The 72,089-nt window shown below is 37.8% G+C and overlaps 5 protein-coding genes across 5 annotated transcripts in view; 2 read left to right on the top strand and 3 right to left on the bottom strand.

Moving 5' to 3' along the window:
• Positions 1 to 6,415, bottom strand: part of LOC105808135 (zinc finger protein 737-like) — a 30,199-nt gene extending 23,784 nt beyond the window's left edge. The window contains exons 1-2 of the mRNA XM_012641697.1: positions 6,368 to 6,415; positions 3,942 to 4,000 (exon numbers count right to left, since the gene is read on the bottom strand). Coding sequence (XP_012497151.1) covers positions 3,942 to 3,998 — 57 coding nt within the window. The 5' untranslated portion in view covers positions 3,999 to 4,000; positions 6,368 to 6,415. The remainder of the gene's footprint in view (positions 1 to 3,941; positions 4,001 to 6,367) is intronic.
• A 28,265-nt stretch (positions 6,416 to 34,680) lies between these two features.
• LOC105808117 (zinc finger protein 679-like) lies at positions 34,681 to 50,262 on the bottom strand. The gene is made up of 3 exons (XM_012641679.1): positions 50,245 to 50,262; positions 35,298 to 35,424; positions 34,681 to 34,790 (listed from the first exon to the last, which is right to left on the bottom strand). The coding sequence occupies exons 1-3, from the start codon at positions 50,260 to 50,262 to the stop codon at positions 34,681 to 34,683; spliced, it is 255 nt and encodes an 84-aa protein (XP_012497133.1).
• Positions 50,263 to 50,453: 191 nt separating this feature from the next.
• LOC105808116 (protein ZNF738-like) lies at positions 50,454 to 56,683 on the top strand. The gene is made up of 3 exons (XM_012641678.1): positions 50,454 to 50,481; positions 55,961 to 56,101; positions 56,580 to 56,683. Exons 1-3 carry the CDS (start codon positions 50,454 to 50,456, stop codon positions 56,681 to 56,683), a joined length of 273 nt encoding a protein of 90 aa, XP_012497132.1.
• A 3,318-nt stretch (positions 56,684 to 60,001) lies between these two features.
• LOC105808115 (zinc finger protein 678-like) lies at positions 60,002 to 63,627 on the top strand. The gene is made up of 3 exons (XM_012641677.1): positions 60,002 to 60,043; positions 62,053 to 62,201; positions 62,370 to 63,627. The coding sequence occupies exons 1-3, from the start codon at positions 60,002 to 60,004 to the stop codon at positions 63,625 to 63,627; spliced, it is 1,449 nt and encodes a 482-aa protein (XP_012497131.1).
• A 7,712-nt stretch (positions 63,628 to 71,339) lies between these two features.
• Positions 71,340 to 72,089, bottom strand: part of LOC105808114 — a 47,062-nt gene continuing 46,312 nt past the window's right edge. The window contains exon 11 of the mRNA XM_012641676.1: positions 71,340 to 71,474. Coding sequence (XP_012497130.1) covers positions 71,340 to 71,474 — 135 coding nt within the window. The remainder of the gene's footprint in view (positions 71,475 to 72,089) is intronic.

Here is a 72,089-nt window from a genome sequence, read left to right as displayed (position 1 = left end):
ACTAACAGACAAAGTTCCAGAAACCTAGAATCAAAGGCTGGATACAAGGAACTGAGAAAACAGGGAATCAGGGATGTGTTGGTCAAAGATACAAAGTTTCTTTATGCAACATAAATAAATCCTAGATATCCACTCTGCAGCATATTGTATGCAGTTAACAATACTGTATTATATACATAAAATTTTTTAATAGGGTAGATCTTAAGCGAAATGGTCTTTTCACAAAAAGAAGGATAAAGAAGGAAATTACTAGAAGTGATGGTTATACACACGAAGCACAGAGAATAGAACAAAACCAGTAACACTAATTTGGTGTTTGAAAAGATTAATAAAACTTACGAACCCATAGCCAGATCAACTAAGAAAAAATGAAATAAGAATCAAACACTAAAATTATAAATGATAAAGGTGACACTGCATTTGATGCTACACAAACAGAATTATGAAAGAATATGAACTATATACTCAAAATTGACAAAAGCAGACTAAACTGATAAATTACTTGAAACAAGCTACCACACTGAATCATGAAAAACTAAAAATTTAAACAGAACTTGAGCTTGAATCCATAATCCAGAACGTCCCCAAAAAAGAAAAATTCCAGGTTCAGATCCTCACTGCAGAATTCTACAGTGCTCCTCAAGAGAAATTAAAATCAACGCTCCTCAAATTATTGCAAAGAATTGAAGTGGGAACACTTCCAAACTCATTCTTTCAGGGGAGATTACCCTGATACCAAAGATTGATATATTTCATAATAAAAATACCCAACCAACTAGGAATACATGGAAACAACTTCAATCTAATAAAGTTCATGTATGAAAAGTTCACAACTAACATCATACTCACTGTAAACTGGAGAAAAAGCCATGTGGATTTTGTAGCAGAGCAGTGTGCTATTTGCCTGCCAGAACATGAAAAATTGAAAGGGTATCTCACCATCTCAGAGATCTGCTAAGACTTCTGGGTCAATGTGCAAAGTGCTACATGGCCTCTTGCCTCTGCCACTAAGAAAATATGTGAGGAGAGAAATGAACTAAAGAAAGATGTTCAATTTTGAAAAAGAATTTTAAAAAAATATAAAGGTCAGGATTTCATGAATTTGATATAAGAGTTTCTCATTCCCAATTGTTACCACAAAAACCTTTACAAAGTGAGAAATGAACTGGCCCCAAAGATCAAGCCCAGTGTTTTTATAATCAGAAAATAACAAGAGATTTTCAGCATTCTTAGGGAAGTAGGGTTTGCCTCATAGATAGCCCCAGTTCAACAATAAGGCTTCTAAGACTGTTGTCCCATAGTAGCCTTGGAGGGAAGGGCAGGCCACAAAACAAATGAGCTGTCTGAATAAGTGTGTAGAGTGGACTTCATCTAATGGATTTTGGTACACCAAAAGCCTATGGTTTTTAAAGATGTGATTACACTGAATCACCTCCTGTACTAAAAGGCTAAAGTCAAAAAAATATGAAAGGCGGCCACTGAATCCATAACTTACTATGAGAAAAAAACAGGTGGAGAACGTTGGTCAACTGGAAGCTGGTTATTTTTTCAACGAAAAAGAACATCCACTCAGAGGTGAGAGCTCAAAGGGCAGAATGAAGTGGCATGAAGTAAGGCTCCAGGGTCCAGGACTGGGCAGTAATCAAAGAATGGAAGCAGGTGCCCGGTGGGAATAATCAAGCGCTCAGACCCGTGCCTGCAGGGTGCCTCCTACCTCCCACCTTCCCTGTCTAGCACAGTGCCTGGCAAGTTCATGACAGTCTCCTCACTGCGTGATGGGTGTGTGTGGAGGGGCAGATGACAGCTCACCAGGACTTGATTTGGTTGGACTTTCAGTGGCACAGCAGGGAAAGATTTCTGGGCTGATTAAGAAGGGCAAAGTAAAATTTGTGTGTAAAACAAACAGAAAAAATGGGTAGCCAGAAGGCAAACTGTGGTTTATTAAAGACTAATGCAAATCTTACCACTGTCTTACTGTGAGTTGGAGTCTAACTGCCCTCCCCTGAGTCAGGGCTGGTCTTAGTGATGCGCTTGACTAAGACCATGTGGTGGAAAGGATGTTTTGGGCCTTCTGAGGGCAGATCATAAGAAGCCTTGCAGGTTCTGCCTGGGCCTCTTGGAAAGATGCTCTGAGAGAAGCTGCACAAACCATGTAAACAAGGAGTGTTTAGGTTTTTATGATTAGGTTCAAAACACAGAAGTAACAAATATTTTACATTATATGCTAGTTCTCAAACTGTAATTGTGAATATTAAATATTCAGTTAACTATATTTTCACTTTTTGTTCTTAACTGACTACAGCATGAACTACAGCTGTAGTCCATAAACATAACTATGACTGATGTACACATGCACTTTTCCTTGTACATCAAGTGGTTCGTTAAAAGAGAAGAATTAATGCAGTCTTTAAAAAAGTTTAAAAACATGAGAAGTCTTTTTGAACTACAAACATAAAATTGAACATTAAACAAAAACTACAGATAAAATCACTGATGTCAATTTAAAATAAGTAAAAGGTACTAACTATAAAAACTTTCTTTTACTTTGTGTATATCTTCTGGACCTTGTTCAAACCTGTCCCACTAACTCCTGAATGCTTTCTCTCTATGGGCACCAAAGGATGTCACCACATGTGTTGGACAGACCCACAGTTCTCAGGGGATTGAACCTCATCAATAAGCACATATATCCTTCAGGTTTTGTCAGCAATGACATTTCCAATGTGGCAAAGTTATTCTGTTTGTGAACACTAATAGCTCCTCCACTGGAACTGGCACTGTATGCTGATGTTACAATAAATAAAAAGAATAAACGAAGAAAAGTAGCAGTAGTGAACAACAGATGAGAGTAGACCTGAGAGAGATGGAGACCACACAAAAATTCCACTTTGGTGTTTGGACACTGGCTGGATGGCAATGATACCACATGTAAGGGAAGAGAGGAAGATGTGCTTTCCCTTTTGGATTTGTTGAGCTGGAGGGGCCTTTTGGACAGCTACAAAGAAGCGTTCAACAGGGAGTTGCTCCTATGGTCAAAAGTTGGGTTAAGAGGCACAAGCCAGAGAGAAAGAAAAGTGTAAACCACAGAGGGTCAAATGCATCAAGGAGAAGTGCAGAGTAAGAATGGGGTCCAGGATGAAGAAGAGAAAGCAAACTTCAGGGAATCAGAGTGAAAGCATCAGAGAGGCCCTGACAGAAACGAAGAGAGAAAAATTTGCAGATGATCACGAACAGCAGTATCTGTTATTGAATCTCCTATTACAGGAAACTCAAGTAAAAGATTAAAGTGTAGTCATTAGATTTAACTATAATTTATGTTATTGGTTGGTATTCAAAGAACTAAACTAAGCCTACCCTAACTGGATTAAAATGCAAATGATCACTGAGAATATTTGTCAGAAAACAGAATTTTCAACACACTCCTGCAAAACCATGTGTATACACAATCTGGGAGAATCGTACAGAGGATTACTCCAGGACCTGTGCTCAACTCAATCCTCTAGCTATTCCAGGTTTTCCCCATGAATAAAATATGAATACAACCTTCTTAAAGCTGTCTGGGACGACACTATTCTAGCTACTCCAGAAAAACCTTATTACGTGAATTTTGCATGAGTACTAGGTAACTTTCCATTACTGAATGCTGACACTGTTCATTTCCAGATTGGTCATAAAAAACTTTTCACTACATCATCTCTGTGACAATCATGCCTGACTTTTTCTTATGGCAACAAAAATACCAAGGACAAATCTAGAGTTAACATAGCTCATGCTAAGGTCTTATAACCTGCCTATATTAACACACCAATTTTAAATTTCATACATTTCTGTGAAGCTAAGTTTTACTAATTTCTAACTCTTCCACTGTAGTTCATGGACCCCATGAAGCTCATAAAATACAATATAAAACAAAGTGAAGAATAAAGAAACAAACAACTCACCAGAGATTTATCCATGTTTGGCTGCTTTAGGAAACACACAGAAGATTCTGGAAGCATCCCTGAGAGAGAAGGCAAATGGAGTGAAGCCATGAGAGAACTGGCATGGCTTGGTCCTAGATTCTCCTGATAAAAATGCTCTACACATTAGCTGGAAGAGACCAACAACATAAAAGCCTCCATGTAGGTGAATAGATTCTTACAGAAGAAAGGACAACAAAGGTCCCATTGAAGATGTCCCAACAAGCACATTTATTAAGATTAGACATACATTTTATTTTTGAGTTAATGAAAATATTAGCAATTGATTTAGCAACAATTAATGTTCTGGCAAGAAATAATTCAATAATTTATACCAAAGAATTAAACATTATGTCTTCACTAGAATTAAGGTTACAGAAATACACTTGGGCCATATGAAGTATTTTCCTATTACTAGGGAGATACCAGACAGGACTTCTTAAGTTATCACTATCATACCTCTTGCTTTTATATACATACATTTCAAAGAAAGTATGCATGTCACAACTCATGAGTATATTGAAAAATAATATATAATGTGCTTTTCCTGTTGTACACTGTTCCAGTAATGGCTCCAAATGATGGAATTCCAAGTATCCACACCCTCACTGTAGTCCCCTCTGACAATAACTTGGTCTTTGCCATGTGACTTGCTTGTGCCAACAGGACATCAGTGAAGGTGATGCAAAAATAGGTTGAAAAGTACTTGCCCACTGATGTTTGTCTTCTTGGACACAGTCGTATTGTGAAGAAGCCTGGGGCTAATACCTTGAAAACAAAGGACCTATGCACGTTTCAGGAGGAACCCCAAAACATCTAAGTGCAGCAATCCTAAACCGACCAGCCTCAGTCAAAACACCAGGTGACTAAAGCCTCACCTGTGATCCCAAACACCACCCACATAGGAATTTCCCAACTGAGGTCGGCCCAAATGCTGATTCATAAAAATACCATCAATAAACGGGTGCTTTCTGTGAACCTATAAATCTTTGTTGATTCATTAGAGAGGACGGAAAATCGATACATCTCAGCCCTGGAATTCAATATTTTCAAAACACATGGCAATGGGAGAAACAGTCTTCAATTACGTGCCAATAATTAAAAGTTCAAAACCATAGGCAGAAATTTTGAGAAGCACAATAATTGCCAAGTGTACAGGTTTCAGCATGGTTAAAGTCATGTGAATGAAACAATTATCTTAAGGTTAAATAACTATGTTAAAGTTTTTTTACAACATAACAAGATTCCGTTGTCACTTATATGCAGACATTTTTCTGTGTTTTATTTATATTTTTATTGGTTTGCACAAGTGTGCTTCAGTCTAATTTTCCCATTTTAAACAACGTTAAATAAGCTCTTCATATTTTCCGGCAAAATTTATGAGTTTTAGGAAAAGATTACTGACATTAAGTGGAAAACACTACTGTGATTAACTCGCTGAGGTCACATAATTTCCAGAAAACGTTGGGGATAAAAAGGGATATGTATGTTTACTATGAGATGAGTCAAATCAATGGTGGTTCTATTATAAACAGGTTTCACTGTCACAAAAATGTGAGTCATAAACAAACACGTGTTTGGAGTTAATTGCGGCAAAATGAGTGACTCTAGCCAAGATGTCAGGATGTTTGATACCTACATATGATCTGAGTCTGGGGATGTCTCTTATCTCTTCGTATCTAAACAGTTCAACTTTTTTGTAAGCCAGAAGTAGCTTGGCAAGCCCTTCATGAACTATCAGAAAGACCAAGACAGAAGGAGCATCAGAGTATCCCTAGACGTCAAACTGGGTAGCGGGTTTGAGACAGCCCACATTCTGGAAACATTCCATGAGGGGAGATTAAAGGAATCGCAGTGTCCTCAGAGAGTCACATGGACAGATTTTCTCCTACATGACAGGGTGTCCACCACCGCAGACCAGTCACCGCCGAGAAGCGACACTTCCTAGGCCCTCGCCTTTCCTTCTCAGCCAAACTCACCTCTCCCTTCTGAACCTTGGTCCAGTCCTCCCAACGGCACTGGTCGTTCACAGCTTCCTGAGGCAGCATCTCCCAAACTAGTTCAGTAGGATCGTTAATTACTTCGGCCATAAAGTTAAATTTTTCCTTTTCGGGGACTCGTTTGCGTCTTCTCTGAGGCGTTAGAGAGCGCGTTCCGGTCGGAGAGCTTTTGCGCCCTGGGAGCCCACCCCGCCTTCGGGCAGCGCCGTCTCCGACAAAGCGACCGTGGACCGCACAGCCCGAGCCGCCCCTCCCCAGCCCCGGCCCAGGTCCGCGGCTCGCACCTGCACGCCAGGCCCCGCCCGCCTCAGATCCACCCGCGTTTCTGCTCCCGTCAAGTGGGGACACCCGTCCCGCCCCGCCGGGTTCCCGGACGCCCAAGGGCTCCTCTTTCACCCTCGCACCAACCTGCAGGGACGCAGAATCCAATCGCTAGCCTGCGGAGGAACGCTGAAACTGCGGAACTTCAGAGAAGAAATGGCGGCAGCGGGCGGAGCTGACCATGCGCAGAAGGAACGCGGCAAGTTCTTCCCGTGGTACTGTGCTGGTGACGTCATCAGAGCCTTACACTGCATTTCCCAGGAGGCCCTGCGCTTTTCCGTTAGGAATCAATGGAGGAAGTTTTGTTTACTTCCTGGGAGTCTGTTTGGCTGTTCTTGGACCAAGACTTGAGGGATCCGGACTGGTCGCTATACTTGGGACAGCTACGTGGAATTTGGCTCCTTTGATAAATCCTAGATTGACAACCTGAGACAGTGTGTACTACAGGAAATTAGAATGTGGGCAAAACAGTCTAGCATATTGATAATTAGGTTTAATTTGTTTTGGTCGTTTAAAAGTATTGCGTTTTTAGGAGCCACGACTGTATGATACAGATACATTCTAAAGCAATCTACAGATTCAATGAAATCCCTTCCCCCGCAAACACCAATGACATTCTTCACAGAAATAGAAAAAAATGATCCTAAAATTTATATGGAACCACAGAAGACGCAAAAGAGCCAAACCCATCCAGGGCAAAAAGAACAATACTGGTGGACTCACATTACTTGACTTCAGATTATACTACAGAGCTGTGATAAAAAAAACAGTATGGTACTGGCATAAAAACAGACACATACACCAGTGGAACAAAACAGATAATCCAGAAATGAACCCACACATCTATAATGAACTTATCTCTGACAAAATTGCCAAGAACAAACTTGGGGAAAGGACAATCTCTTCAATACATGGTATTGGGAAAACTGGATATCCATATGCAGAAGAATGAAAATAGACCCTTATCTCTCACCATTAGAGAAATCAAATGAAATTAGACTGAAGACTTAAATAAGACCTGCAAATATGAAAGTACAAAAGTAAAGCATTGGGAAAATGATTCAGGACATTGGTGTGGGCAAGGACTTCTTGAGTAACACCCTCAAAGAAAATTGGACAAATGGGATCACTTTAAGTTAAAAAGCTTTGGCACACCAAAGGAAACAATCAACAAAGTAAAGAGAGAACTCATCTGTTCCTGGTGTTGCTTGACTAGATTTGGTTTGACTTGAGGGTCTAATTTTACTTTCTCCTAATGTCACTTCCTTATACTATGACATGTCTCTTTTACTCCTAACTCATTGTGTTAGCCTTCTCAGGCTGCCATAACAAAATGCCACAGTCTAAGTGATGTAAACAACAGACGTTTGTTTTTTCAGAGTTCTGGAAGCTGATGGTGCAAGTCAAGGTGCCAACTGGTTTGTTTCTGATAAAACATTTCAAGGTTGCAGACATTCACCTGGCTGTGTTCTCATGTGGCCCATCCACTGTGCTCCTGGAGGAGAAAGAGGGACGGGCATGGTGTCTGTTCCTCAGTAGCTTCTTAAAGACCCTGTGTCCAAATACGGTCTCATGAGCCATTAGAGTTTCCCAATGCAAAATTTGGGATGAAACATTTAGTCCATACAACTTACAGATTTGAAATACCATCTTCATCATGTTCTAAATTGTTATTTGAAGTAAATTTTATCTCCCAACATTTCTTTCCCACATTACTCTAATAACAGCGTAGGTGTGTGACCACAGGGACATCACATGACCAAGATGTGCCTGTCATCATAATCCGTGTCCAGCCCTGCATGGTGAATGTTTTGCCCATACTGTGACCTCTGGAATAGAGGCAATCACAGATCTGTTTACATGTGGGCCTAGATCTGCCTGCACTGTCATCGGTCTGCATTTATAGGGGGGAGAGATGCTGTGAGCAGAGTTTCCTGGTGATCTAAAGGTCCAGGCAGTCTGGACACACCTGAGGCTCACACCATGTACCCTTTCCTGTGGTTGATATTAAACAATTTTTCTGTTTTATCTCTGTTTTCCTTACACTCTGTTGAGGTGGGTTACTCCTATTTGCATTTTGGATCCTGACTTGATTGAAATTACCTGGGCTGTGTTTGCCCTCTATGTGATTTCACTGAACTATTTGTAAATACTTTTGTAAAAATATGATAACATCTACATTCACAGTAGCTTTACCCACCTTTAATGTATTGTAAAGCTTTTTAAAATTGTTGACACTCACATTGATATTTAGCTTTATTTAAAATCCAATGTGTGAGTTTATAACTCAGTTCTCTATTCTGTTCCATTGGTCTTCATGTCTATTTTGTCCTGGTACCCTACTGATTTGGTTACTGTACCTTTGTAGTATTTGTTTTATTGAGTTATTGACTGAGACAGAGTCTCACTGGGGCTAGAGTGCCATGGCATCAGCCTAACTCACAGCAACCTCAAACTCCTGGGCTCAAGCGATCCTCCTGCCTCAGCCTCGTGAGTAGCTGGGACTACAGGTGCTCACCACCATGCCTGGCTAATTTTTTCTATTTTTAGTTGCCTGGCTAGATTTTTCTATTTTTAGTAGAGACAGGGTCTCGCTCTTGCTCAGGCTGGTCTCAAACTCCTGATCTCAAGCAATCCTCCGGCCTCAGCCTCTCAGAGTGCTAGGATTACAGGTGTGAGCCACCGCGCCAGGCCTTGTAGTATTTTTTGAAGTCAAGTTGTGTGATACCTGCAGCTTTGTCCTTTTTGCTAAGGATTGCTTTTGCTATTCTGGGTCTTTTGTGGTTCTATACAAATTTTAGAATTGTTTTTCCTATTTCTGTAATGAATGTCCTAGGTATTTTAAAAGTGATTGTATTGAATTTGTAAATTTCTTGGAGAAATATTGTCATTTTAACACTATTAATTCTTTCAATTCATGAACATGGATGATCTTTCAATTTTTTGGTGTCCTCTTCAATTCTTTTCATTGTTAGGTTTTATTTGTTCAAGAATTTATTTATTTCCTCTCGGTTTCTCAGTTTGTTAGCATATACTTGTTTATAATAGTCTATGATAATCTTTTGTATTTCTGTAGTAGTTGTTGTAATGTCTTTCTCATTTTTTTATTTTTTTTGAGACGGAGTCTCGCTCTATTACCCAGGCTACAGTGCCGTGGCATCAGCCTAGCTCACAGCAACCTCAAACTCCTGGGATCAAGCAATCCTTTTGCCTCAGCCTCCTGAGTAGCTGGGACTACAGACATGCGCCACCATGCCCGGCTAATTTTTTCTACGTATTTTTAGTTGTCTGGCTAATTTTTCTATTTTTAGTAGAGACGGGGGGGTCTCACTCTTGCTCAGGCTGGTCTTGAACTCCTGACCTCGAGCGATCCTCCCACCTCAGCCTCCCAGAGTGCTAGGATTACAGGCATGAGCCACTGCGCCAGGCCTTTTTCTTGTTTCTTATTTTGTTTGTGTTCTCTCTCACTTTCTTTCTCTCAAGTTTTGATTAGTGTAGCTACCAGTGTATTGATTTTTTTTTTAAAAATCTATTCAAGGAACCAACTTTTCATTTTATCCTTTATATTGTTCATTTTTATTTTCTATTTTGTTTAGGTGTGCTCTGATCTTCATTATAATTTTTTTCGTCTACGAATTTTGTGGGTTTTATTTTCTTGCTATTGTATTAATACTTTTTTCATATGCACCATTAGGTTTTTTATTTGAAATCTTTCTAATTTTGTGACGTAGGCTTTTACTGCTATAAACTTTTCTGTCCTTGGGCCCCCAGCAATGTACATCAACACTGCTATTAATGAATTCACGTGGGTTGATTCTTTTGAATCCAGGTGGCTTGTTTGTCTGTCCTCAGTGGCAGCAGCACGCTGGGAAATTGGTTGGGGAGTTGCTGGTTCTCAAGGCCCTAGGCAGTGTGCATTACATGTGTTATGGCAATAGGGGTGTTGGGCCAACCCCCAGGCTCCCACGTGTCATGCACTAGCGTTAGTGGCAGTGGCTACAAGCTGAGTGAACTAGTTCCCAGGTCCCCAGGTGTCGTGTGTGTGTGTGTGTTTGTGTATGTATGTGCTGCCAGTGGTGCTGGTGACAAGCCGAGTGGGCTCCTCCCAAGGCCCCAGGAGGACTGCACAGATGGCAGTGGTGGTGGAGGAGCTGGGGCAATTCCCAGGTCCCTGAACATCGCAGTCAGGCTCTGGGAGAGGCAATGGTTGGTGAGGCAGGCCTGTTTTCAGGCCCCCTGATGGTCTGTGTGTGTGCAGGATGTCATGGGTGGGGCAGGGAAATTCCCAGGCCTCAGGATGTCATGGCTGGGTGCCAGCAGCAGGTATTGTGGGTCTGTTAATAGGCCCCCTGACTGTGTGTGCATGTCCCCCAGAGACCTGTGAATGACAGCAATCCCCACATCCCTAGCAGCATGCTTGAGCACTGGGGGACAATGCTGGGTGTTGCAGGCCTTTCTTCAGATCCTTTGATGGTGGGCATGTGCACAGGCTCTGGTGGGTGGTTGGGGTGATCACCAGCCTCCCAGATCTTGTGCTTGGGTAATGAGTGCAGAGTGGCAGGGACTTTCATCAGGCCTCCTAATGGTGTGTGATCACCTGGGGTGACAGATTGGATGTGACGATCAACATGTACCTGGTCTACATGCTTGGGCAGGCAAGAGGCACATCACTGGACAATACACACCTGTGTTCAACCTCCTGGACTGTGTACACAGGTGCAGACTGTGTTGGGAGGTGTGGGGCAGTCCCCAGGCCTGTGGCCAGTGTGCTGGGGGCAGCTTTGGTCTAATGCATTTTGGCTCATAGGAAGCCCATACTTTTTGAAGAATTGATCACACTTGGTAATTTCTGTGAAAATGCCAAAATAAAAAATAAAAACAAGGCCACTGGATACCCAAATTACTATTAGAAAGAACTGGGCAGAGAAAGTTGGTGAATTGGAAAAGTAGGCATTTAAGGAAAAAGAACATTGACAGCCATGCTGACAGTCTGGGGATGCATGAACAACCGCAAAGCACGCTCTGAGAAGCAGGACTGGGCCCTCATCAATGAACAGAGGCAGGTGCCCCGTGGGAATAGCTACCTGCTCAGACCAGTGCCAGCAGGGTGCGTGCCTTCCACCCCATTCTAGACAAAAGTCCCTATGTCTGTAACAGTCTCCTCACTGTGTGCTGCATGGGGGTCAAGGGGCAGATGACGGCCCTCCATGATATGATTTAGTCGACCTTTCAGCCAGGGCCATAATCAGAAAACATTTCTGGGTCTTTGGAGAGGGTTAAATTCTATTTTGTCTGTGGGAGAAATGTGAATAATTTTTGGACAAAGGGCATACTGTGGGTTGCTCAAGATTGCTGAAAATCCTTACTGTTTCTCTTATTGAGGAGTGGAGCATTCTTCCCTTGAATCTGGGCTGGTCTTAGTGAGAAGCTTGACTAAGAGAATGTGGTGAAAGAGATGCTTTGGGACTTCTCAGGGATCCTAAGACTTGCAGCTTCCACCTGGGCCTCTTGCAAACTTGCTGTAGAAGTGAGACAAACCTGACTACTCAGAAACTGCCAGACTGAGGAATTTCACGCTGGCCACAGCAGAGGACTGGATGCTGCCCAATGTCCCCACCTACTAGACTCTCTTCTCCTAAGAGCAGAGACGTAATGTAGCCAACCATGTTGTCCCAACATCATGACGCAGCCAACCCACAGTGCCCTGTCCAGTTTGTTGATCCATAGAATTGCATCATGTAAAGAGAATAAATTCTTGTTGTAAGCCAGTAAGTTTTGTCGTACTTTTAAATGCAGCTGATATTAATATTTGAAACATCAATAAACTTATGAGACCATAAATAGTATTCTGATTTGAAACACGAAGGGGGTAGGTTTAGATTGAATATTAGGTTCAAAATATATGAAAAAAGCAAATTTTATGTTAGATCTCAAACTATATTTTGAATTTAAGATTTTAAATTGGCTACAGTGGCTCACACCTGTAATCCCAGCACTTTGTGTGGCCAAATTAGGAGGACTGCTTGAGCCAGAGAGTTTGAGACTTTGGGCATTATATCAAGGCCTCGTCTCTACAAAAAACAGAGAAATTAGCAAGGTATAGTGGTGCACACCTGTACTTGGGTGGCTGAGCCGGAAGGATTACTTCAGCCCAGGTGTTTGAGGTTGCAGTGAGCTATAATGATGCCACTGCACTCTGGCTTGGATGACAGAGCAAGACCCTGTCTAAAAAAAAGATGATGAGTTAATCATTGCCACTTTTTGTTTTTGATCAACTATTAATTGCAGTTTCAGTCCATAGCATAGTTACGAATCCTGCACATATCCATTTCTTTTCTACTCATTTTAAGTGCTTACCTGAAATAAAAGAAATAAGTACAATCATCAAGTGTGTGAAAATATGACACGTGTTTTTGAAATAGAAACGTACAATCATATACTAATAAAAACTATAAATTAATAGACATAAATTAATATAAGCGTAGTATATAAATTATGAAAATTTGTGCTTGTGTTTTCTTTTTTAATAGAAAATCCCTAAGATAAGTGCCTCCTGTTTTTATTCTTTTACTATTCATTTATTGACTTTTGTTCAAATAAGTACCACTCACTCCTTCATCATGTCTCCCCCTGGACTCCTTAGGATGTCACCACACGTGCTGTATAGATGTGCAATTCACCAGGGATTGACCCTTATCAACCAACAAATGCGCCCTTCAGATTTTTCCAAGAATAACGTTTCCAAACTAACAAAATTACTGTGTGTGTTAGCATCAGCAGCTCCTCCTTCTATACAGGCACTTTATAGAGACATTAAGGTATAATAAAAACAAACAAAAGTAGTAGTAGGAGTCAACAGCGGATGGTATTAGATCTGAGAAAGGAAAAAACAGAAAGGAGAAATCCCCTTTTAGTGGGTTGGGTCACTGGTTAGTTAGTAGGAACACCATATATAAGAAGTGAATGGAAAATGTGATTTTCATTTTGGATTTGCTGAGCTTGAGGTCCCTTTTTATAGCTACAATGAACCTTTCAACAAGGAGTCGAACCCATTGTCTAAAGGTTTGGGAATAGCTCCAAGCTGAAGATAAATAGTCAGGACTGCCAAACCACTGAGGGTCAAAGAAAACTGCAGAGTGGGATGAATGGTGAACCAGAGGACACACATGAATGAGCTACATTAAAAAGAAATAATGTCCTTTGCCCAATTTTTAATGGGGCTATTTATCCTTTCTTGTTAATTTTACTGAGTTCTATGCAGATTCTAGTTATCAGCCCTTTATCAGATATCTAGCATGCAAATATTTTCTCCCATTCTGTAGGTTGTTTGTTCACTCTAATGATATATTCTTTTGCTGTGCAGAAGCTTTTTAAGTTGTTCAGGTCCCATTTATTTATTTTTGTTGTTTTGATTGCTTTTGAGGTCTTCGACATAAGTTCTTTGTCTAGGCCGATGTCTCTAAGGGTTTCTCCAACATTTCCTTCTAAAATTCTTATGGTTTAGAAACTTTACAAAAGACACACTAATGGCCAAGAAACATATGAAAAATTTCTCAACATCTCTAATCATCAAGGAAATGCAAATCAAAACCATAATGAGATGTCACTTAACTCCAGTGAGAATGGCTTTTATCAAAAAGTCCCAAAACAACAAATGTTGGCATGGATGTGGAGAGATATTAATAGAAGGATTCACATACTGCTGGTGGGACTGCAAACTAGTTCAACATCTATGGAAAGTAGTATGGAGATACCTCAAGAAATAAACATGGAACTACCATTTGATCCACCAATCCACTACTGGATATTTACCCAAAGGAAAAAAATCATTCTGTAATATAATAAAGACACCTGCACTTCAATTTTTATAGCAGCACAATTCACAATTGCAGATGTGGCAACAAGCCAAGTGCTCATCAATACATGAGTGCATTAATAAAATGTGCTATATGTGTACCAAGGAGTACTACTCAGCCATAGAAAACAATGGTGAATTAGCACCTCTTGTATTATCCTGAATGGAGCTGGAGCCCATTCTACTAAGTGAAGTATCACAAGAATGGAAAAATAAGCACCACATGTACTCACCATCAAATTGGTACTCATTGATCAACATGTATGTTCACATATGGAAGTAACATTCATCGGATGTGGGGAAGGTGGGAGGGTGGAGGGGATGGGTAAATTCACACCTAATAGGTGTAGTGTGCACTTACTGGAGGATGGGCACACTTGTAGCTCTGACTCTGATTGTGCAAAGGCAATCAATATATGTAACCAAAGTGTCTGTACCCCATAATATTCTGAAAAAAAAAGAATGATATTAAAAGTTGTGCTATAGCACTAGGTAATCCTTTCCACTGAAGAATATTCAATGTGTTTAGTTCCAGGTTGGTACTAAAAAACTTCCCAGTTCATTATCTAAGGAACCACTGAAGACGGTGTTTCAGAAGATGCACATGCGAGTACAGTAATTGGAAGAGATTAGACATACAATTATTTTTAGAATAATAAAAACATATATTACCTATTGGCTTAGCAACAATTGATGCTGTGTAAAGATATAATTTAATAACCTAAACCAAAGCAAAAACACATGTCTTCACTTGGTTTCATTACCTCAGTTTTTGGCCATTCAGACTCTACATAGGGCAGCTTATAACACCAGAGGTTGCTCACCCAATTCGAACAATATGACGGGGCTGAGGGGGAGTTTGATGGAGGGAACGCACGATAGCAAAATTAAGAAAGAAATGACAGCATTTTTGATAATCAATTCACGGAAGTCACAATAGACTAAGTTTTTTTGTCCCCTCAAAATTCATATGTTGAACTCCTCATTTCTAGTGTAGTGGCATTAGATTAGTTCACTGGGAAATAATTAGGTCCCCAGTCTGGAGCTGTCGTGAGTGGGATTGCTGGGTATACAAGGAACCCCAGAGAGCTCTCTCCCCTTCTCTTTGCCAGGTGAGAATTAAATCTCAAGTCTACAGTCCACAAGAAAGAGGAAAGTCCTCTCCAGAAGCCAACCCAGATCTGAAATATTCAGCCTCCAGAACTGTGAGGAATCACAATAAATTCTGTTGTTTATAAGCTACTGAGTCTATGGTCTTTGCTATATGGAAGCCTGAACTAACACAGAAGTGACAGCCAGTCATTTGTGTGGTATTCTGTCGGTCAGAAGTGAGTCACTAACCACTCAGTGCTGTCATCCTTTGTGTAGGCTGCACAACACACAGGCTGGGATGAGGCATGTGGATCTGATTCCAACATAATGGGAAGGCATTGGAATATTTCATGTCAGAGGATGACTAAATCTGGATATCGTTTTTAAATAACTCAATCTCTTACTGGTGCAGAATGAAAAATGAGGCCCAGAGGTTAAGTGACTTTCCCAAGATCACACTGCTGGGACCCAGGCCTGTCTGAGCTGCGTTCCATGCTACATCCTGCCCCTTACTATCATCCTTCCACTCATTCTTGTTAGAATGACTACTATTAATAATACAAAAGAGAGCAAGATACAGAAAAGATGTGGAGAAAAGGGAACATTTGCATGCCCTTGGTGTGTCTGTAAATTGGTACAGACACTGTGGAAAACTGTATGGAGATTACTCAAAAAATTAAAAATAAAACTAACATGTAATCCAGCAGTCAGACTATTAAGTATGTATCCAACAGTGAAATCAGTATGTTGAAGAGACATCCGCACTCCCCTGTGGATTGTAGCCCTCTTCACAATGACCAAGATGTGGAATCTACCTAAGTGTCCATAATTGAATTAATGGATAAAGAAAATATGGTCTTATAAACAGAATGGAATATTATTTAGCCATAAAAAAGAAAATCCTGTCATTTTCCATCACATGAATGAACCTGGAGGATATTGTTGATTGAAATGAGCCACATACAGAAATATAATCACCCCATGATCTCAGTCATTTGTGGAATCTAAATAAGTTTATCTCATTGAAGTAGAGAATACAATGGTGTTACTAGAGGCTGGAGTTCTTAGAAGGGAGGGAGATTTGGGGAGATGTCTGTCAAAGGATACATATTTACAGTTAGATAGGAGGAACCAGTTCAAGAGATCTATCATTCAGCCCGATGGCTATAGTAAATGATACGTTGTATCTTTGAAAAATGCTAAGACAATCGATGTTAAGCATTCTCCCCACAAAAAAGATAACTCTCAAGTAAAGCATTTGGTATTCGGTAGAACTGAACATTTTACAACGTATATATTCTTCAAAATATCATTTTACATGATTAATACATAGAATTTTATCTGTCAATTTAAAATGAGCATATTGATTTTAAAAATATCATGGTAGGATTACAGTATTCCAAATACCCTGTGTGATAAACTTAGCTAATCTGCATAAAAATCTGAAGATTTTATAATGTTTTTGGCATTCTATCTGTCAGTCAAAAGTACAAGAATTCTGATATTTACCAGCATGTGCAGCACCCAGGAAAGAACATGGTAATGTTGAATGCACATATTAGGGCTTTTACTTTAACCTCAGGGCACCTGGATTTCCTGGTGCTCATTGTGATTGTCAGGAAAACACCAAAATACGAGGTGGTGCTAACAGTTCCATCTCTGTGAATGTGAAAAACAAGTTTGCATCCAAAATCACTGACGGAATGTTTTAATTCATAACCTGCTATGATCTTTGAGAATTTTTTTAGAGAGAATGGACAAGGAGTTCTCTACAGTTATGTGGCTAAGGATGAAAACAGTGGACTGTGAACTGATCCCATTAATATAAAGAAAGATATAATACTATGAGCGAGAAATTCCCTGAGACTGCAATATCTGGAAAAGAAAAATCATTCCAAATTTTAAATTCATGCACATTCTGTTATTGTCCAACACTTATTATGCACGCTCAAAAATAAAAAATTCTTCATAGAAGCATAAGATGTACTATAAGTATTTCACTAAAAAAACTAAATTTAAAACTCATCATTTACCATTAAATCTCCCAAAGATTTTATTTCTAAGATATGTTAAGAATCTTAAGAAATTTCCAAATGCTGATGTGTTTCTTCACATATCATTTACAAGATATTAAGGCCCACTGTTATTAATGCTGCACCTAGTCTAACTAATTTAATATTCACCACTCTTTGGGATAGCACCTAATACAAAGTTCCCTTTACAAAGACAAACAATGCAAACTGTCTGATTTAACCCTCTGATTCATGGACACTGCATCCTCCTTCTTATCTAAACGAAGTGATCAGAATGTTTCATTTATACCCTATAAATGCTCTCAAACTCCCCAGACAAAAACAAATTTTCACCACATTGAAAAAAAAATCAAAACTTCTTGGCCGGGCGCAGTGGCTCACGCCTGTAATCCTAGCTCTCTGGGAGGCCGAGGCAGGCGGATTGTTTGAGCTCAGGAGTTCGAAACCAGCCTGAGTAAGAGCAAGACCCCGTTTCTACCAAAATTAGAAAGAAATTAATTGGACAACTAAAAATATATAGAAAAAATTAGCCGGGCATAGTGGCGCATGCCTGTAGTCCCAGCTACTCGGGAGGCTGAGACAGGAGGATCGCTTGAGCCCAAGAGTTTGAGGTTGCTGTGAGCTAGGATGACACCACAGCACTCTAGCCCGGGCAACACAGTGAGCCTCTGTCTCAAAAAAAAAAAAAAAAAACTTCTCAACAAAACCTATAATGTATTGTGGGAAATGACACAGGGTGGGGACAAATGTGAGAAGTCTGTTGGCCATAACACAGGAAAGCAACAGAAGGACTGAGATGCATGTGTGGCTGGAGATGAACATAGAGTCAGCAAAGAACTGGAAATAATTAGGAAAGAAGCAGAATGCCTCTTTCTAAATTCAGAGTCAATCGTGTGGCCTGGGAACAGGTGTCTCCTTTCCACATACAGAATCAGTGCCACTTCTACATATGGCTATTTTCTGTTTCCTACATGGAGCCACAAACTCACTCCAAGAAGAAAACTTACTACTATTGGAATATCTATTGAACACCTAGTGCTATCTTGTGTTTGTCCACTTCATATAAATGTCAAAATAACCCAAGACTTACAAAGCCTCTCCACATTTACCCAAAAAAATTGGCCCAATAAGTTCAACCAACTTAGTCATGTCAATTATAAAAAGTGAAAGCAATAATAACTAATGAAAAATCAGCTCAAATACAATTCTCCAATTGAGAAGGAAAAAAATGGAAGGTACAAATTAAGACAATTTAACTTAATACATTCACTATAGAATTACTCAAATCCTCAAATTATTTTATGAGCACAATTAAATTTCATAAAAATAATTTTTACAGCCTCTAAACAGGTCATATAAAGAATACTTCATAAACTTTGGTAAAAAAAAATTACATTAGGTCTAGCATGAGTAAAAGACAATAAAAACCAATGGATTTTCATGGGGATATTTTCAACAACGAACCATAAGGTTTTAGAGAAATTCAATACAGAGCAGAGAAAATATACTTACAGAATCATTGAGGTTCCTGCTCTGCTAGTGAATTACCAACACTTTTGAAATTATGTTTTGTTCCAGCATATTTCTTATCTTCTCAAAACAGGTACACATTCACATAAATAATTACTTTTTCAATAATCCTCTTACAACTAAACTTTATCTTTAGAGTGATATACTTTCATACTTGACTCCATGTGAATAAAATATAAAAGTATGCATACGTTTTGCAGGCTGGAGATGTCACATGTTCCAATAAAAATGAAGGATGATATTTTATAGTCATTGAGGATTCAGAAATGTATGGATTTTGACTATACTCCTATATAATCTTCATTATAACCACCATAATGACTCTTTATCTGTATAAAGAACAAAATATAACCTATATAAATGATATTCTTCAAATTCTTTGAAGTTTAAAGAATATTAGGATGAAAGTTACTAACAATGTTATTCCACTATGTTAGCCAATAGCATTTTGTCACCATCTGTCACCTACAACCTTGAATGAAATAAGAAATGTAAATGTTAGTGGCAGGATAAAAACTTCATTATATACACATCACTCTTAACACATTAAACACAATTTTGTTTTATTAAAACAAATTAAATTTACACATACTATTTTAAAAAAGCATTTCAAAATCCACTATGTTTTAATACCTTAATATGCAGTTGTTAAAACAACGTACTTCTAAAATTCAAAGTGTTTCTATTAATAACTACAATGGAGAAGAAAGTTAACTCTGAACATCGACCTCTGACATAACTTAAACAGTCTTACAAGTCAATCACAAAAAGCCTCTCCAGTTAGATTTTCATCAAGCATCTTGCATTTCAGTGTCATCCCTTGGAAGAATATGTGAATGATTCCCACCTAATTTAGAAGGAACTTTTATACTTTTGATGCAGCAAAAATTGACCATATGATTTCACAGAAACACTGGGAATAAAGACATAGCATCAAGTAATTTGAGTGTTGAATGGCATCAATATTTAATCTTCAAAAAAACCTAAAATTTTTAATGCAAAGAGTATACTCTCAATGTAATTATAACACACCATAAAACCAATCTCCTACTCCTTCTAAACATACATACACTAAGTTATCTAACTATTTTAACGTTGGATGATTCTCTATAATCAATACTCTGTTTGAGGGTAATATCTAAAAACATTAGTGCCTTAGTACTTTCTGTTGCAAATCCTCTGATGTTTATCTACACTTGATTTTTGATTAAATATTTTTTTCACATTATGACATCTGTAAAATTCTCTTTTAGTATAAAGTCTGGTGTTCCCTAAGGTGTGTTTTTTGAACAAATGATTTTCTGCATTCATTACATTTGTAGAGTCTCTCTTCAATCCAAATTCTCTGAACTTAAATAACTCTTGGGCAATAAATGGAAGTTTCCTTCCAGGATAAATTCTGCAGGGCACAATAAGATCTGTGAGAGACGTAAAAGTATTGCACCACACTTTATAGCTGCTATATTTTTTCTCACTATAAATGCTCTGCTTAACTCTATGCTTTCTACTTTCTGAAAGGTACTGTGACAGTTGGTACACTTATTCCACTGTGAGCTAGTATGACTCTCTGATGACGTGTAATAAGTGAGCAGTTATGAAAGGTTTTCCCACTTTTGTTACATTTGGAGGATTTTGCTCAGGTATGAATTCTCTCGTATATAGTAAGGAAAGAACATCATGTAAAGATTTTGCCACTTTGTTCACATTTGTAGGGTTTTCCTCTAGTATTAACTCTATTGTTTATAAAGGTTTGAGCACTATTAAAGGATTTGACCCATTCTTCACATTTGTAGGGTTTCTCTCAAGTATAAATTCTCTCATGTTTACTAAGGTGTGAGTATTGGTTAAAGGCTTTGCCACGTTGTTCTCATTGGTAGGATTTCTACCAAGTATGAAGTCTCTCATGTCTCCTAAGCGTTGAGGACTCCTTAAAGGCTTTGCCACATTCTTTACATTTACAGGGTCTCTCTCCAGTATGAATTCTCTTATGGGTACTAAGGTTTGAAGACTGGTTAAAGGTTTTGCCACATTCTTTACATTTGTATGGTTTCTCTCCAGTATGAATTCTGTTATGTGTACGAAGGCTTGAGGAAAAGCTAAAAGTTTTGCCACATTCTTCACATTTGTAGGGCTTCTCTCCAGTATGAATTCTCTTATGATTAGTAAGGCTGAAGCACCGAATAAAGGCTTTGCCACAGTCTTTACATTTGTAGGGTTTCTCTCCAGTATGAATTCTCTTATGATTATGAAAGACATTCTTCACATTTGTAGGATTTCTCTCCAGTATGAATTCTCTTATGATTATGAAAGTTTGACCACCAAGAAAAAGTTTTCCCACATTCTTCACATTTGTAGGATTTCTCTCCAGTATGAATTTTCTTATGACTAGTAAGGTATCTGTACCGATTAAATGCTTTGCCACATTCTTCACATTTGTAGGGCTTCTTTCCTGTATGCATTCTCTTATGACTACGAAAGCTTGAGAGCCAAGTAAAAGCTTTGCCACATTCTTCACATTTGTAGGGTTTCTCTCCAGTATGAATCCTCTTATGATTATTAAGGTAGGAGAACTCACTAAAGCCTTTGCCACAGTCTTCACATTTATAGGGTTTATCTCCAGTATGAATTCTTTTATGTTGAGAAAGGTGTGAATACCAGACAAAGGCTTTGCCACATTCATCACATTTGTGAGGTTTCTCTCGAGTGTGAATTCTCTTACGTTTCATAAGGTATGAGCATCCATTAAAGATTTTGCCACATTCTTTGGATTTGTAAGGTTTCTTTTCATTATGAATTTTCTTTTTTTCAGTACTGTGTGGGCACTGCTTGAAAGCTTTCTCATATTCCTTACATTCAGAAGGATTCACCACAGTATGTCTCACCTCATGCCTATTTGTATCTGACAATTTTTTGAAGACTTTCAAACATTTTTTACCTTGGAAGATTTCGCCATGGGTAGTCGGTGAACGTTGGCTAAGTCCTTTATAACATCTTTTCTGCTTCTTACACTCACCCACACTTTCCCAGTCTTTCATTAAGTTTAAATGCTCAAGGCCAGGGCTTCCATATGTTCTCAATACCACCTTTTGGAACGAAACACTTACGCCCTTCTCTGGCAAATGTCCTTGGGTGGTATAAGACACAACTGAAAAGAAAATTTTAAAACAACGAGTTATCCAACTTTTTTTCTCAGAATCAGATGAATATACCTTACGAATTTAATGCATAAAATTATACCAAGCATATTATCAAGATGGCATAATACAATATACAAGCTCTAACTCTATTTTATGTAAATAAATATAACAGCACTACACTCACAAAATTGCCTGTGTGGGAATTCTAAAAACCAGGTTAAACTTTTCAGTATGCAAAGTAAGCACAATTCCAAGCACAATTCCATTCTACATGCACAAACTAGAAGCAAACTCCGAACTCCCAACTTCTCTGTCAAAAGAGAAAGAAAATAATGACAACTGTGTCCATTCTTCTGGTTTTGGGGGGCCCTTCCCAAGAGTGTTTTGTCTCCCCTAACACAGAGTAATGAAAGGAATGGTGCTGTAATCTGAAAGGCAGCCTGGGTGTGCTGAAACAAAAGGTAAAAGATTGATATAGCAGCAGAGAGACTTCAGGACCATGGAGAATAGGTGTAGCAAATGGTGACAAGCTCTTAAGTAGAAATGAGGGAGAATTGCTCTAATTGAAAAGTAAACACACAATCTCACAGAAGAAACATCATCAGAACAGATTTGAAGACCCTTGAGTCTATAGTAATGTCAATGGGTGTCAGAATCCCCCAAGACAAAACCACTTGATAAAGTTTGTGAAAGCTGGCACTTGTTAATCCCAAAATCTCAACAAGAGATTACAACATATGGAGAACATCAGAATAACATAACCAATCAAAGAAAAAAGCCAATCATAAATCAACTATAAAGAAATGGAGATGTATAAATTACCTAAAAACAGTAAAAGTAATCATCTAGAATGATGCTCGCTGAGTGAAATGGGAAAAATACTGACAACTCAATGAAATCAGGAACATGAGAATATCAACAGAAAATAAAAGCATAGAAGGAAACAAACTGTTTAGCTGAATACAAGAAATTAATGAGAAATTCGCAAATAAAAAGACATGAAAAATCAAAAAGCTCAACGTACATCACCTAGGATAACCACAGAGACCCTTCCTTAATAAGACAGATTATAAGGAAAGTTTTGAAAGTCACATACAAGAAGAGCATCTTGAAAACTGCAAAAGAATGATGAGGTGTCATCTATAAGCATGCTCCTGTGAGATTACTAGTGGATTTATCAACAGAAACTTTGCATGCCAGAAAAGAGATGGGTGCTATAGTCATAAGTGCTAAAAGAACAAAAACCTCAAAGGAGAAATACTATGTCCAGCAAAACTGCCCTTCCTAAATAAAGAAAGAATTAAGACTTATCAAGATAACCAGAAGCTGAAAAAGTAGACCTGCCCCACAAGAAATGCAAAAAGGAGCCCATTTCATTGAAAATGAAAAGATGTTAGAAGACAAAACAAAATCATATGAAAATAAATAACTCTGTGAGATAGATAAGTACACTTAAGTAAATTAAATAGTATTATAATTATGGTACAGAGAAAACTTTGAATAAAGCTCTAAAATTTGAAAACAAAAACAGAAAACAATACTAAACATCTGTTAATGGATGTGGCATATAATAAAATATAATTGGTGCTATCAATAACAAAGTTGAGGGCAGATGTAACGAGGAAGAATTTTTATATGCCACTAAAGTTAAGTTGTAACCAGTTTAAAATATATTGTGGCAACTATAAAGTAATGTATAATTGCCATGGTAACTACAATAAAAGTACCTATAGATATACACCAAATTAATAAGAAAGAAGTTAAAGCATGTCACTACAAAAATCGATGAGACAAAAAGGAGGACAAAAAGAGAGATAACAGGGAAAATATTAATAGCTATAGGAATTAAAAAAACAATTACTAAAATGGCAATAGTAAGCCCTTTCCTTTCAGAAAATTACATAAATATTCATGGACTACACTTCACAATCAAAAGACATAAATTAAATAAACATAGAAATTTAAGAAAATAAGAAAACAAGATCCAACTATACACTGTCTACAAGAGACTCACTTTAGATCCAATGATAAAAATGGACTAAAAGTAGGACAGAAAAAGACAGTCCATGCAAATGTTAATGAAATGAGAGTGGGGGAGGTCACAATTAGGCACAATATATTTTGAGACAAAACTTCTCTTATTTCGTAAAATATACTTTAAGTCAAATCTGTCACAAGAAACAAAAAAGAATATTAAATAACAAAAGTGTTCATTCGCTGGGAACGTAAGATTTTTTTATGTTTTATATGGATATAAATATTCCATAATTACATATATACATATATGCATGTGTGTGTATGTGTGTGCAAAATCAGGGTTGCAAAATATATAAGGCAAACATTGACAGAACTTAAGGAAGAAATATACAGCAACATAATAATGGTAGAATACTTCAATAACAATACCCCACTTTTGGTAATAAATAATAATGTAAGACACAATACTAATAAGGGAACAAATTGAAAGCAACATCAAACAACTATACCAAATAAATATACAGAGAACTCTACACACAACAAACAGCAGAATACACAAACTTCTCAGTACTTCATAAAACATTCTGGTGGATAGAACACCTATTAGGCCACAAAACAATTCTTTACAAATTTTTAAAAATTAAAATAGCATTGACATTTATGAAAAAAATGGAACGAAATTAGAAATAAATTACAGAAGAAAAACTGAAAAACTTACAAATGAATGGAAATCAAATGACACAGTCTTGAGCATGCTCTTGTTCATGGATTGTTAGACTTAATAACATGAAGATGTCCATACTGCCCAAAATAATCTACAAATTTAATGCAATCTTTTAAAAATTCTCAATGTCATATATTGCAAAAAAAAAAAGCGCAATTCAGAAATCATATGCAATGCCCAAGTACCATGAAGAGGCGAACAATCTTCAAAAAACGGAACAATATTGGAGGCACCACACTTTCAAGATGGATTACATAAAGCTGGGCATGGTGGCCCTAACCTGCAATCCTAGCACTCCAGGAGGCTGAGGCGAAAGGATGGCTTCAGGTCAGCAATTCAAGACCAGCCTGAGCAAGAGTGAGACCCATTTCTACTAAAAATAGAAAAAAATTAGTTGGGCAACTTAAAGCAGAAAAAATTAGCTAGGCGTGGTGGCGTGCGCTACTTGGGAGGTTGAGGCAAGAGAATCGCTTGAACTCAGGAGTTTGAGGTTGCTATGAGCTAGGCTGATACAAAGACACTCTAGTCCGGGTAACAGAGCATGACTCTGTCTCAAAAAAAAAAAAGAAAAAAGACGTGAAAAAGACATGAAGACATGTTACAAAGGTAGAGGAATCAAAGCAGTTTGGTACTGGCATAAAGGCAGACAACTAGACCAATGAAACAAAATATAGGAAAAATTTAAAAAAACCCTCACATATGGGGTTAAATGAAGAGTTATTTGCACATTTGTATTTACTGCAGCATTATTCACAAAAGCCAGTACGTGAAAGCAATCCACACTTGCCTCACAGAATGAGTGGATAAATATAATTTGGGATATAAAAATTATGAAGTATTACTCAGCTTTTAAAAAGAAGGACATCTTCTAACATATCTACAATAAAGGTAAATCTTGACATTATAATAAATGAAATAAATAAAGGAGTCCCCCCAGATAGCTTATGAATCTACTTATATAAAAATTATAAAGTAGTCACATTTTTAGAAACAAAAGAAAGATAAAATAATGTTTGTAGAGGACCAGACAATGGGGAAAACAGGTAGTTGTTTCATGTATATTCAGTTTTACTTCTGCAAGATAAAAATGTTCTAGAGATATATATTGCATAACAATGTCAATATACTTTACATAACTAAAATGCACAATCAAAATATTTAAGATTGTACATTTCATGTTTTTTACAATGAAAAATAAATAAAAATACCAAAAATAGTCTGTAAACTTCAAAATTTATCTTCAAATTACATAAATATTTCACACAAAGGTAATATATATTCACCAATAAATACATGCTGAACTTAAGATAATTTTGATGACTATTCACCTAGACAGAATAAAATAACCACTGATCACAAACCAAGAAAAAAAATGTACTATTTAAAAATGAAGTATGAGTAATAGTTATACAGGCAAACAGAAACAAAGAAAATTCTATTGAAAATAGATATGTGGCTGATTTATGTTTGACTTTTGCCCCACAATGTCTTAAAGTGTACAGAGTTGAATACTATCATATAAAATTATTGTATATAGGTAAAAACTGACAACACAATTGACTGATGTGTGGTTGCCTTCTTTAAAAAATGGAACAGAACTAGAAAATTATAAAACAAAATTAAAAGATACTTTAACCCATAAAATTCTGAATAAACAGTGTATTACTGAAGAAGAATTCTAGATAACTAATTTTCAAGGATGACTAGGCATCAATGAAGACCATATTTTCAATCATTAGCATACAGTCAGGGCAATAATATTTCACAAAAACATATTATAGTCATTCATAAAAAGCTTTCATAAGAAAATTTTAAGGATTAGGCATTTAAATGATCCTAGAGAAACTTTTTCCTCATGTTATTTCTATATTGCTACTCTTCTTATACAAAAGAGAAAGGCTGTACTCCAGCATTCAGAAGCAAAGAAAAGTCTTGCATTTCTAAATAAAGGAACAACAGGGACACTGTAAAGTATGGTGTGAAGCTGATGTATAAAATAAACAATTAAGAACAAATTCTATTATCATTCAGATAAAGGTTGATGACAGTGGATGAAAATGCTAATAATTATTTGGATGCAGTAAACTGAAACATACAAACCAATCATTTTAATAAATGTGGGGTACATACTAATTATCCAATTCAGCTTTTACAAAACATGTAAGTTCAAGCATGTTATTTCAGAACTTCTGAATGTCCCCTATTAATACACATACAATATAAAATCATATAATTTGTCACATTAATAACACAGTGGAGGATGTAAAGAGATATAGTTTTTGCATTTAGTTGAAGTTGACTTGTTATGAGAATGAACTACATTATTGTAACTTTAAATGTGTTTCAATTCTCCATATCTTAAGATGTTTAGAAAGATAATATATATAGAGGCTACGCAAAAGAAAATGAGAAAGGAATTAAAGCAAGTAACAAGAAAATCAATAAAACCAAATGGAAGGCCGGGCACGGTGGCTTACGCCTGTAATCCTAGCACTCTGGGAGGCCGAGGAGGGAGGACTGCTTGAGCTCAGGAGTTCGAGACCAGCCTGAGCAAGAGGGAGACTCCATCTCTAGTAAAAATAGAAAGAAATTGGCCAAACAATTTTAAAAAATAGAAAAAATTAGCCAGGCATGGTGGCGCATGCCTGTAGTCCCAGCTACCCGGGAAGCTGAGGCAGGAGGATCACTTGAGCCCAGGAGTTTGAGGTTGCTGTGAGCTAGACTGACACCACGGCACTCCAGCCAAGGAAAGAGAGTGAAACTCTGTCTCACAAAATAAATAAATAAATAAATAAATGGAAGGCAGTAAGAGAAATGAGTGATAACACATCCAGAAGACATGAAGAGAAACTTCCTTTCTTTCAGTACTTACTTTAAATATAAATGTATTAAACTCTTTAATCTAACAAAGATAATATGGCTGAATGGATTAGTTTCTATAATATTCTGTCTACAAGAGACTCATTTTAGCTCGAAGGAGTCAAATAGGCTAAAAATAAAAGGATAAAATAACATTCCATGCAAATAGCAACCACAGTGAGTGCAGTGGCCATAATTATATTAGACAAAATACATGTTAGTTCAAAATTAATATTACATAATGATAAAATGTGTCCATTTACCAGGAATCTGTGACCAGTAAAATATACATATATGTAAATTATATATATAACACATACATAAGATATGTATTATACAATACAGCATATAACATCAGGGATTCCAATCACATCAAACAAATATTTACAGAAGTGAAGCAAGACATACACAGCAACACGGTCATTGTTTACTTTAAGACCCCACTTTCCATAAAGAATAGGAAAAAATCAGACAGATCAATAAGAAAACAGAAAACCTGAACAACATTTTAAACCAATTAGACCTAACAGGTATGTACAGAACTCTCCAGTCAAAAGCAGCAAAGTATGTAATATTTTCTTTCAATTATACATGGTGCCTTCTGTTAGGACACATAAAAAGTCTAATCAAATTTAATATGACTAGCATCATACAATGTATCCTTTCCAATCAAAATGAAACTAGAAATAAAAAGAAAAACTGGCAAATATATAAAGATGTGGAAATTAAACACAAACATATTCTTGCTCAAGGACCAGATGATTTGGTATCATTAAGATGTGAATACTACCCATAGTGACGGACAAATTCAATGTAACCTCTATCAAAATCCCAATGGGACTTTATTTGCAAAAAATATTTTAAAAATCCTAAAATTTATCCAGATACTATGACAGCCAAATACCTTTGAAAAAGAAGAACAAAGAGACAACACACTTCCTGATTTCAAAATGTATTACAAAGCTACAAAAATAAAAGCAATGTGGTACTGGCACAAAGACAGATAAATACCTCATGAAATAGAATAGAGACACCAGAAATAACCCCTTATGTATATGATCAAATGATCTCCCACAAGGTGGCCATGACCACACAATGAGGAAAGGAAAATCTTTTCAACAAATGGTTTAGAAAACTGGATATCCACATAATAAAAATAAAGTTGGATTGATCCCTTGTATCATATACAAAAATTATTTTAAATGGATTAAACACTTATAAGAAATTGAACTAATAAAACTCTTAGAGGAATACATAGGAAAAAGGATCATGACATTAGTCTTGGCACTATTTTCTTGGATATGACATCAAATGAATAAGCAACAAAAAAAAGAACAGAACGGTGGGACTATATCACATTTCAGAACTTCTGCACATCAAAGGAAACATTTAGTGGAGTGAAAACGCCACCTAAAAAATGGGTGAAAATATTTGTAAATCATATATATGACAGGAGTTAATATTCAGAATATATAAACAACACCGAAAATTCAACAACAAAAAGTGAATAACTCAATTAAAAAATGGGCAAAGTATTCAACTGACACTTTTCCAAGAAGATACACAAATGTCCAACAAGCATTTGAAAGGATACTGAAAATTACTAAATTTTAGAGAAATGCAGAGCTAAACCACAATGAAATATCACCTTACACTCAGGATTCACTATATAAAACAAAGTTTGTCAAACATGTAGAGAAATTAGAATCGTTTTGAAATACTGGGTAAAAATGATGTGGATACTATGAAAAATGAATGAAGGTTGCTAAGAAAGATAAAAAATACAAACTACCATATGATTTAGCAATCCTACTTCCGGGTATCTATCCAAACTATGGAAATGCAGAACCTGGAAAAGATATGTACACAGCACTATTCACAAAAGCCAAGATGTATAAGCACCAGATGACCCTCAACTAGCAAACAGATAAAAAAATGTGGCATATACAAACAATGCAGTATTATTCAACCTTAAAAATGAAAATCTTAGTCAAGGTGTGGTGGCTCATGCCTGTTAGCAATTTTAAGGCCAAGGAAGGAGGATTGCTTGAGGCCAGGAGTTCAAGATGAGCCAGAGTAACACAGTGAGACACTAGATCTACAAAAAACAGAAAAACTAGCTGGGCATAGTGGTGTGTGCCTGCAGTCCCAGCTGCTCTAGAGGCTGAGGCAGGAGGACAACTTGAGTCCAGGTGCTTGAGGCTGCAGCGAGCTATGATAACACCGCTGTACTCTACCCCAAACGATAGAGTAAGACCCTGTCTGTTCCAAAAAAAAAAAGAAAATCCTCCAAAATTCTGTAAGGACAAACTTTGACACTATTATGTTAACAGAAATAAGCCAGTAACAATGCAACTGATAGTATATGATTACACTTAATATGATATATCTTAAATAGTCAAACTCACAGAAACAGAAAGTAGAATGTAGTCTATCAAGAGTTGGAGAGAGGATAAAATAGACAGCTGTTCATTAACAGGCTTTCAGTTTTAGTTTTGCAATATGTAATGGTTCTCAAGGTCTTTTGCATAACAATGAAAATATACTTCCTACTCTTGAAATGTACACTTAAAAAGATTAAAAATGCTAAATTTTATGTTATATGTTTTTACCACACTGAAATTTTTAAAAAGGATAACTAAAGTTGTTATAAATCTTTTCAAAAATTTCCTTCAAAAGTGTTTCCTTCTCACAAAGATAATATAGATTCATTAATAAATATAGTAATCTTAAGACCATCTCCGTGACTACACAACTAGAAAGGACAAAAAGACCATTGAAAATCAACCACAAAAAGAAATAGATAAGTCATAAAGAAACTTCGGGTAATATTTATAGAGACAAACACATATATAATTTTTAAGAGAGATATGGGTGATTCATATTTTAATTAAACCACACATTGACTAAACCCATAATGAACTGATGTCTAAGAACATACCCTAAAAAAGAAACACAGTAATATGGAATTATAAAACAAAAATAAGAGAAATATTTAGATATAAAATCCTGTATACACCATTAAAATCCCTTTTTGTAGATAACTATAATGTTCAACTGTGACTGTGAACCCACATAGAGGAAGTATTTTTAATTATTAATATTTAGTGTATGGCAGTAAAATTTCACAGAAAATGTATTACGATCATTAATAAAAGGCTCAAATCATAAATTTTTTTTTTTTTTGAGACAGAGTCTCGCTTTCATTGCCCGGGCTAGAGTGAGTGCCGTGGCGTCAGCCCAGCTCACAGCAACCTCAAACTCCTGGGCTCAAGTGATCCTCCTGCCTCAGCCTCCCGCGTAGCTGGGACTACAGGCATGCGCCACCATGCCCGGCTAATTTTTTCTATGTATTTTTAGTTGTCTGATTAATTTCTTTCTATTTTTCTAATAGAGACGGGTTCTCACTCTTGCTCAGGCTGATTTCGAACTCCTGAGCTCAAACCATCCGCCCGCCTTGGCCTCGCAGAGTGCTAGGATTACAGGTGTGAGCCACCGCGCCTGGCCTATATTTTGCTCTCTTTCAATGCTTCCATTTTAACATAGTTTTGAAATCCTAGGCAGAACTATTAGGCAAGAAAATTTTAAAAACTGTCCAAACAGAAGAGAAAGAAGTAAAAATGTCACTGTTTGATATGATCTTATATACAGAAAAACATAAATAATATACCAAAAAACTGCTTAAACTAAAATATTCACTTAGTAAATGTGCAGATTAACTTAACATACAAATATCAGTGCTTCCAGACGTTAACAATAAAAGAGTCTCATTTACAATAGCATCAAAATATGAAATTTTTAGTAATAAATTTAACCAAGGAGGTGAAAAATCTTCACACTGAAAAATATAAGATATTGATTAAAGAAATAGAAGACACAAATAAATGTAAAAATATCCCATGTTTATGGATTGGAAGAATAAATACTGTTAAAGTACCATATTATCCAAAGTGATCTATAGATTCAACGAACTCCCTATCAATATTCCAATGACATTTTCCACAAAAATGTTTTAAAAAGCCTTGAAGTTTTTATACAACTACCATAGACTTTGAATAACCAAAGTAATCTTGAGGAAGACCAAAGTTGGGAGCATGATACTTTCTGATTTCAAAGCTGTGTCAGCAAAACAGAATGGTATGTTCATTAAAAATGACATGACAACCAATGGAGCAGCAGAGACAGCCCAGAAATAAACGCATGCTAACAAGGTCAACTAATGTTTGACAGAAACAAGAATACAGAGTGGAGATAATATAGTCTCTTCAACAACTGGTGCCAGGAAAATTGGATATAAACAAGCAAAAGAATAAAATTAGAACATTTTTCTTATACTGTCACCCCAAATTAACTTAAAATAAACACCTGTATAAGACATTAATTCCTATAAATCTTAAAAGAAAATATAGGAAAAACCTTGATATTGATGATGTTGGTAATGAATTTTTTGGATATTACACCAAAAGTGTGAAAACAAAAGCAAATATAAACAAATTGTACTTTATCAAACTGAAAAGCTTCTGCACAGAAAACAATGAAACAAGAATACTTACAGGATGGGAGATAACATCTGAAAACACATATCTGATAAAAGGTTAATATCCAAATTATATAAGAGACTCATACAAATCAAAGAGAAAAACAATAATAATAATGAATATAATAACCAATTAAAAAAAAAGCATAAGACTAGATACGTATTTTCCCAGTGAAGACATACAAGTGGCCAACAGGCATATGAAAAGGTACTCAACATCATCAATCATCAGGGAATCACAAATCAAAATCATGCTGATATATCACTTTATGCATACCTTTAAGGATGTCTAATATCAAAAAGAAGAGAAAACAACTTTTGACAGAGATGTGAAGAAAAAGAAATCCTGTACACCATTGGTGAGTTGTAAATTGGTAGATTCATTATGAAAACTAGTATGGAGGCTCTTTTAAAAATAACAAATTAGAACTACCATACAATTCAGTAATCTTACATCTGTGTGTATAACCAAGGGAAATAAAATCATTATCTTGAATAAACATATGCACTTCCATGTTCGTTGCAGCATTAGCCACAATTGCCAAGATATGAAAACAACCTAAATGTTTGTGAATGCTAAATGGACAAATAAAATATGGTATACACACACACACACACACACACACACACACACACACACACACACACACACACACACTAGAATATTATTCAGTTACTAAAAATATTACTCAACCATTTCAACAACATAGATGGACCCGGAGGGCATTATGCTAATGAAATGAGCCAGGCACAGAAAGACAAATATTACATGATCTCCCTTATATGGGGAATCTAAAACGGTCATACTCATAGAAGCAGGAAGTACAAAGGTGGTTGCCAGGGCCTGAGGTGGGAAAAAATGGACAGATCTTGCTCAAAGGGTATAGACTTTGTTATAAGATGAATAAGTTTTGTGGACCTGATTTATAGCACTGTGACTGTAGCTAATAATAATGGGTTTTATTTTAAAATTTGTTATGACAGCAGACTTTAAGACTACCAAAAAAAGGTAACTGTGAAATGTTAGATATGTTCATTAACTTGATTATACTAATCATTTCACAATGCATATGCGTATCAAGTCACTGCATTACATGCAAAATTATATAGTTACACAACTCTTATGTCTGGAGCCATGTGGTCCGGTCTGCTCATCTAAGATGGCCGACTAGCCCGCGGGATGCAATAAAAAGCCCGCGAAAAGCTTGGTGGTCTCCAGTTACCCATTGTGACGTGGCCCTTGTCTGCCGCCCAGAGGTTCCCTTTTACGGAAGCCCCCTGGACACCAGCACCCAAAAAGCGCCCCCCCTTTCTACTTCCTCCTTATACCGTACTTAAGCCTCTGCCTTACTACCAATAAATGAGACTTGATCAGACTCCTGTCTTTTCTCCATTTCTTGTGTCTTTCGCCTCTCCTATTTCCCACTCCCTCCCCTGCAGGTCTACGTTGACTATCCGGCGGGTCGGGACATTTTATTTATGAAGAAAGTCCATGTCACACACACATACATATATATTCACATTCATGTGTACATATATACATATGAATGACACCATCCCAGTAAGCTTCATAATTAACAAGAGAAAATTATAAAATCATTGTTATTAAAAAAGTAAAAACTGGAAGTTTAATATATGCTCAGCAATGTCCTAAGCTGCCGAATGATGTAATATATTTAAGAAATGTAGAAAGTAGTAATCCTGGCACTCTGGGAGGCCGAGGCGGGCGGATTGTTTGAGCTCAGGAGTTCAAAACCAGCCTGAGCAAGAGCGAGACCCCGTCTCTACTAAAAATAGAAAGAAATTAATCAGACAACTAAAAATATATAGAAAAAATTAGCTGGGCATGGTGGCGCATGCCTGTAGTCCCAGCTACTCAGGAGGCTGAGGCAGAAGGATTGCTTGAGCCCAGGAGTTTGAGGCTGCTGTGAGCTAGGCTGACGCCACAGCACTCACTCTAGCCCAGGCAACAGAGTGAGACTCCATCTCAAAAAAAAAAAAAAAGAAATGTAGAAAGTAGATATATTAATCTATATTAAAGCTGAGACATTTGGGCACACAGAGTTTACTATTAATCACAGTTCACACTAAAAAAATAGAATTTAGAAATAAAATAACACTAGATTTTATTATACTTAGGGAGATACTTAGTGTCCGATAATATTACTGAGTATGAATTTCTGTAGAATGACATTTAATACTTCCATAGGATAGGAAACCATAAAGCAGAAAACACAACATCTGCTTGTGATGTTCTGGGATTTCTCAACCAAATATCAGTATCGCCACCACATTCACATATTTCAGATATGATACAAAAATGGAAATTAAGAAATGGTTTAACACCGAGTTCTCAAAAATACACACATATTCCCGTGCTCTGAATAGCAATGGAAGAGTCCTCAGATCCTGCAGTCCCTTATTAGCCATGAAGAGGACTCTGACCTCACTGTGAATGCGAAGGAAGATCACTGAAAGGGAAGTCAAGCCCCTAGATAACTTAAACACACGGGCCAGAGATGCCCACATGTGAGAGCAAGAGAGACCCGGCCTTCTCGGAAAGCATTTCCACTGGATCAGAGCTTCCCAAACCCCATTTATAAGGTCTGCCTTCCTCCTTGACCTTTGGACCTCTCACCTGTGTCATCTGCTTTGTTCACTCCCACCTACCTGGGTGTTCAGCTACTGTCTCGTGTGTCTTCCCCTTCCAGGGCTCTTTCCTTTGCTCCAGACAGGTGATGAGGTCTGGCTTAGAGACAGCAAGTCCTGTTTTATTAGAAAACAGCAACATGACTCTTGCTAGGACTCTCTAATTACCAACCTAGTGCTGTGCTCAGTAGAGAAGAAAGAACATTACAGAAGATTTTAGAAAATTAATCAAAAAGTACCATGTCCTCACAGAAACTTAAGAATATTTAGGAAGGATTTAAAATGCGTGGGTTCTCATCTCTATTACCCAGTACTAGCGACTCAAAAATTGATGGTGGAAATTGGATCTTAAGGTGTGTGTAACAATATTTTCTGCCACTAAATTTCTCAAATTACTATTAACCTAGAGTGAAGGACACAGATCAGCTCAAGAAAGGGTAAGATTAATGTCAAGGTAAAACATCTTGAAGATTTTTTTCTATACCAACACGTCCCCAAGTTTTCCTTGGAAACCAGGATCTGAAACTCACTCATACAAAGCAGAAACTCCCAGAATCATTCAACAAAGGAAGGATATGAAATCCTTAGTGTGGAATAGAAATCATGTATTGAAGTTATCCTCACCCAGGGAGAACAGGTTTCTGTAGGTCTCCAACATCACATCCCTATACAAATTCCGCTGAGCAGGGTCCAGGCAAGCCCACTCTTCTGGAGAAAATTCTATGGTCACATCCCTGAATGTCAACAGTTCCTGAAAGAAAAACACATATTTACAAAGTGGCCATGGGAAGAGTTCTTAATGTGACTTCACGTGAAGTGAGAGAGAACAGTACTGTTTGTTACTCATATGGGTGACTGGATTCATTGAAAAAGACAATTTTTAACACAGAAATATTTTCTAATGTACTCTGTGACTCTGAGGAAAGAGGATGACCTAAGATCCACAAAACCAGTATAGATAGTATAGTTTTCTGGATGACACAGTATAAAATTCAGGTCACCATCATCAACATTTACCTTTTTGAGTGCTACGTTCACATCATTCAGCATAAGTTGTCTATATATTTCAGATGGAAACATCATGCTGAGTTAAAATATACCTCTCAAACCTTAATGCGTGCAACAATGAACTGGAGATCTTGTAAAGTGGAGATTTTGCTTTGGTGTGAGTCATTTGTTCAGGTGTACCACTGATTTATATTCATAGTATGATAGAAACTCCTTGTTGTTGTCTTGTTTATTTAGCCCTCTCTTCTAAGCTAAATGGAACCATATACTCACAAAGAAAGGAAACAGTTGAATAAAACATTTCAAAGACAAACAGCTTTAGGAAGTGGTTGTTCTCATAAAGAAATACATCCCACCTCCAGAATTCCTTCTTAGTGTAAATTTCAAAAAGAAAAAGCCGAGAAAGATATCTTTGCTGTTTACGTGATAAAATTTTTAAGAGCTCTATAATTTTAAGATCTCTATAAATATTCACTTAATTATAACCAATACTTAGGCTGTACATGTAGAAATAAATTTATCTGATGCCTATGATCCCTCAATAAAAGCTTCTCTGTCAACTTAATTCCTCTCTTTTAAACACCTATTAACTAAATTTGCTACCTCTGTTTCTCTTCTTATTGATGTGATTTTTGCCAAGGATAATGTGAAACTTTATTGGCCTTTTGGAAAACAAGATCTTCTCAAATTAGTTCCTCTAGGACTTATTCTTCCATGTACTTCTGTCTGTCTCTCCTTCCCCTTGTCACCTTTGATGCCATGTCAAGGGACCTAAAGGAAATATCTATCAGTAGCAGCCAGGAGACTCCTTAGGAACACAGAAAAGGCACCACAGACTCCTCCTTTTCTGGCAGGATACCCCTTGTTCCTCATGGAACCCCAAGATTTCTGGGTAGACATGTTCCTCCTAGGTCTAAAGTTCTACTCTCTTTTACGTTTAACTCCTTATTCTCTTTGGCTTTTAGATGCATGCACGTGTACATATGTAAGTGATTATATATATTGTGTCTGCATGTATCTATACATCTCTACATGTGTTTGTATATTGTCTACATGGTACCAAATTAACTTAAAAGTAAACGATCATAAATTAAATAAATAAGCCCAAATATTTTTCAAGTTTATGTGACTTGAATAAATATTTTGGTCAGTATCACTAGTTTAATATTGTTAGTTTCATATAAACAACTATGTCTTCTGACTTATCAGCAAAATATGCACATACGTAACTTTAAGGTGATTGCTTTTTGATGCTTGCCTAACATAGAGTAATATAAAAATGGTTAAAAGTTCAACCTGAAATGATGGCTAGATGTGTCTAATGTCTTTTACAAATGTAAGTTTTAAGAATGAATAAATAAAACAGACATAAAGGGAATAAAAGTTTATAAATGAATTTAGAAAAATAGTGTTTCATAAGTTCACTTAAAAATATTTTTGGTAACTATACCCTTAGAGTTTTCCTAAGCTAAATTAAATGATGGCTATTCATTGAATATATGGATGATTTCCAAGTAAGGTGTAATGCTAAGACATTAATTACTAAATATGAGTTTAAGCTTATATAGTTTTGGCTTATTATTTGAGATAAAATATATTTAGACTGTTAGAAAATATGTCCTGTTCCACATGGTAAAATTATTCCATTATAAATCCTATGGTTATAATAATTGTAAAATGTATATTTATAAATTATTAGTAAGTTAAACTTTCCTCCTTAGGTTTTCACTATGAATTAAAGTTATAAGACTTAAAATTCTTAGTAACACATGGTAACTAAAACTAAAGAAAAGAAGAGAAACAATTATACATACAGAGTGTAGAAAGAAAATAAAGTGTTTTTTAATGCAAAAGGTTATTAAAATAGATATAAAGACGTGGTTTCTGGTAAAAAAAAAAAGTAACTTTGCCTAGTTTGAGGTTATTTAAAGGTTGAATTCAATTAAAAGAAGAAAAAAGTTAAATAGATAATCTAAGTGAAAGTTAAAGAAAAAGAATGTAAAAATTGTAAGAGATTATAAAAGGTGTAGAGAAATCTTGTGTGGTCAAAGCTGACTGAAATTAGATAGATTTGTTTATATGGTTTTATTAAAATTAGTTTTAATATTAATAATACAAAAATACAAGGGCAAATTTGGCTTTCTCATTTAAACAAAATTTTCATGAAGTCCTAATAAGAGATAATAAAAGACTTTGGTTTATGTTTTCAGTAACCTGTTAAAGAAAGAAAACAATCAAATTCTTTGTTGATTGTGTCTTTATGACCATTTTTAGTTTTTTCCTATTGCTTCTTGAGGATTTACTTCTGAGTTTCACAGAGACTGAGAAACTCCTTTCCCTGGGCAAAGAAGTCAGTCTATCTGGAACATATGGCCAATTTTTCAGCATTTCCATTGTGCATGACCACCCTTAGTCTTCCAGAACAGTGGAATCTATAAATAGGGTAATATAAAATTAATTGACAAAGTTTACAGAAACTTTTAACCTTCTCTGGCCTAAGGTTCTTCTGTTGGTATGCACATCTTATGTTCTACCCTCCCCCCTTTTTTTTTTTTTTTTTTTTTTGAGACAGAGTCTCACTCTTTTTGCCCGGGCTAGAGTGAGTGCCGTGGCGTCAGCCTAGCTCACAGCAACCTCAAACTCCTGGGCTCAAGCGATCCTCCTGCCTCAGCCTCCTGAGTAGCTGGGACTACAGGCATGCGCCACCATGCCCAGCTAATTTTTTCTATATATTTTTAGTTGTCTGATTAATTTCTTTCTATTAGAGACGGGGTCTCGCTCTTGCTCAGGCTGGTTTCGAACTCCTGGGCTCAAACAATCCGCCCGCCTTGGCCTCCCAGAGAGCTAGGATTACAGGTGTGAGCCACCGCGCCCGGCCCCCCCTCTCTTTTTTTTGAGAACTAAAACCTGCATCACTGCCTCAGGTCACTGGTTGGGAGGGGCAGGGGAATATCCTTTGTTCTTTGTGCTACAGGAGGCAGCTCAACTGGAACTTTTAAGGTGGAGGTCCGGGCTGAGGTCAGCAGATTGTCTTCCCCAGAGATGGGATGGATCAGAATTATCCAAGGTAGTTGAACAGCAAATTCCTGAAGCTATGATTAAAGAAACCTCCCCATCCTTTGTGTTAATCAGGAGCAGCTCGCTGCAAAGAAACATCCCTCCCTTTATGACTTACACGAGGCTCCCTGTTTTACTTATCACAAAGCAAGACACAGACTCTACAAATTGACACTTTTGCTTCATAAACAATTTGATGGGCCGGGCGCAGTGGCTCAAGCCTGTAACCCTAGCACTCTGGGAAGCTGAGGCGGGAGGATCATTTGAGCTCAGGAGTCTGAGGTTGCTGTGAGCTAGGTTGACGCCACGGCCCTCCAACCTGGGCAACAGAGCGAGACTGTCTCAAAAAAATAAAAAAAAAATAACAATTTGATGAATCTGTTTTCACTGGTCTGAATAGAGTACTTGTTAATCAAATACGGCTAATGTAACTCTCCTTCATCCAGGCCCCTGAACTCTGATGCCCTCTCAGCCTTAGCCAGCACACAAGCCCTCTATACCCCTCATAAAAACAGTCTGACTTCAGGGTAAATCACTCTCTAATTTGCTGTATAATTTTGCCACATTGCCCCCTGCCCTCCCCCCACCTGTCTTCTAATCTTATTTCCTTCCGCCTATGAAAGAAAGTCCATTTCTGCCTAACCTTTGAGATTCTTGTAGATCTTATATTTGGTGCATTACCCCTATTGCAACACTCCTTTACAATAAAATCACTTCTCACCTAAGTCTGAATTTGTGTTATTTGTCAATGTCTCAAAACAGCCCCAGGACAATAATAATTACAATCCCAGAAGGAGTATCACATACTCCTTCCATCCCAAACCCAACCAAACCTTCCTGTGGATCCCCAGATTTCCATCACTTTGTAGCTTCTCAGTATTTTTATACTGAGCCTTTTGGCTCCTTCCGTGATGGCATGAACAGGCTGGGACAGCTCCCAGAAAAACTAACTAACCCTTCAATGACCTCCTTCTGCAAGCTCAAGGTTGGCCTTGGCTTGGAGTCATTGGACTCATGTCTCTGCTTCTCAGTCAGGGTTATTCATTTAATTGTAAATGAGAAAATCCTCAGTCCTTGAAGAATCCAGCAAAATCACTTAAACTCAGTGTTTATGTTTACAGAAGGGAAGGAAATTCTGAAGGGAAAAGTCTCAAACCACAAGTGTTTTCCCTCTGCTTTCACATCACAACAATCAACACAGATGACTTCTATGACCAAATGTGTGTCAATTTTCCCCTACACACCAAACAAGCAATCAATTTTGCAGGAGACACCAGTTAAATATCTTCAAATACACTTAAATTCTGACACTATCTACCTGGAGATAGCATCAAATTACATAGGTGGAGGACTCAGTCCAACAAGAGTGTCTCCACTTTAGACACCAGTTTCAAGTCAAGGCCTCCAAAACCTGTGATCAACCAGCTTCAAGTTAGAGTTTCATGGCCCCCTCTGTAAATTTGATTAATTTGCTAGACTAGTTCACAAAACTCAGGAAAATACTTACTTACATTTACTGGTTTATTATTAAGGATATCATAAAAGATGTAAATACACAGCCAGACTAAGAGACACATAGAGAAAAATATGCGGGAAGGGGTGCAGAGCTTTCAAGCCCTTGCCAGGCTCCCTACCCTCCAGGAATCCCCACGTGTTCAGCTCTCTGGAAGCTCCCCAAACCCTGTCCTTTTTTATTTTTATTGAAGCTTTATTTCATAGGCCTAATTAACGTAACCACAGTCCATTTACAATCAACTTAACCTTCAGTCCCTCTGCCCTCCCTAAAGGTTGGGGGTGGGACTGAACGTTCCATGCCTTTAAGCACGTGGCTGGTTCCCCTGGCAACCATCTCCCCCAGCCATCGGTTTTTAGGGGCTTTGCAAAAACCACCTCACTAACATAAGCTCAGGTGAGTCCGAAAGGTTTATTGTAAATAGCAAAATACTATCTATCACTCTACCATTCATGAGCTACTTCAGGAACCAAGAACAAAAAACAAAATATTTAACAAAAGATATTCTTATTGCTCTAGTCGCTTAGGAAATGACAAGGCTTACGGAAGTTGAGAGCCAGGAATCATGGACAAATAACACAATCTATCTATCATAATATCACAGAAATTTCAAGGCATTTAAATGTTATACCTCAATAGAAAAATCAAAACTATTTAGCCCTTTCAGACAATAAGCAGGTTATTTAATTATTATTTCCATGGTAACAAATCATTTAGTAAACACTTATATGGGAACAGTTCTACAAGTTGCCAAATCCCATCCCATAGGATTTATCATTAAACTCCAACATTCAGGTAACAAGATACAGAACAAAGCTATACACTGTCACAAATTCTTCACCCCACACCAGAGAGAAACTAATATTTTGGTAAATCTTTGTAATTCACCAATTTTTCAACCATACTAGCTTGTGGAAATATTATAAATTCATTCTTCTGCAACCAAAATGGAAGAGATTTTCCCAATTTTCTTCCCCAGGTAGCCTTCCCAAAGCTAAGTCCTGGAATTCCATTGAATATTATCTCCAAATAAGAGCCACAACACTGAGGCTACTGTGGTGACTCACACCTGTGATCCTAGCACTTTGGGAGCCCCAGGTGGGAGGACTGCTTGAGACCAGGACTTTGTGAACAGCTTGGGAAAAATAGTGAGAGCTGTCTCCACAAAAAACTTAAAAATTAGCCAATGTGGTAACACATGCCTGTAGTCCTAACTACTCAGGAGACTGAGGCAGGAGGTTTGCTTAAGCCCACGCATCAGAGGCTGCAGTGAGCTATAATTGTGCCACTGTACTCTCTAGCCTTGGAAACAGAGTGAGACTGTCTCAAAACAAAACAAACCAGACCTGAGAAACTTACTGAACTCACTCTAGGGAAAAAATAGGTAAATAATAATTTTTAACAAATGAAATATATGACTAGCTTTTTTTCCTGAAACCTACCTCTTTCAAGTCACTTTGAAAGTATTTCCTTACCTTTCAAGTTCTACTGTTAAAATTTATTTTACTGTTAATGAAAAACTGAAGTTGAAATGAGTAGATGAATCTTTTCAAGTGACAAACCCAGGGAGAAGCAGTGGTGACAGGAACACAGACGTGTCTGACTCGAGTGTCAAGTCAGGCCATTCTATCACTTGGGACACACCCTCACCCCTAGACCGCACACTATAGTGCTCAAAGACCACCCTCCCAGGAGCAACTGTACTGTGCCTGCACCCCACTGTGTGCCTGAAGTGCAAATTGCTTTGCAGGTTCTTGTACCCCCTCACTGGGGAGGGCTTTTCTTGTCTTTGGGGATAGTTTTTCTCCCCTCACAAGTGTGAGAGAATCCAGAGAACAGGAATCATTTGTGTCTTTTCCCCTCGAAACCAGCATCTAATTGACCGGCCACCACCAATGTGTTTCCAAGAATTGCAAACTAGGGTTGGGGCAAGAAAATCTTAATGTCTCAAGGGGTTAGCTTTTTAGATGAAAGGTATACCAGAAGACTTCCCTCAGCCCTAGGGTATCCATGAAGCTGCTACCCAGAGGCTCTAGACCCATCCCTCAGGCTGTCCTCTGGGAGATGACTCTGGGCTGATATTCACTGACACTTCAAGAGACGTGGCTTTGGTGGGCATCCTGGGTCATCCTCAGAGAGTTGTGAAACCCAGGCCCAGGAAATGACAGGACCGTGGCTGAGGACACGTCGTCCTGTAAAATTTCCCAAGAAGAAACTCAACCTAAAGACATTCTGGTAAGATGTCTGTGCCTAGGAAACATAAAAGGAGCAGCGCAAATATATTTTACAGAGAAGTGTTAAGTGAATATTCTCTGATTTCCTCTCATGTGAAAGTTTCAGCAAGAGATAACAAATGTTTTCTAAAAAGACAACCACTGTTCTGTGAAAAAAATTATAAACAACTAAATACTCTGTCTCTTTGAACAGTACAATAAAGAACAAATAGTGGATAATGTGTATTGGTGAAGGGAAGTTGGCATTTGGGAATGTGAGGAAGGAACTGGAAATTTAGGATTTTACTACAAGCCCTAGAAGAGTTACGCTGGGGTAACAGTGTTAGATTTGAGTTCCTGCATGCCATACATTTGGAAAACACAGAGGAAAATCAGTCCCTCTATGGAGTGTTAAAATAACTACATAGGCAGTAAGACTGCAGTGACTATAGTGCCCTGGGTTCCAACCTAAGAATGCAGACCCGACCCCAAACCACACACCATGGGGCTTGGTGCTTCTGGATTCATAAATTATTGTTTCCTGTAATAAACTCTTTAATGTTTTAATGGTGCCTGAGTTTAATTTTTAACATCAGAGAGGAGGACTGAGAACCCCACGGACCACAGCTCCTCCCATGTAAGGACCCGGCGCACTGAATGAGGATCCTTCCTGTTGACCCTCCCATCATCCTGTAAGATCAGGCAAAGACACAGAGCTGTGGGTGCAGAGCTATCCAGAAAGGGCTCCAGCTGGGCAAAACATGCCTCAGAGGCTGGGACCGGATGCCCCAGGTCATAGCTGCACCAGCCCAGCCCTGCCCTGCGGCTGAAGGGGACTGAGGACGAAGCTGTACCTGTGAGGATGCTAGCCCAAATAACAGGAAAATATCTAAACCCGTAATTTTCTAATAACAGCTAAAGATCAATCCTGGGAGCTCTCTCTGCAATTTCTCTCTCAAACTAGCAGGCCCCCTGCTGGGACGCTGTTTTTCACAAACATCTGAAAAGAGCCAAAAGAAATGTAAATCTTTCTCTTTACATTCGACAGCTCACAGCCTTTAGCATTTGATTTACAGCTCAAAGGAGTTCCTGAGAAGCTCCAGGATGACAGCAGGGGGCTAAACTCCAGGTCTTTGTTTCCAGCCCAAAACCATATCTCAGGGGCAAACTCACATCCACTGCGATAAGCCTGACTACCTCTCAGAGATAACCAAGTCTCCAGGAACAGAAGGAACAAGAAAAACAGAAAGCTTGATAGTCTCGCCATGGTCTGCTAATTATTCCACAACAATTACTATTTCTCTCTTTGTCCCCATAGAAGCAGCAAGCCACTTGGCCTCCCCGCAGGCAGCTCCCTTCTCTTTCTTTGAGATGCCATGCCGTCTCCCTGCTCTCTCTCCCCGCCCCCTCTTTCTCTCTCATTCACTCTGTTCTTCTAATGCATAAAATAAACTTTTTACTTTTATGTCTTAATCTCTGTCTGAGAAATCTTTCTCCACCCGCGCTGTGAGCACCCACTAGGCTCTTCCACCCTAAGGGTACCAGCAGGATCCGCAGACCACGCAGCACAGCCACTTTGAGAGGGTTCCATCTCGTCCTCACGTCCCCCGGGACACCCGGCCAGCACACTCACCAGTTCCCGGCTTCTGGGGTGTCCCGCCATCCTCCACACAGACAGACCTCCAGTACCTGCAGGCTGCAGGAGGACAGAGGCTGCGGCAGAGCCACCCAGACGTCCCAGACAGAGCAATGGAGACTGAGCAGCGAACACAGACGGCAGCTTAGTTGATGGCGCCGGAAACAAAAGCCGACCAAGATGGTGGAAGGCCCCGCCTGTCCCGCCCCACTCCTGATTGGGCAGGTCCCAAAGCGGTGCCCTTGATTGGATAAGGCCCTAAGCCCCACCTTTTTGGACCCTGAGTGACGCGTGATGAGATGGTATTATTACCTATCCATGGCGGCAACCAAGGCTTCTTCCTGGAAGACGTTGATATTTAACCTTTTCCTTTCCTTTCCCTTTCCCTTTCCCTGTCCCTTCCTTTCCTTGGCGTATCACTCTGTCACCCAGGGAGAGTGCAGTGGCGTCATCATAGCTCACTGCAACCTCAAACTCCTGGGCTCAAGCGATCCTCCTGCCTCAGCCTCCCCGGTAGCTGGAACTACAGGTGCGACCACACCCGGCTAATTTTTCTATTTTTAGTAGAGATGGGTCCTTTAGTAGAGACAAGCCCTTCCTCATGAACTCCTGACCTAAAGTGGTCCTCCTGCCTCGGCCTCCCAGAGTGATAGGATTATAGGCATGAATCCGCCGCATTTTACCTTGTATATAAGGATATATCCATTTATGAATAATGTATATAATAGTCAAAATTGGAAACAATATAATGACAATTATTTTTTAATTTCAGGTTTTCTAAACTTCACGGTGTCAACAGGGAAAAAAGGCCAAACTCTGCAAAATAATCTTTAATTGGCTAAAGACATGGAGTTTTGTCTAAAGGCTTGGAATGTTTTAACACAAGGAGCTGTTTATCAGAGATAAGCCAGGGCACCTCTATTTGTTGTGTAAATTGAGGACCTGCAGGTTTGTCTTGCATAGCCTTAGGCCTGTTAATGGGTTACAAAGGATGTCCTCAAGAAGGGAGGGGGGCATGATGAGGCATGTCTGACCTCCCTCCTCCTGGTAGGCAATTTAGTTTTAAGATATTCCTTTGGCCCGGCGCGGTGGCTCACGCCTGTAATCCTAGCTCTCTGGGAGGCCGAGGCGGGCGGATTGTTTGAGCTCAGGAGTTCGAGATCAGCCTGAGCAAGAGCGAGACCCTGTCTCTACTAAAATTAGAAAGAAATTAATCGGCCAACTAAAAATATATAGAAAAAATTAGCCGGGCATGGTGGCGCATGCCTGTAGTCCCAGCTACTCAGGAGGCTGGGGCAGTAGGATCACTTGAGCCCAGGAGTTTGAGGTTGCTGTGAGCTAGGCTGATGCCACGGCACTCACTCTAGCCAGGGCAACAGAGTGAGACTCTGTCTCAAAAAAAAAAAAAAAAAAAGATATTCCTTTGGCCACGAAGGGGTCCATTCAGTCAGCCAGTTGCGGGGTGAGCCTTAAAATTTTTATTAGTTCACAGTGGCCTCTGGTCTTTTGAACAGGCAGTCTGAGTTTTAAAATAGAGGCAATCCTCTCAGGGAGCAATGCCTATTAGAAATATAGACCGATGTATGTTATTTTAAACTTTCTAGTAACAACGTGAAAGAAAAGACAAACAAATGCAATTGGTTGTAATAATTTATTAAACCCAATACATCCAAAATATTATTGTTGTATATGTGACCAATATAATACTATAATATTAATGAAGTATTATTTTATTTTGGTACTAAACCTTTCAAAGTCACTGTATTTTAAGCTCTTAGCACATCTGGGTTCAGAAAGCACATTTGGATACATATCTGGTTTTTCGACTTTTATTTATATTAAGGTTCATCATTGGGTCCAAGGAATGTCTGCCTGTTCTTTTCATGTGATTGTTTAGCATTTTTTGATTAGTATTTTTATAATTTCACTTATTTTACTGAGGGTTGCCAAAGAGCAGTTTTCTAATTCTGTTATATCCTGTGCATGTATGAGTTCTCATTATTGTATTAAGAATTGCTCAAGAGCTCTTTATTACATTAAAAACTAGCCTATTAGGACCAGGCATGGTGCCTCACACCTGTAATGCTAACATTTTGGGAAGCTGAGGCAGGAGGATTGCTTGAGGCCAGGAGTGCCAGACCAAACTGAGCAACATAGCAAGATCCTGTCTCTAAAACAAATTTAAAAATTAGCCAGGTGTGGTGGTGTGTAATTACAGTCCCAGCTACTAGGGAAGCTGAGGCAGGAGGATCAGCCACTGCACTCTAGCCCCAGCAACAGAGTGAGACACTCTCAAAAAAGAGAAAAAACTAGTCTACCAGGAAAGAAAGAAAAAAAGATTGATTCTTTGTTTTATCAATTGTAATAATAATGATGTTGTGGCCCCATCAAATAAACAAAACATATAAATAATATTTTCCTAAAATTACTTATGTTTTTTTATAGAATTTCATACACTGCCATATAAGTCTATTTTTTGAGCCCAAATTGTGCCATGTTAGGTCAGTGAAGGACCCTTCACATTGCTTCCTTTGTCCTCGTGCCGTGAAACCATGTTTGAAAACCTTTCTTGTTTTCTAGAACAAACGCACATGTGCTTCCCTTTGCCTGTTTATAAGTTGCAAATAGATGTCCCATTTGGCATTTTCCTTTTTACTTAACATATGGTATTCCTTCCATGCACAATATTCTGGTTTTATATTGTGTACTTTATCAATCTTTTATTAACATTTCTTGGTTTGAGTCATATGCCAGATTTATCACAGCTCATAAAAATATTTGTCAATGTTTTCTTCTACTATTTGTATATTTTCCATTTTTTGCCAGGTACATTTCTCGTTTGTCATTTACCTTACCATACCATGTGAAAAATGAACCCATTTTCATCTTTTTTTTTTCTTAAAGAAATATCCAGTTCCCAAATACCAAGTATTAATAAAGTTTACTTCTCTGTAGTTTTTATTGTATAGCTTCTCATACACTTTGGTAGGTTTCTGAATTTTCTACTATCCTGGTCTGTTTGCCTATTTTTATATCGACACATGCTGCTTTAATTATAAAATATTTTAATGTATTTTAATTTATCATAGGGCCAGACAACCTCACTGTTTTTCTTTCTCAGGGATTTTGGCAATTCTTTTATGTTTGTTCTTCCATGTGCAGTTTGCAAAATCATTGCTAGCTTGAAAAAAAACTGACAAAATCTATTATGAGATCAAATACAATGTTGAGGTTAGCTTAAAGATAAATGACTTCTTTATATTATTTAATTTGTCTATTCAAGAATAACATGCAGTTTTTCATTTAAGTCTTTATATATTTCAGGAATTCTTTATTAGCTCATATAGACTGCACATTTTTAATTAGATTTGTTTCTAGGTAATTTTGTTTTACTTTTTAAAATATATTATACTTTCTTGTATGCTTCTCACATGGTATTCATGAATGATTGTGAATTATACTTAGAAAGGCTACTGTCTTGGGCATCAATATTATATTATATTAGTCTGCAGAGGTATTTTTGTATTAGGTTTTTTTCTATCAATTCCTTTATGTTTCCAGATATATAATCACATCATGTGCAAATGGAGTCTTAAATATTTGTTTCCATGTCCTCTTCTGCCCTCAATTGCCTTGGATAAAGCTCATTGCAAATTTAATGAATACGATAGACAATATTGTACTTTTTATTATTGTTTCTGAAAATAGTGGTAATCTCCCTTGTATTTTCCACGAGTATAAAAAAAACCCTTTTCTCAATTTTGAAAAGATCTATTAATTCCTCCTTTTCATGGGTTTAAATAAATAGTATTTTATGTTAAATTCTGCTAAATGGACATTTTTGCATCTATGAACACAATCATTTGATGTTCTATTTATCTCCATGAAAATGATGAATGTTATCAGTGGATTTCATAATATTACATTACTCTTAAGTATCAGACATAAACTAAATTTTGTCATTATTTATTATTTTTAATAATCAATTAGGATTTGTTTACTAGTATTTTATGTTACATATTTCTATGTATAGACAAAGATGAGATTTTTCCTTAATAGTCTCTTTTGTACAACATTTGGAGATTTTGAGTACCAATGCTCCATTTGATTTTCATAATTTATTTGGAAGTATTTTTTCCATTGTAATGTTCTTGAATTGATTTAGAAACATTGATTTATATGACATTTAAAATGACTGTAGAGATCCCCTGTTAAACCACTTGATCCTGGAACTTTATTTGCAAGAGCCTCTTTTGTAAACCTTCCTGCTCCTATATTTTTTATTCTGTTTAGTCTTAGAATCTAAAAAGGTGCCCATATTGGTAAACAATATTTTCCTAGAAGGTTTCCACATCATGTTGGTTTCCAAATCAATGTACATTCATTTGTGCTAATTATTCTTTAATGATTTTAGTAAAAATTTATGATAGTAATTTATGATGTTCGATCATCTACATCTAGCCCATTGAAGCATCCTTCTTAGTTTCTTTCTGTCATCTCATTTTTCTTCCTATAACTTAAATAAAGGGGCATCTCAGGAATCCAGGAATTAACAAAGTGTTAATTAAATTTTGGGTAAAGGACCTTCTCAGGGAAGCAGAGTACAGTGTATAACACATGTTTCATTGTCAGTCCCTGCATTGACAGACCTCAGCATTTCCTGTTCTCTTCCACATGAGACTCTGTCTGCCTCCAAGGATCATGGAAAAGGAAAAGCCTCTCCCAAACACTTCAGTGGAATCATTGGCGCTTCTGATTAGGAACTGGCAACTATTTGGGGAATTCATACCAAAGATAGAGTTTTTAAAAAATAGTCGCAGTCCCGCTAGCATCCACTGTCATTTCCACTATACATAAAATAATAATTGCAGTTCTGTGGGGAGGTGAGGTCACAGAATTGCAAGAATCTAGCTCAGGGTTCTCCTACCTCCCATACACACACACTGACTGCCCAAGCTGTCACACTGTGACCACCATTCTGAAAGCAGGAAGGAGTCAGGTGAGTATTTTATTTTTTAAAATTTTATTCTGCAATAGGGTTTCAAAAATTCCTTGTTGAATTAACTTTATGATATCTATTAAAACAGCACTATTAGGAATGGGGAAATGGGAAAAATAGCTCAACATCATTTCCACTGGGTTTGTCATTCATATTTCCCTGAAGTCATGAGGACAATGAAAGTGGATTTAGTGTTCTCCTCTCTGACCCACTGAAGTTTTAATTTTTTAAAAAATTATTATGGGTGCATAATAATTCCATAACTTTATAGGATACATGTGATGTTTTGATATCAGCGTACAATGTGAATTAATCAAATCATGGTAATTGGGATACCCACCATGTCAGGTATTTATCATTCCTTTGTGTTAGGAACATTGCAATTCCACTCTTTTAGTTATTTTAAAGTATAACTTAACTTATTCATTATAGTAACTTTGTTATTCTAACAAGTATCATTCATTCTATCAAATTATCTAGCTATAGCTTTGTACCCATTAACCATCCCCACTTTGTTCCCCCTCCCCACTACCCTTCATAGGTTGGTAATCATTCTACTCTTTGAGTCCACATATGAGTGAGAACATGTGAGATTTTGTTTTCTGTCTTGGCTTATTTTATTTAACATAATGTTCTTCAGTTCCATCCATATTTTTGCAAATGGCAGGATGTCATTCTTTTTTGTGGTTACATAATATTACATTGTGGATATGTATCACAGTTTCTTTACCCATTCATCTGTTGATGGACACTTAGGTTGATTCCAAATCTTGGCTATTGTGAATAGTGCCACAATAAACAGGGGAGTACAGATATATTTTTTGATATACTGAATTTCCCTGGATTGGATATATACCCAGGAGTAGGGTTTCTGAGTAATATGGTGGTCCTAGTTTCAGTTTTTTGAGGAACCTCCGTACTGTCTTCCATAGTGGTTGCACTAATTTACATTCCCATCAAGAATGTACTAGGGCTCCCCTTGCTCAACATCCTCACCTGCATTCATTACTGCCTTTTTGATAAAAGCCATTTTAACTGGAAAACTTCCTCTTGTTGGCTCCTAACGGAAAACCAGTGGGGCTCCTGGGAAATGCAGTCTAAGGCTCTGATGACGTCACCAGCACAGTGCCACGGGAAGAACTTACCGCGTTCCTTCTGCGCATGGTCAGCTCCGCCTGCTGCCGCCATTATGGAAAGTTCCGGACCTTGTGTTTTAATGTCGCTCACTAGGTCTGGGGTTGGATTCTGCGTCCCTGCAGGTTGGTGTGAGGGTCAAAGAGGAGTCCGTGGTCCTAGGGGGACCCTAAGAGGCAGGACGGGTGTCCCCATGTGGTGGGAGCAGAAACGCGGGTGGATGTTAGGCCGGGAGGCCTGGCGTGCAGGTGCGAGCCGCGGACCTGGGCCGGGGCTGGGGAGGGGCGACTCGGGCTGTGCGGTCCACAGTTCTGTCGGAAGACGGCGCTGCCAGAAGGCGGGGTGGGCTCCCAGGACGCAAAAGCTCTCCGACCTGGCCGGTCGGTGGCTCATGCCTGTAATCCCAGCACTCTGGGAGGCTGAGGCGGGAGGATGGTTTGAGCTCAGGAGTTCCAGACCAGGCTGAGCAAGAGCGAGACCCCGCCTCTACTAAAAATAGAAAAAATGAGCCGGGTATGATGGCGCACGCCTGTAGTCCCAGCTACTCGGGAGGCTGAGGCAGGAGGATCGCTTGAGCCCAGGAGTTTGAGGTTGCTGTGAGCTGGGCTGACGCCACAGCAGTCTAGCCCGGGCGACAGAGTGAGACTCTGTCTCAAAAAAAAAAATAAAAGTAAACAAACAGCTCTTCGACCTGACGTGCTCTCTAACGCCTCAGAGAAGACGCAAACGAGTCCCCGAAAAGGAAAAATTTAACTTTATGGCCGAAGTAATTAACGATCCTACTGAACTAGTTTGGGAGATGCTGCCTCCTCAGGAAGCTGTGAACGACCAGTGCCGTTGGGAGGTTTGGACCAAGGTTCAGAAGGGAGAGGTGAGTTTGGCTGAGAAGGAAAGGCAAGGGCCTAGGAAGTGTCGCTTCTCGGCGGTGACTGGCCTGCGGTGGTGGGCACCCTGTCATGTAGGAGAGAATCTGTCCATGTGACTCTCTGAGGACACTCCGCTTCCTTTAATCTCCCCTCATGGAATGTTTCCAGAATGTGGGCTGTCTCAAACCCGCTACCCAGTTTGACGTCTAGGGATACTCTGATGCTCCTTCTATCTTGGTCTTTCTGATAGTTCATGAAGGGCTTGCCAAGCTACTTCTGGCTTACAAAAAAGTTGAACTGTTTAGATACGAAGTGATAAGAGACATCCCCAGACTCAGATCATATGTAGGTATCAAACATCCTGACATCTTGGCTAGAGTCACTCATTTTGCCGCAATTAACTCCAAACACGTGTTTGTTTATGACTCACATTTTTGTGACAGTGAAACCTGTTTATAATAGAACCACCATTGATTTGACTCATCTCATTGTAAACATACGTATCCCTTTTTATCCCCAACGTTTTCTGGAAATTATGTGACCTCAGCGGGTTAATCACAGTAATGTTTTCCACTTAATGTCAGTAATCTTTTCCTAAAACTCATAAATTCTGCTGGAAAATATGAAGAGCTTATTTAACGTTGTTTAAAATGGGAAAATTAGACTGAAGCACACTTGTGCAAACCAATAAAAATGTAAATAAAACACAGAAAAATGTCTGCATATAAGTGACAACGAAATCTTGTTATGTTGTAAAAAAACTTTAACATAGTTATTTAACCTTAAGATAATTGTTTCATTCACATGACTTTAACCATGCTGAAACCTGTACACTTGGCAGTTACTGTGCTTCTCAAAATTTCTACCTATGGTTTTGAACTTTTAATTATTGGCACGTAATTGAAGACTGTTTCTCCCATTGCCATGTGTTTTGAAAATATTGAATTCCAGGGCTGAGATGTATCGATTTTCCGTCCTCTCTAATGAATCAACAAAGATTTATAGGTTCACAGAAAGCACCCGTTTATTGATGGTATTTTTATGAATCAGCATTTGGGCCGACCTCAGTTGGGAAATTCCTGTGTGGGTGGTGTTTGGGATCACAGGTGAGGCTTTAGTCACCTGGTGTTTTGACTGAGGCTGGTCGGTTTAGGATTGCTGCACTTAGATGTTTTGGGGTTCCTCCTGAAACATGCATAGGTCCTTTGTCTTCAAGGTATTAGCCCCAGGCTTCTTCACAATATGACTGTGTCCAAGAAGGCAAACATCAGTGGGCAAGTACTTTTCAACCCATGCTTGCACCACCTTCACTGATGTCCTGTTGGCACAAGCAAGTCACATGGCAAAGCCTAGGTTATTGTCAGAGGGGACTACGGTGAAGGTGTGGATACTTGGATCATTTGGAGCCATTACTGGAACAGTGTACAAGAAGAAAGGCACATTACATACTGTTTTTCTATATAATCGTGAGTGAAAAATGTTGGATTGTGACTTGTATACTTTCTTTGAAATGTAGGTATGTAAAAGCAAGAGGTATGATAGTGGAAACATAGGAAGTCCTGTATGGCATCCCCCTATTAGTAGGAAAATACTTCATATGGCCCAAGTGTATTTCTATAACATTAATTTTAGTGAAAACATAATGTTTAATTCTTTGGTATAAATTATTAAATAATTTCTTTCAAGAACATTAATTGTTGCTAAATCAGTTGCTAATATATATTTTCATTAACTCAAAAATGTATGTCTAATCTTAATAAATGTACTTGTGGGTACATCTTTGTTGTCCCTTCTTGCATAAGAGACTATTCTTGTACATGGAGGCTTTTATGTTGTTGGTCTCTTGCAGCTAATGTGTAGAGCATTTTTATTGGGAGAATCTAGGACCATGCCATGCCAATTCTCTCATGACTTCACTCTGTTTGCCTTCTCTCTGAGGGATGCTTCCAGAATCTTCTGTGTGTTTCCTAAAGCAGCAAAACATGGATAAAGCTCTGGTGAGTTGTTTCTTTATTCTTCACTTTGTTTTACACTATATTTTATGAGCTTTGTGGGGTCCATGAACTACAGTGGAAGAGTTAGAAATTAGTAAAACGTAGCTTAAGAAAAACGGATATAAGTTATAATTGGCATGTTGGTACAGGCAGGTTATAAGACCTTAGCATGATCTAAGTTAAGTGCAGATTTGTCTTTGATGTTTTTGATGCTGTGACAGAAGGTCAGTCATGGTTGTCATAGAGATGATGTAGTGAAAAGTTTTTTATGACTGATCTGGAAATAAACACTTTCAGCATTCAGTAATGGAAAGTTGCCTAGTGCTCACGCAAAATTCACATAATAAGGTTTCCTGGAGTTGCTAGAATAGTATGGTCCCAGATAGCTTTAGGAAATGCAACATATATCTTCAGGCCATATTTTCAAAGGTCTAAGCTTCTTATCTGACCATTTTCCTGTGTTTGTTTTTCTGCATGTCATAAAGCAAGGTTTTTTTATTTATTTATTTGTTTACACTTTCCACTTCACAGAAGGGGAAAGCTTTTTAAAATGAGGCTATGTGCATCGGGGTAGGTTGTGTTAAAATTGATGCGGTGCCAGCTGGGCGCGGTGGCTCAGGCCTGTAATCCTAGCACTCTGGGAGGCCAAGGCGGGTGGATTGTTTGAGCTCAGCAGTTCGAGACCAGCCTGAGCAAGAGTGAGACCCCGTCTCTACTAAAAAAAATAGAAAGAGATTATCTGAACAACTAAAAATATATAGAAAAAATTAGCCGGGCATGATGGCGCGTGCCTGTAGTCCCAGCTGCTTGGGAGGCTGAGGCAGGAGGATCGCTTGAGCCCAGGAGTTTGAGGTTGCTGTGAGCTAGGCTAACGCCACGGCACTCACTCTAGCCAGGGCAACAGAGTGAGACTCTGTCTCAAAAAAAAATAAAATAAAATAAAATTGATGCGGTGCTACAAGTATTGGAGCAGATTAGTGAGGGTTGGTGAGTCCAGAATCTCAACTCCTTTGTCTTTCAGATATTCTGCCATTTCGGGGAAACAAGTCAAACAGGCGAAGTAGTTAAAAGTTACAGGCCTGAGAATCTCAAACATGAGAGGGAGAGGATTTTAAAAAACATATATAGACATTGTAATTTGTCCATAGATCCAGTTACAATAGCACAGAGGTGTTTATTTTTGAGATCATCTACTTTATCAGCCTTTTTCAATGATACTTTTTATATTTGTTTCTAGTTTAAAAAGGGCTTTTATTCTCCATGCAAATGAACATAGTCTCCCTTATTGTCAGATAATAATCTTAACTACAGATTGTTCAACGTATATATTCTCTTCGATCATCTGGAAGATTTGAGGCAATAATTTCATTTTATATTTTCTGAATTGGTATACAAGTCTCTGGACAGTATAATAATATAACTTTTATCATATCTTTCAGATGCTTCTTTTAACAGACACTCTCATTTATTTTAAGTGCATTCTTTCTCATACATCCTATGGATGTATGGATAGATAATAAACAGATCACATATAGATACAGGTATAGATTTAAATAGATATCTGTTTATACAATGCTTTTTTCACAATCCTGAAAAATTAACAGTTTTTTCCTCTTTTAAACTAACTGAATATAACAGTATATTTTACATTTTCAGGAATACTTGCATTTCAATACTATATACATATATATAATGTATTATTTTTTAATGTAATTCTGGGTTCAATTTAATCTTATTTTATTAGGACTTTAGTACCTAATTTGATACTTGCTGTCAACTTCAAGTTGTCCTGTGCTGACTTTATTCAGTTTTTATTTCAGGTAATATTATATCTTAAAAACACATTGGAAGCCTTCTGTATTTGTATGTTTAGCATCAGTTTCTAGAACCTGGAAATTATGTCATTTTGAATGTCTGGTACAGATGGAATATGTACACTCAACTAAAAATGTCTTATTGGTGTACTGCACTTTCAAGTCATGACTAAACTTTTCTCTGTGTGGTCATGTTGATACGATCTGTAGTATTTTCATTCATTTTAGTTTTCTTTTAGTGAAGTTGTTTCTCGCTGATGCACTGGATCCTGATATTAATTTGTCTTACTACAGTCCATGTGAATTTTATTCATTTGGTTAAGGTTCTTTCTGACAGATTTTTTTCCACTGTAGAGTTAATTAATTTTCTCTTAATTATTAGTAGGTACTTTGTGAAGATTTACCAACTGATGTGCATAAACCATCACGTTTAATCTGGAAGCTCCATTTTTGTTGTTGTTGTAGATTCCCTTTGCACATAGCTTGCTTAATAATGAAGGCTCTCATCTTTATTTCCCGGTCAGATGAACAGGAATAAAGCCAACCTCTGCCACTTACTAGATGTTTGAAAGATATTCCTCTTGTGCCAGAAGAATTGACATAAGTGGTGATCTTGTTAGAAATTCAGAATTTCAGGCTTCATCCCAAATCTCCTGAATAAAAATCTGCATTTAATAAGATATCCAGTTCATTGTCATACACATTAAAGTTTGAGAGGTACCTTTTACCTCAACATGACTTTTCTATCTGAAATTTAGGTACAACTTATCCTGATTGATGTAAATGTATCTCTAAAAAATGTAAATGTTTGTGTTGGTGCCCAGAATTTTATACTGTGTTGTCCAGAAAATTATAGTATCTACATTGGTTTTGCGGATCTTATGTCATCCTCTTTTCTCAGAGTTAGAAAATATATTAGACAATATTTCTTTGTTGAAATTGTCTTTTTGAATAATTCCAGGCACTCATATGAATAAGAAACATTATTCTTCCCTCTCTCATTTCACTGGAAGTCAAATTAAGAACTCTTCTCATGGCCATTTTGTAAAGAAGTGTTTTTCTTTCAGGGGCCGTTGACATTTAGGGATGTGATCATAGAATTTTCTCCAGAAGAGTGGGCATGCCTGGACCCTGCTCAGCAGAATTTGTATTGGGATGTGATGTTAGAGACCTACAGAAACCTGGTCTCCCTGGGTGAGGATAACTTCAATGTACAATTTCTGTTCCACACTAAAGACTTTGTATTATAGTTTCCTTTGTTGAATGTTTTCTGGGAGTTCCTGGTTTATGTGAATGACTTTCAGATGATTGTTTCCAAGAAAAACTCAGGATTTATTTGTATAGAAAAAAATCTTCAGAATGTTTTATCTTGACATTAATCTTACCCTTTCTTGAGCCGATCTGTATTTTTCACTTTAGATTAATGGCAATTTCAGAAATTTAGTGGCCCAAAATATTGTTATCTACACTTTAAAATCCAATTTCCATCAAGTATTGATTCACTAGTACTGGGTAACAGAGATAAGGACATATAAATTTCATTAATTTTCTAAAATTTTCTGTAATGTTCTCTCTTCTCTACTGAGAACAGTACTAGGTTGACAACTACAGTACTAGGTTGACAACTGGAAAATCCTAGCAAAAGCCATGTTACTTTTTTCTAATATAACAGGACTTTATGTCTCTAATCCTGACCTGATCACCTGTCTGGAGCAAAGGAAAGAGCCCTGGAATATGAAGAGACATGGAACAGTAGCCGAACACCCAGGTAGGTGAGAGTTAATTTCAACTACTTGCAAAAACCATACCTCTTTACATCCCCTATTTTGTTATTAATGTGACAAATTATATCATTTAATATTGTGCATGTGTTACTAGAGAACTTTCAGAAGGTCTGAAACAACGTGCTTAAACGTATATGTTTTATAAAAGCTGAATTACATAATTAGTATGCACCCCACATTTATTAAAAATGATTGGTTTGTGTATTTCAGTTTACTGCATGCAAATAGTTATTAGCATTTCCATCCACTGTCATCAGCCTTTATCTGAATGATAACATAATCTAATTGTTTATTTCATATATCAGCTGTATACCATATTTTACAATGTCCATTTTGATGTATTTAGAAATGTAAGCCTTTGCTTATGAGAGCTGGATTATAGCCTCTCTTTTGTGTAAGAAGAGCAACAATGTATTAATAACATAAAAACAAAATGTCTCTAGGATCATTTCAATGCCTAATCCTTAAAATTTTCTTATCAAATATTTTGTGAATGATTATAATGTGCCTTTGGGAAATATTATTGCCCTGACTGTATGCCACTGATTCAAAATCTGGTCTTCATGGATGCCCAGTCATCCTTGAAAATTACAGTTATGTAGAATTCTTCTTCAACCATTGCTTTATGTTTATTCAAATTTATGGGTTAAAATTTCTTTTTATTTAGTAATTTTATAGTTCTATTTTATTTTTTAAAGTAGGCCACCTCACGTCAGTCCACTGTGTTTTTAGTTTTTACCTATGTATTATAATTTTGTATGATAATATTCAATTCTGTACACTGTGAGACATTGTGGGGCAAAAGTCAAATATGAATCAGCCATATATCTATTTTCAATAGAATTTTTTGTGTGTTTGCCTGTATAAATAGTACTCAGACTTTGTTTTTGAATAGTACATTTTTTTTTCTTGGTTTGTGGTCAGTGGTTATTTTATCCTGTCTGGTTGAATAGTCATGAAAATTCTCTTAATTTCAACATGTATTTATTGGTGAATTATGTACTATCTTTGTGTGAGACCTTTGTGTAATTTCAAGGTAATTTGTGAAAAGCTTCAAACTGTCTTTGGTATTATTTTTCATTGTAGAAACATGAAATGTACACTCTTAAATATTTTGATTATACAGTTTAGTCTTGTTATTTATATTGAGATTGTTATGCAGCATATTATATCTCTACATTTTTATCTTGGAAAAGTAAAACTCAATATACATGAAACAACTACCTATTTTCCCCATTATCTGATCCTTTACAAACATTATTCTATCTTTCTTTTGTTTCTAAAAATGTAACTACTTTATATTTTTTATATAAGTGGATTCGGAAAGTATCTGTTTTTGGAGGCCTGGCTTATTTCATTTATCATAATTTCAAGATTTATCTTTATTGTAGATCTTAGAAGATATCCTGCTTTTTAAAAGCTGAATAATACTCCATTATTTTTATATCCCAAATTGTATTTATCCATTATTTTGTTGGGGCAAGTTTGTATTGTTTTCACATATTGGTTTTTGTGCATAATGCTGCAATAAATATGGATGTGCAAATAACTCTACATTTGACGACATATGTGAGGAGTTTTTTTCTTTCATACATTTTGTTTCATTGGTCTAGTTGTCTGCATATATACATGCCAGTACCAAACTGCTTTGATTACTCTACTGTTGTACCATGTCTTTTTTATTTATTTTATATTTTATTGTATTTTATTTTTTATTTTATGACAGAATCGCACTCTGTTGCCCAGCCTAGAGTGGCTATGTTACCTGAGCTGGAGTGCCGTGGTGTCAGCCTAGCTCACAGCAACCTAAAACTCCTAGAATGAAGCGATTCTCTTGCCTCAGCCTCCCGAGTAGCTGGGACTACAGGCATGCACCAACATGCCCAGCTGATTTTTTCTACATATTTTTAGTTGTCTGGCTAATTTTTCTATTTTTAGTAGAGATGTGTCTTACTCTTGCTCAGGCTGGTCTTGAATTCCTGACCTCAAGCTATCCTCCTGACTCGGCCTCCCAGAGTGCTAGGATTACAGGTGTGGGCCACCTCACCCAGCGTTATGTAACATGTCTTGAAATCAGAAAGAGTAATGCCTCTAACATTGTTCCTTTTTTATTTTTTTAAACTTTTTTTTTTATTCAGGATATTATGGGGGTACGAACATTTTGGTTACATGTAATGCTGTTTGCCCCGGCCCCATACAGTGCATTCCGTTTCCATTAGTTGTGAATTTACCCCCCAGCCCCGACCCCAGCTGGCACCCAGTGAGTATTACTACCATGTCAACAACTTAGTGTTGGTCAGTTAGTACCAATTTGACGGTGAGTACATGTGGTGCATATTTTTCCATCCTTGTGATACCTTACTTTGAAGGATGGGCTAAAGCTCTATCCAGGATAATATAAGAGGTCCTAGATCACAATTGATTTTTGCAGTTGAGTAGTATTCCATAGTATACGTATACCACATTTTATTAATCCACTCATGTATTGATGGGCACTTGGGTTTCCACATCTTTGCAGTTGTGAATTGTGCTGCTATGAACTTTCGAGTGCAGATGCCTTTATTATAGAATATCTTTTTTTCCTTTGGATAGATGCCTAGTAGTGGGATTACTGGATCAAATGGTATTTCTATTTTTAGCTCTTTGAGGTATCTCCAAATTACTTTCCATAGGGGTTGTACTAATTTGCAGTCCCACCAGCAGTGTAAGATGTTCCAATCTCTCCACATCCATGCTAGCATCTGTTGTTTTGGGACTTTTTGATAAGGACCATTCACATTGGAGTTAGGTGACATCTCATTGTAGTTTTGAGTTGCATTTCCCTAATAATTAGAGATGTTGAGCACTTTTTTATGTTTGCTGGCCATTAGTCTGTCTTCTTTTGAAAAGTTTCTGTTCATGTCCTTTGCCTTTTTATTGATGGGGTTGTTTGATTTTTTTCTTGTTGATTTTCTTAAGTTCTGTGTAGGTTCTTGTTATCCCCCCTTTATCGGATGTGTAGAAAGCAAATTTCTCCCATTCTGTAGGTTGTCTATTCGCTCTAATGATAGTTTCCTTGGCTGTGCAAAAAGCTTTTTACTTTGATCAGGTGCCATTTGTTTATTTTTGTTGCTGCTGTGATTGCTTTGGGGGTCTTCTTCGTAAATTCTGTGCCTAGGCCGATGTCTGAAAGAGTCTTCCCGACATTTTCTTCCAGAATTCTTAAGGTTTCACGCATTAGGTTTAAGTCTGTTATATATTGTGAGTTGATTATTGTGAGATGTGAGAGGTGGGGATCTAGTTTCAATCTTCTGCATGTGTGTCCGGAGCCATGAGGCCTGGCAGCTGCTTATCCAAGATGGCCGCGAGCCATGTGGATCGGCCTGCTTAACTAAAATGGCCAACCAAGCCCGCGCATTTGCAAAAGCCCGCGAAAGAGCTTGTAAGTTTCCATTTACCCATTATGACGTAGCCCTTGAAAGCCGCCTGAGGGTTTCCTTATATGGAAATCCTTTGGCTGGAAAGCCAGAGCCTTGGAAAGCACCGCCCCTTTACTGTTACCTCCTCTTTCTGCCTTACTTAAGCCTCTGCCCTACTGCCAATAAACGAGACTTGATCAGACTCCTGTCTTGTCTCCGTTTCTTGTGTCTCCTGCCTCTCCCAATTCCCACTCCCTCCTCCAGGGTCTGCGTTGACTACCCCGCGGGTCGGGACACATGTGGATATCTAGTTTTGCCAGCACCACTTACTGAATAGAGATTCTTTTACCCAGTGTATATTTTTGTCTGCTTTGTTGAAGATTAGATGACAATATGAGGATGGTTTTATATCTGGGATCTCCGTCCTATTCCAAAGGTCTATTTTGTTTAGGTTTACTTACATATTATTCCCAGAGAGTTATTTATTTTCATGTTTTCATGTTGTTTCCAGCATCTTTTTGTTTTCAATGAAACAAGCTTCTTGGGAATTTCTTCTCAGACTTCTCTATTGGTGATAAACTTTTTCAGAGTGTGGTTATCTTGATAAATCCTTATTTTTCCTTTATTCGAAAGGCAGTTTTGCTGGATATAGTATTTCTGCTTTGAAGTTTGTGTTCTCTCAGCACTTTGACTATATATCACCCAACTCTTTTCTGGCATGTAGGGTTTCTTTGGATAAATCCACTAGTTATGTCATAGGAGCATGCTTATAAATGACATAACACTTTGCTCTTGCAGCTTTCAAGATTCTCTTGCTTGTTACTTTCAAAACTTTGCTTATAATTTGTCGTCTAAAGGGTCTCTTCATGTTTATTTTTTCTTTCTTTTTTCTTACATTTGAGAATTATTCATTTCTTCTTGTATTCTTCAGCTAAAGAATTTGTTTCTTTCTGTGCTTTTGTTTTTGTTGATACTCTCTTTTTCCTGATTGCTTTGAGTTGTCAGTATTGTTCCCATTTCACCCATTAAGCATCCTTTAGGTGCTTATTTTTAATTTTTTATGGTAATATCTACATCTCCATTCCTTTATGGTTGATTTCTGAATATTTATTTGTTTTCTTTGAGTATCACTCTTATGTTTTATATACATTGTAATCTTTGGTTGAGATTTGAGGATTAACAAAATGCCACCTTCCCAAAGTTTATGAATTGGTTTTGTGGTGGGAAATTCTGACCCCACTTGGCTTAGTAGAGATTCACAACACGTCAAATCTTTTCTGATGATATTTCTTCTGTGGATTTGTGTGTTTATTTTTTAGTTAGAGCAATTTTCCCCTGTTTCTTCTTAAGAGCCTGTCATCATTTGCTACACCTATTCTCTGTATGTAGTTATGATGTCTTTCTGTTGCTGTAACAATCTTTTACCTATGGCATACTCTGTGGCACCATTCCTTTGAGCACTCTGTGTTATGGGAGACAGAAACCACACTTTGGAAGGGTCTTCAAAAGCCAGAAGAATGGACACAGTTGCCACTATTTTCTGTTTTGACAGAGGAGCTGGGAGTTGGAAGTTTGCTTCTGTATAAACCAGACTGCATTAAGTAGGAGAGGCCACGGTCAGTAAATGTAACAAACTTTTTTTCCCCTTGTATGTGGCTCTTGGAAATGTGTTCACTTGGTATGCTGAACTTTTGCCTCATTGTTAGAATTCCCACAAGGGCAATTTTGTGTCTGTAATGTTGTTATATTTATTTATGTAAAAGAATTGGAGCCTGTGTATTATATTATCCCATCTTACTAATGTGCTTAGTATAATTTTATTTATTAAATTTGTGATGTATATTTATCTAATCCTTAAAGTAATAACTGGGATAATTTGTTATTTTTAAAATTTCTTTCAGATGTGTCTTCTTCTTCTACCCAAGACTACTTGCCAGAAAAGGGCATAAATGTTTCTTTCCAGAAAGTGGTATTGAGAATATGTGGAAGCTCTGGCCTTGAGAATTTAATGTTAACGAAAGACTCAGAAAGTGTGGGTGAAAGTAAGGAGAAGAAAGGATGCTACAATGGAGTTAACCAATGTTCAGCTACTACCCATAGCAAAGTCTTCCAGTGTAAAAAATATGTGAGAGTCGTCGGAAAATTGTCAAATACAAATACACATAAGGTGAGACACACTATAGGGAAACCTTTTAAGTGTAAAGAATGGGGCAAAGCAATTAAGCAACACTCACACATTACTGAACATAGGGGAATTCATAATGGAAAGAAAGATTATAGATCTAAAGAATGTGGCAAAATCTTTAATTGGTGCTCAGACCTTACTACACGTAAGAGATTTCATGCTGGAGAGAAATCCTACAGATGTGAAGAATGTGGCAAAGTATTTAACCTGTACTCACGCCTTACTAAACATAAGAGAATTCACCTTGGAGAGAAACCCTACAAATGTAAAGAATGTGGCAAAGCTTTTAAGTTATGCTCATACCTCACTAAACATAAGAGAATTCATACTAGAGAGAAATCCTACAAATGTGAAGAATGTGGCAAAGCTTTTAAGTTGTGCTCAGCCCTTACTGTACATAAGAGAATTCATACTGGAGAGAAACCCTACAGATGTGGAGAATGTGGAAAAGCTTTTAAGTTGTCCTCAGCCCTTACTGTACATAAGAGAATTCATACTGGAGAGAAACCCTACAGATGTGAAGAATGTGGCAAAGCTTTTAAGTCGTTCTCAGCCTTTACCGTACATAAGAGAATTCATACTAGAGAAAAACCACACAAATGTGAAGAATGTGGCAAAGGCTTTAACAGTTGTCCACAGCTTTCTGAACATAAAAGAACTCATACTACTGAGAAACCCTACAAATGTAAAGAATGTGGCAAAGCTTTTAAGTTATGCTCATACCTCACTAGGCATAGGAGAATTCATGCTGGAGAGAAACCCTACAAATGTGAAGAATGTGGCAACATCTTTAAAACAAGTGCATACCTTTCTGAACACAAAAGAATTCATACAGGAGAGAGACCCTACAAATGTATAGAGTGTGGCAGAGCTTTCAACTCAAACTCAGACCTTACTCGGCATAAGAGAATGCATACTGGAGAGAAACCCTATAAATGTGGAGAATGTGGCAAAACTTTTAAATATTGGTCTTCCCTTAATACACATAAGAGAATTCATACTGGAGAAAAACCACACAAATGTGAAGAATGTGGCAAAGGCTTTAACAGTTGTCCACAGCTTTCTGAACATAAAAGAACTCATACTGGCGAGAAACCCTACAAATGTGAAGAATGTGGGAAAACGTTTAACTATAGCTCTAGCCTTCGTACACATGAGAAAGTTCATACTACTGAGAAACCCTACAAATGTGAAGAATGTGGCAAAGCTTTTAAGTTATGCTCATCCCTCACTAGGCATAGGAGAATTCATGCTAGAGAGAAACCCTACAAATGTGAAGAATGTGGCAAAACTTTGAAATATTGCTCTCCTCTTAATATACATAAGAGACTTCATATTGTAGATAAACCCTAAAAATGTGAACAATGACAAGTCCCTTACTCAATGCTCATTCCTTTCTAAATAGCAGATAATACATACTGAAGAGAAACATAACACACATAAAGAATGTGCCAAAGCCTTTAAGCAGTGTTGACCTTTATAAACATAAGATAATTCATACCATGGAGAAGCCATGCAAATGTTAAGAGTGTTGACAATTCTTTACCCAGTCCTCTAACTTACAAAGGAGAGAATTTATACCTGAGCAAAATCCTACAGATGTAAAGAAAGTGGGAAAAGCTTTAATAACTGCTTATGTATTACTTGACATTAGACAGTCATACAGGGTAACAATGTTATAAATGCAACAACAGTTAAAATATTTTTCTAGGGGGGAAATGGGGGCAAAGGCAACATACGTAACCTAAACATCTGTACCCCCATAATATGCTGAAATAAAAAAATGTATATTTTTTTGAAAATAAAAGTATTAGCATGCATCAGAATATTTACACTGAGGAGAAAATATTACAACTATAAAGAGAGGTGCAACAGTTTTACTTCTCTCACAGACATTATTGTGCCCGGGTTAATTACTTTCAGAGAATTTGGATAGGAGCAAAACTCTACAAACAGAATGAGTGCAGAAAAACATTTTTTCAAAAAACACACCTAAGAAAATACCAGACTTGATACTAAAGATATTTTTCAGATTCCATGATGTGAACAAATATTTAACCAAAAATCGAGTCTGAATAAATATCTTAGGATTCGCAGTAGAAAGCACTAAGACACTAAAACTTTTTGACATTACTGTAAATCAGTGTTAATTATAGAGAATAACCCAACATTAAAATAGTTAGATAATTAATATACATATATGATTAAAAGGAGCATGAGGTCGATTTTATGGCAACTTATAATTAAATTCAAAGTATACCTTTTTCTTTTAAAATTCTTAGATTCTTTTGAAAATTAATTATTGTTGTAATTTAACTCTGAAATTATTCAATGCTATGCCTTCATTCTTAGAGTTTCATGAAAGCATGTGGGCAGTTGTTCCTGCATCAAAACTATGAAAGTTCCTCTAAATTAGGTGGACATCATTCGTATACTCTCCAAGGACATTAAGGGCACTGAAATGTAAGATTCATAAAGAAAATTGAACTGGACATGCTCTCTGTGATTGATTTGTAAGAGTGTTGTAAGTAATATCAGAGGTAGATGTTCAGACTAATATTCTCTATTATAGTTAGAATGTTTTGACTTTCAGAAGTAAGTTGTTTTACCAATAGCATATTAAGTAACGTTCTGCAGTGGATTTTGAAATGCTTTTTAAAAGACTGTGAACTCAATTTGTTTTCATAAAATAAAATTATGTTTAATGTGTTCACAGTGTTGTGCATATTACAGAGTGGTATCCTGCACCAACATTAGCCTATCCCACCTTATTCAAGGTTGTAGGTAAAAGGTGGTAACAGTATACAATTGGGTAACATAGTGGAATAACATCTTTAGTGAGTTTTATTCCAATTGGCTTTAAATGTTAAATATTAGAGCAGTATTTTTTCCATAGGTTATATTTTGATTCTTTATATAGCCAAATTGTCATTATGGTGGTTATAATGAAGATTATATCAGAGTATAATCAAAGGACATCCATTTCTCATCACTGAATGAGTATTTACAACGTTTTATGTTACATTTTTCCTTGAGCATGTGACTTGTGTGGACTGTAGAACACATGCATACTCTGGTGGTACCACCTGGGTGGAATTGGGTAAGATATGAGAAAATTCCCTGGATTCCTAGAAATGTCTCTGTCTCTCTCTTTCCTTCCTCACTTTCTCCGCTGGGCTGCTAGAGCTGGGGGCGGGGAACAATGTTGGCATTCCCTCATGGCCACTGCAGCGACGACTGCACCAGGTCACAGCCGAATCCAGCCCAGTCTCACCCAAAGCCCGTGGTGCCTGTTGCCTGGCTACTCTTTAGTCAGCAGGTGGTAAATCCTGGCAGGACTGGGTCCTTCCCTTTAGAATATCATATTTCCTTCTGGCCCAAGCTGGGTCTAGAAATGCCATCCAGGAAATCAGGCTTGGATTTGGGGGCTTCAAGAGTCTGCTTGGTACTTTATTTTACTGTGACTGAGCTGGTACCCAAGTTACAAAACAAAGTTCTCTAAACTCCTCCCTTTGTTTTTCCCAAGTGAAAGAAGACTCTCCCTGAACTGCACTGCCTGTAGTTGGGGGAGGGGCAAACAGGCATTGGCCTCGTTGTTGCCACTGGTGTCTTACTGGGTCTCATGTACCCCAAGTCTCCTAGCTCCAAGCCAGCTCAGCCACATAAATTACCCGAGGACTGCAGCCTTTGTGGCCTGACTGCCTAAGAAATATGTTCTAGGCCCCAGGCTACTTTTTAGCAGCTGGTGGTGGGCCTAGCCAAAACTTAGGTTTCAGTCAGAGGATTTCTCTCTGGCTGGGTTTGTCTAAATGTTCCCTTCGTGGGCGCTGACAGAATTCATTCTGAGCCGAAATTCCTCCCCAGCTCTGAACTTAATGAAACCAGTTAGGTCCTATTCTTCCAAAATATGATGATGAGACAAGCATAGGATAGATATTTCTATGACAAAAACTTCGAACAATTGGAAGGAAAGGGTGGTGGTTCACCAGCCAGTCCGAAACCTTTCAACATAAATATAATTAAGTCTTGAGAATATTCCTTTGCACTTTGACGTTCTCCCTTCTAGCCCCACTGTGCCAGTAGTCCCATATTCTGGGCCCACTTTGTTGTTGCTGTTGGTTTAATTTATTACTGTTTGACATCCAGTGACACTGACATACCCCTGCTGGGCCCCTGGGAAGTCTGACCTGCTGGGCCCACTTTTTTGAAGGTCCTTTGCTTTAGGGTTCACACTCCTAAGGCCATGTTTAACAGGGGACCTATTCCTCAAGTTTCTGCTCTTTAGGGTTCCTGCTTCCAATGCTCTAGGTAACCCTGCTCCTGTGGCTTCATTTGGAGGTCATCCGTTGAAACTGAGGTGGTTGCCCTGATGGTCTGAATCCTCTTTGGAGTCATTATTCCTTTGTCTTAAAGTAAAGTGCATATTCATATACAAAGAGCTTTATAATCCTGTCCTGTAGAATCTAAGAAGTCTAACAGCTTTTATTTATTGTATTTTTTATCCATCCCTTGCAGATCAAACTGGCAATGTTTTCCTGATATAATTCCAATATTTCTTTATTGAATGATAGTCCAAAAAAAGTGGGGGGGCAAAACTTTGGTGTGTTCTTCCAAATATGCTTTTTCCTTTTTTTTTTTTTTTTTTTGCAATATGAACAAGCTTGAGAATTTTCAAAATCTTTAAGATCTGTTTTTGTTGTGCATAAGAATTTCTCCTTCAATTCATCTCTAGTTGCCATATTTTACCAAAAGTGATCAGGGGAAAAAACATTCTTTCAACACTGCTCAGAAATTTTTTCAGCTAAATATGCTATATTATAGTTTACAATTTCTATATTTCACAAAACACCAGAAAAACAAAAAATTATAGAAATTGCACAAATACATGGAAATTCCTGTACTGAATTAAAAGAATAAAAGGGAAATTTAAAAATTAAAACAAAAATGCAGCACATAACATGGATAGAATGCAGCAAAAGCAGCTACAGAGAAAAGTTAATAGCATTAAAAACCTACATCAAAAAAATCTTAAGGGCTGGGTGTGGTGGCTCACGCCTGTAATCCTAGCACTCTGGGAGGCCGAGGCAGGTGGATCGCTCAAGGTCAGGAGTTCCAGACCAGCCTGAGCAAGAGCGAGATCCCCGTCTCTACTAAAAAATAGAAAGAAATGATCTGGACAACTAAAAATATATATATATAAAAAAAATTAGCCGGGCGTGGTGGCGCATGCCTGCAGTCCCAGCTACTCGGGAGGCTGGGAAGGATCGCTGGGAAGTCCCAGCTACTCAGGAGGCTGGGAAGGCAGAAGGATCGCTTGAGCCCAGGAGTTTGAGGTTGCTGTGAGCTAGGCTGACGCCACGGCACTCACTCTAGCCCAGGCAACAGAGCGAGACTCTGTCTCAAAAAAAAAAAAAAAAAATCTTAACCTAACTTTATACCTGGAGTAACTAAAAAAAAATAAACTTAGCAGAAGGAAATGACAGATAGAACAGAAATCAATGAAATGGAGACTAGAAAAACAATATAAAAGATCAACTAGAGCTTATTTGACAAGCTGTACAAAATACAATCCTCTGCATAAATGTCCCAAACAGAGCAGGTTCTGGTTACGCTATTTCAGTCACCCTTTACATCATTATTCACACTGTCTCTGCAGAATCAGCCTTGTCCTCTCATTCTCAACACAGGATGCCATGCATAATGAGGGACCATGACAACAAAGATCAATATTCTTTTGCAGAACTGTCATTTCTGTGTCTCCTCCTTTAAGGGAACTTTCAGATGTGTCACAGAACCCTTCTATTTCCTTGAGACAGGGTCTCGCTGTGTTGTCCAGGCTGGAGTGCTGCGGCGTCATCATAGCCCACAGCAACCTCCAACTCCTGGGCTCAAGCGGACCCTCCTGCCCTGGCCTCCCGAGTAGCTGGGACTACAGGCGTGTGCCACCATGCCCGGCTAATTTTTTCTATTTTTAGTAGAGGCGGGGTCTCGCTCTTGCTCAGCCTGGTCTGGAACTCCTGAGCTCAAACGATCCTCCCGCCTCAGCCTCCCAGAGTGCTGGGATTACAGGCCTGAGCCACTGCGCCCGGCTAAAGAAACCTTCTAGTATGTCCCTGGACAGAGGTGGGTCAAATTTAAGCACAAAATTATTGTTAGAGAAATGATTATTTTTAGGGAATTATAAAAAGCTGAACCAAGATAACCCCCTGAATAACTCCATCCATAAGTGATGTCAAAGTTTTTCTGATATTCACTACATTTATAAAGTTTCTCTCTTGTATTTTTTGATGTCTAATGAGGTTAGACTTCTAGAGAAAGTTTTCCCGCATACATGACATTCGAAAGCTTTCCTCCCTACCTGTGTGTTGAGCAGTGTGAGCTGAGTGAGCCGACTTACCACAGGCGTTTCCGCACGCGTTCCATCCGCAGGCGGCCTGTCCCATACACACTCTCACGTGTTAGTAATGCTGCTCTGTGCTCAAGGCTTTCCCTTGTCCGTTCTACTCAAAATGTTCCTGCCCATTTTCAACCTTGTGCTAAGATCCTCATGACCTCTGAGGGATTCCCCAGTTATATCATAAGCTCTCTGGTTTCTTTCCAGCCTTCACCGTGTCAGGATCACTAAGGAGAAGCATGTTCTGACACACATTGAAATTCTCAGGCCTCACTGCTGAATAGTTTCCATTATTTATAATTGGTTTGGGTACATGATTTGAGCTCAAGTGACACATTTTTCCTAATTCAACTCTCTCCTTAGTTAATGTGTTGCTGTTGGTGATTACAACTTGCCACGAGGTCTACTGTGACTTTCATGGCTCTTCTCCATCAGGTTGTCAACTGTCTGGGCATCTGAAATGAGAAAAAAATAAACATATTCATGAACCACATGTAAGCTTTTCTTATGCAATGTTCACGCAAAGTTAAGCTTTGCCCTATCTTAGTGGCATAAGATTTCATAAAAATCAGTCTTGGTTTTGAACTATGATGTTTTTTCCTATAGACTTAACATAATAAATCACATTAGTGTCTTATGTTAAATAGTGCTTTCCATTGCTTCAACCTTTTTCCTTGTTAATTCATGTAGAAATATTTAGTAAAAATATTCACCTACTGCCTGGCTGTAGTTTGGATCTAAGTGCTGTCAGCTGCCATTTGTATTTTCTATTCTTTTCCTTTATTTTATTCTTAGAACAATGGTGGGTATCTCATGCTGGTATTTTTCTCATTATTCAGCTTCGAAGATAGCAAGTTTTTTCTGGATTAACTATTTGCGGGTGTAAGAGAGAGGGCCATTTGTCTGTGACCTAAGCAGGTATAAAACTTGGGGACTGGATTTGCATAAATATTTGTTTAGTTAACTCTTCCCTAGAAAATAACTATAGGTATCTGGGCGGTTTTTAAATACAAACTCTCTTCATCCACAGGCTAAATGAAGAAAGCTTCATGTAAATTCCTAATTTAATCTGACTTCCCTGCTTCAGAGAACCATAAGAGGAACAGGAAGCTCTGGCCGACCACACTGGCCAACCCTCCTTGCCGCTCTAAAGGATTTCCTTTGACAATGCAGGTTGTGCCCATTATCTCTGGAATGTTTATTTTGGGCTGCTTCTCAAATCAGTACTCTGGTATTCTTCCCTCCAATTCCTGGTAAATTACTGTTCCTAAAGGCTCTTATTTTGTACATTGGAAGTTGAGCTATCTCCTATTTTCATAGAAAACAAAGTCTCCTATATATTTCTCATTCTGTCATTTTACAATAATTTCCACAAAGAGAAGAGGAAAATGCTAAATTTCCTATGCCCAGATGGAAATCTGAGCCCTTCATCCTAAATCCTTAGTTTCCTTGGTCTTGAAACTGAGAATCTCCTCCCTCTCCTCAAGTCCATGACCACTCCTTTCCATGTTCGTAGGCTGGGTCCTTTTACCTTTCACGACTTCTCATGTGGTACACAAAGCTCACTTCTGGAGTTCTTTTCTCATTTTCTTATGAATTCTCTAAGTGATCTCCTTTATGAATAAAACCTCAAAAATCAGCATTAAGCTATCAATTTGTGATATACATGTCAAGACTCAAATCTACATTTTATATTCACCTATGTATTATATGCCAAAATTGGAAAAGAGTTACTCAAAATTAAAGCTATCCAAAGCAAGTACTTAGTATTCCCCATCAAACCACTTTTTCTGACCATCCTATTTATCATATCCCATTTTTCTCTATCGAAGTCACTCTTGTTAAATATTCTTTATAATTCTTATCCAACTACTTTAGATGATGTTCTTTTTTTCTCTCATCAGAATGTAAACTCTATGTAAAAGGGAAATTATTTTAATCATTGCTGTTAGTACAAGTTCAAAATTGTCAGTGCTTAAAATTTATCAATTAAGATGTGCTAGAAGAATAAATGAATGTGTGAATAAAGGTCTGAAAAAAACACAGTCCAGAAGATAGCAGGAAAAGAGGGCAACTGAGAATACTGAGAAAGTAAACAACCAAGAAAAATATCCTAGAAGAGGAAGGTAGGCATTAGATTTTGGGTGAGAACATATTCAGCAAAATTAAGGGTGAAGATATACACATAAGAGCCCTCCTCGTAGATGATATAATGCATATAGTTTGATCCCTGTAGACCAGCTGTAATCAGTTCCAGGGTATGGGAAAAAATTGGTCAAAACAGGTCAACAATGGCCACATCAGCTGGGCTCTACTTTTCTGGGCCTCCCTATCCCTATGTACTGACTAAGCTGGGAGCCTCTTCTACCATCCATGGATCTGTTCCTTGCTCCAACTTGAAGATCACCTCAGGTTTCACAATGAAATATCCTGTTAATAGAAAAGAATCTAGGACTTTGCTACACTGCTAAGTCATGCCTTTTGAAGAATGACAACAACTTGGTCTCAAAGCTCCACAATGAAGGGGCCAACATAAACATTTCATTAGAGAAAGGTGATGCTTACATTCTTTACGGAGTCGAATCATCCACCTAAATACCATGAAACCATAAAAATTCCTATATTTACTAACAGAGAAGAAATTGTTGATCGTGGGAGTTACTGGGGAGTCTCACTTACCCAAGGACACCAGGCTGCTGCAGGTCTCCAGCATCACAAACCTGTACAGGATCCTCTGAGCATCATCCGGGTCCTGCTGCTCCTCCCAGGTGAAGGCCAGAGCCACGTCCTCAAACAACACCAGCCCCTGTAATGGCACATTTCTGCTCGATTCAAGTCATCATCCCTGGGTCACATGAACAGGAATTAGAAAGATCTCTTTTCTCTGTCTGATGTGTACCTTATATAAGATGCAATGTGTAGTCTGTTACGAGAAAAAAAATCACAGTATAAATATCCTTTCTGTGTAATGATTTATTAATTACAGTTGACTCAAACAACAGATTTGAACTGAGTCCATTTATACACAGATTTTCTTCTGCCTTTGCCAACACAGGGACAGTAATGTCACAGCTCCAATTAAGAAATAGTAAATTCCAGTCTGTAAATCTTTAAAAAAAATGAAATAGTCAATAAATATTCTCTTCCTTGTAATTTTTAAATAACATTTTCATTCCTCTAGCTCATTTTCTTATAAGAATATAGTATATAATACATATAACATAAAAAGTACCCGTTAACTGACTACTTTATAAGTAAGGCTTCCAGTCAACTGTAGGCTATTAGTAGTTAACATTTTGATCAGTCAAAAGTTATAGGTAAATTTTCAACTACATTGGTGATTGGCACCTCTAGCCCCTGAGTTCAGTGGTCCCCCATGCTACAAATACTATTACAAAGTTTACCTTATAGGCATTGAATC

The sequence above is a fragment of the Propithecus coquereli genome, unplaced genomic scaffold (assembly GCF_000956105.1).
Source record: "Propithecus coquereli isolate 6110/MARCELLA unplaced genomic scaffold, Pcoq_1.0 Scaffold168, whole genome shotgun sequence".
Lineage (NCBI taxonomy): Eukaryota > Metazoa > Chordata > Mammalia > Primates > Indriidae > Propithecus > Propithecus coquereli.
The sequence above is the reverse complement of the archived record's forward strand: the minus strand, read 5'-3'. Positions and strand labels throughout refer to the sequence as shown.

Excerpts from the sequence above, each read along its gene's own strand:
- LOC105808115 (XM_012641677.1), top strand. The coding sequence starts at position 60,002 with ATGAGGCCTGGCAGCTGCTTATCCAAGATGGCCGCGAGCCAT. Across the intron at positions 60,044-62,052 it reads CCAAGATGGCCGCGAGCCAT|AAAGTGGTATTGAGAATATG; the intron begins GTGGATCGGCCT and ends GTTTCTTTCCAG. Across the intron at positions 62,202-62,369 it reads ACCCATAGCAAAGTCTTCCA|ATCTAAAGAATGTGGCAAAA; the intron begins GTGTAAAAAATA and ends GAAAGATTATAG.
- LOC105808117 (XM_012641679.1), bottom strand. Across the intron at positions 34,791-35,297 it reads CAGAAACCTGTTCTCCCTGG|GACTTGCTGTCTCTAAGCCA; the intron begins GTGAGGATAACT and ends CTAATAAAACAG.
- LOC105808116 (XM_012641678.1), top strand. The coding sequence starts at position 50,454 with ATGTTAGGCCGGGAGGCCTGGCGTGCAG. Across the intron at positions 50,482-55,960 it reads CCGGGAGGCCTGGCGTGCAG|TGTTTTTCTTTCAGGGGCCG; the intron begins GTGCGAGCCGCG and ends TTTGTAAAGAAG. Across the intron at positions 56,102-56,579 it reads CAGAAACCTGGTCTCCCTGG|GACTTTATGTCTCTAATCCT; the intron begins GTGAGGATAACT and ends CTAATATAACAG.